The sequence below is a fragment of the Cheilinus undulatus genome, linkage group 16 (assembly GCF_018320785.1).
Source record: "Cheilinus undulatus linkage group 16, ASM1832078v1, whole genome shotgun sequence".
Taxonomy (NCBI): Eukaryota; Metazoa; Chordata; class Actinopteri; order Labriformes; family Labridae; genus Cheilinus; species Cheilinus undulatus.
The window spans coordinates 14,116,500-14,188,588 of record NC_054880.1 but is presented as its reverse complement, the minus strand read 5'-3'; the positions used below and the strand labels follow the sequence as shown (position 1 = coordinate 14,188,588).

Genomic DNA, 72,089 nt, shown 5'->3' with positions numbered 1-72,089 from the left:
ATTGTCCCGTAACGAATGTGACAAACAGAAAGCTTATCCATTCACCTTCTGAGATTTTTTTATTTTTTTTTGAAAAGTCTTGTCCTTCCCAAATATTTTGTGTGGGAGGTTTTCCAGATTAATGTTTTATACATCCATGGAATGCATATTTTAAACAGTCTGTCTGGTGTGTCAGGTTGAATTTTTCATTTTCAATAACTGAAAATTGCAAGAAAACTCTTACACACTGTCTTAATCGGAGAAATGTTCCCAAATGTGTCCTTAATTTAAAAAAGAAAGCCAAAAAGTCAGAAACTGTGTGTGTAGACCTGAAATGTAGCTAAAGTTGCTGATTAATCCAAATAGTCTGTGTTTATGTATTTTATAGGGCTATTAGGAAAAACTTGAGTAAAAGTTTAATTACATTGCATCCCTGCTTTCTAGTCCATATGAATGAAATCATTTTGCATACAGTGCATCAGAGCAGTTTTTCGAAAAGGTGCAGCAGTTACGGAAATTAGTGTAGGTACTAGTGTTTGAAATAACAAATTAGCCAATGCAGATAACAATGCAGTGTTTTTTTATTACTTTATTAGTGTAAGAGCCCAAATATGCCAATCGGCAGTTAGGTGTACTAATGCTAGCATCTGATTGATTGTACTCGGCAGATTAACAGTAGCAGCTGGTAGCTGTTCAGGCCGCATTATTTACCAGTACTAATGTTAGGTTGCTGCATCAGTGTATCTCTAATTATAAGCAAATGCTTTTTACTCTGGTGCAAAAAAAGCGACTTATTTTAAATTTTATTGAAGGGATAGCCCTTTGAGATGAGTTATCGTGTTTTCAAGGATCCCCACGAGTGCATCCACTCTCTTTACTATTGATGTCTTATACATGTAGTAAGGTTTTAATTATAAAAATATTGTGCTTTTTTTTAAATTGACAGTCTGACACATGAGAGTCTTTGCTGTTTAAGATAGGGAGTAACAGTATTACTAGCATGACATTGGTACAGGAATATATTAGCTCAAAAAGTTAGTCATAGCTATAAACATTCTGCTGATGTTTACAACCAACACATTGGCTGTAAACATCAGCCTGTATCAGCTTTAACTATTGGCCATGTGTATAAATAAGTTTGTGGAGTTTTTAGGAAAGACCAACAGACAATTTGTGTGCTGAAGTCTTTATCTGTGTTCATCATCATTTCTGAACCTTAACATGTGTTTTAGTGTAGAAATTTAAGACTGAACCTAGGATATAGCTGTTGAACCTTAACCTGCAATTTCCACATACGGCGACTGTGCCACGCACCAAAGCGCCGCAGGTTTGCTCTGACCAAAAGCGAACGACCTAGCCCAGAGCGCTGGGCTAGAGCGCTGTTGGATGCAGCCCTGACCGTTGGGCAGAGATCCCAGGAGAACTGCCAGTTCACACAGGAATAGTATGTCAACAGCGGACTATTTTACCTTTTGGGGTTAATTTATCAGTCTGTGCATTGTGTTGTACTTTGAAAGAACCAGATATTTTATGCTTGTGACTTCCTGTTTAGAGCTTTCTGATCAATGGGAATTGACATGGTTTGGCAGCGTCCAGCGCTGAAAATAGGCCTGAAGTGTATTCGAACGAAGCGGGGTGGCGTTCTAGAGACGCACCGCATCTGTACTGGAGCGCTGGCTGTGGAACTGCTCTGATAGACTAGAGAGGGAGCGATGTGCTCCACAGTACGATTTACTGGCGGATCGTAGCGCGGTCGCTGTTTGTGGAAATTGGAGGTGAGAGTTCCTTTAATATCCAAACGCGTTTCTCCCTAAGGACAAAAAAAATCAACATCCTAAATCAGCTGTAAAAATAATAAATATTCATGTTTTTTCCTACTTTCAATGAGTCTATCTTTAAAACTACTTCAATCCTGAAAAATGTATATCAAATACTAATTATATTTTGGGGATTTTAACCCTTTAAAGGCTTGTATGTGTACACAGCTCCACAGTTTTTAATAGAACAAAATCACCAAAACTTCAATAAAATACACACACACAGTTTTCACACACTAACCATTATCCAACATCAATAGCGACACGCTTATTTCAATATCGAGGCACTCTTGCAGAAAACAAAAAGTTTGAAATTTTGCAGCATGCTTTGAATGGGAAAAAGTAGCACCATCTGGTGGACAAATATAAAAATTAAAAATCAAAAGCGAGTATCTTAAAAGAAATCTTAAAATAAAGGAATGCATTAGTTTAAACTAAGATAAATGTGAGATCAAAAATGCATTTTTAATGGTTTCTTTTTCCTCGTCTTTCCCTCATCAGGTTGGTATGTCGTCTGGCAGCTCTTCCTGTCAAAGTTTAAATTCTTGCGTGAGCTTGTTGGGGACGCCAGCACCCCGCAAGCAGAGTCGCAGCCGTCCGAAACCAAGAGTGAACGAACAGCTAACGCCTCGACGAGGAATCGGCCCAGGACCACACGCCAAAGAGTCGCCGCTGCAGAAAGCACTTAGACACGTACTACAAACTCACTGTGACTGCTCATCAGCCCTGGACACACGACTCTGTCATCAGCCCTCCTCTTCAACAAAACACTTTACACTGACCAGGCAGATCTCCTGGTTCAAAGGGAAAAGCCATTACTGTCCATTTCTTATGTTTACCAACCTACAGTCATGTGTGTACTGTGCAGTGAGTCTGGGGGCTCCACTCATCCTCCTTCTGCAGTAGTGACAGCTGCTTTCATGAGCCCACGCTGCTTCCTGCCACAACATGGAGTACAAAGATCCTTCATCATATAGAGACATTCGTTTATCTTTTATTTACATGTTTTAATCTTGTATTTTGTAACACAAGTGAGTGTTTTTTTGAAGGAGGCTAGTGGATAAATGTCAAAAACTAGCTTGTCTACATCATTTCAACAACGGAAACAGTGATTTATAAAACTGACAGTTTATTTTCTTTAGATAAGTAAGAAAGTGCAATGAAAGGAATGTTAAAGCTACCATTTCGTAGTTTTCCTGCTCAGTAGATTTTGGAGGAAGTGGAGACTGTCTCGCTAAGGAGATAATGGCCCTAAAAGCCTCCAAGTAAGACGACAAATGGCGCAACTTCATTCCAGTTGTGTGAAATGTGACCTTTTTCTTCCAACTTCTTCTTTTTTTTTCAGAAAATTAATTTTGTACTTGAAGAGTCAGGAGAAAGTTTTAAGGAAATGACTGTTGGTGTTCAGTAGCAGCTCAAGACATCAGGCGTTTTCAGACCAGACTATTCAGAGGCACCACCCAATCCAGACACTACAGACTGCTGAGGCCTTTTTTTAAAGTTCGATTAACATAGTCCAGCTGGGCTTTGATGAAGCAAACCTATATTAGTTAAGTACACATGAAGGCTTTGTGGAGTCCTCTTTTCATGAAGGTTTAATGCTAAAACATGTTTTTATTCCTTTCAGATTTAGATCCTCCAACAGCACTGTAACAAAGCTCCACTCTAAATATGCCTTTGTACTTTGATATTGGCTATATTATGGTGTAATTTTGGTGTCCCTGTCATTCCACAACATTATGGAGTTTCAGAGGCAACAAAGGCAGGCATTACAGGGGTGTATACAGCCTTTCATGAATAAATAAACACCACCGTCTCGCCAGCTTGACTCTAAAGTAAGCGTGTCATGCCAGGCAATGTCTCTTACATTTTTGCTTTATTATTTGTATATACAGTTCTTGCAGAACTTTTGGACATGTTTTGGCCAAAATTTTAGGCTGAAGTAGGCCGTAGGTGTGGCGGGTAAGCATGGCCTAGGATACTGTATTACCAGGGGTGAAATGGACTGGGCAATAGAAATGCCATTGGGCTTGACCCTGACCCCCTCAGTACTAGGTTGTGGCACATCAGGCCAAGTGATGAATTCTTAGCACCATACATGCCTGAAACTTCTGCACATGCTGTAAAAATCAGCATTTTAACATGGGGTGTGTGTGATTTCAAGTGTTTGTGCAGCCTCTAGCAGTTAAGAGGCGTTAAACTGACGAGATGAGAGTGTAGTTCTCTGTACGAGTGTATGTCTGTCTGTGGTTGTGTTTACATGCTGTGGTCTCGTGGTTCCACCTCACCCTAACACAGTTTGAAATTACACCAATATTACACTATGCAGAATTCAAATGAATGTACAAAGGCACAGTAATGGCAAGTGGCTTCATTGAAACACTCTAAAAAGGACTATAGACATGCCGTTATGGAATCAATACTTAAAGTAAAAAGATGTTGAGCAATCACAATCTAAAAAAACTCAATATCACACCTTGAACCAACCATATGAAAACATGTTAAGTGTTTATGCAGGGCTGTAAAAGAGCCTAAAAGACACCTGTTCCCAAAGTTACAGACATCTTGATGAAAAAGTTCTTCCTTGACAGTTAACACTATCACAGCCCCTGTGTGTTTAACTTTTATGTTATAGCCGTGTGTAAAACTGCTGCCACATTTCTTTGGGGTTGGCTTTAGCAGCTCATTTGTTGGACAAATCAATGCTTACATCCTTAAACATGATGTCTTTAAGGATCAGTTAAAAGGGTTGGGGTCCTCAGACTGTTCTAAGAGTTTTGACGAAGCTCCTGTGGTCTGAAAGCACCTGATGGCAGCTGATCTTGGGGGGGCTATGACATGATGCTGACGTCTGAACCGCTCCTGCTCCCTGTGCCTCTGTCTGCTCCAGTGCCTGTCTATGTGGCATCCACTGTTTGTTACACGGCCCCTTTTTTGTAAAAGCGACTGCTTCCTGTCATTACAGGGAAGGTTAAAGCTGACCAGGGCCTCGTCAATATTTATGTGAAACTCTCCCTCCAGGTAAAACTCGTGTAACTCTTGCACCTTTTTATCAGCAGTGATTCTTTTTTTCTTCAGTGGAGCAGAAGCTTCAAATAAAAATGGACATTAAAAACAGCATTTGGTCCTCTGATTTGTTTGAGTTCTTTGAAAAAATATGGGTAGCACTTTATTTTAGTGGCCCAATGTCATATGGATGTTATTGTTTGGTATTTTACCCTAACCTTAAAAATCCCTTGAACGTTTTCCAGGAAGGACTGGATTTAATTAAAAAGGCCAAAATTAAGAAATTGCCCAGGAATTATCAAGCAACTTTGATAGAAAAATAGCATCTTATTTCAAAGAAATTACTTAATAAAATACCACTGAATAACCAGATAATAGCCACAATATTATGAGGAATTGTTTGCTAATTTTGACATTATTACTAAGTAAATACTTCCTTAAAATTACCATAGTTCCATGTTATAGCTTGTAAAATGCCTACTTGTTACTAGGTAATTACCATCTAATTCTTGAGAAATTACTAGATAATTACCACTTATTACTATACAATTACTAGATAATTAGGGCCCACCAAAGTGCTAGTAAAACGTGAAAAACAACACAGAAAAAGTGCTTTATAATATGTTAAACTGTCATGAACATGAGCAAAGCCTTGCAGTTAATGGTTATTTGAAAAGACAGAACATTTTTCCCTCATAGCGATAAAAATCTACTAAAGGCACTTTGCCAACATTTAATCAGCGACAGCTAAAGTACAGAAACATACAAAATAAAAATAGCGCTTATCCTTTTGGGGGTCGCTGGGGGGCTGGAGCCTAGCTGTCATTGGGCGAGAGGCGGGGAACACCTGGACTGGTCGCCAGTCAGTCACAGGGCTGACTTAAATAGGGTTGCCAACCGTCTCTTAAAATACGGAATCGTCCCGTATTTGATGCAGCATCCCGTTTTGAGGCATCACAGGACCCAATCTGTTTCGTATTTTTTATCCTTACCGGCTACTCTGCCATTGGTTGGTTAACTCCCACTGGTTTCGTCAGTTGGGGACAACTAAGACTTAGAGCCAATCAGAGGCAGAGGAAGGCGGGTCTTCTCTTTGCAAAACACGGATGATGCTGAAAATATTCGCAGCTGGAGTGTGGCATAGGACTTGAATCGTGACGCCTGACGGTGTTCCGTGAAACCGTCGGGCCAATAAACCGGAAGTTTATGAAATTCCCTTCAGTCTGCAAACACAAACTAAGCGCTGTCTCACTCCAGAGATCTGCACCGGCATAGTGCCATATCTGCCAGCCGCAGGCAGTGGCTGCGTAAAAACGCAGGAAGTGTGCCTGTAAGCATCGCATCGCTCCCTTTGTTGCTGCACTCACAGCTCTTGGTATAACACGGTTTATAATTTTGAACACTGTCATTCTTGCCCATCGTTACTTCTGACAGACTCTGCCTCTCTAGAATGCTCCTTTTACACCCAGTGCCCCAACCTTTCAGTGTTCAGTTGTCATTGGGATTTCAGATGCTTCCTGACCGTTTACACAGGATAACATTTCCTGAATTTAGTGAATCTGCCAGCGGGACTGCCAACGGCTCACAGGAGCTTTAAAACACTACTTAGTTAAAACTGAATAAAACACAATTTACTGACATTTCAAAACAGTACTAGTCATTTTATTTTTCCTGATAGAACTGTTGATTAGTGTTGCACCTTGCATTAAATGCTGGGGCGGCCATGTTTGTTTACATTTGATTTCAAATTGGTAACCAAGGAAACGGGAATTCCTAAATGGAATTAGACGTGTTGTGACATCATCAAAGCAAATGGCTTTGATGATGTCACTCTTAGAAGGCTATATATACTAGGCAAACCTCAAACACTGCAGACTTACAGAGCAGATCAGTGATCAGCAAGAAGTCTTCAAACTTTTTGATTTTGACGTAGATTTACAGCGCAGGTCAGAGATTATCGCTCAGCGAGAAGTCTTAAGACTTTTTGATTTCAAGGCTGTTTTTCAAACAAAGGAAATGTCTGAAAACACCACGACTACTTCAGTTAGCTGGGGAGATTTAATGGACAAGGAACTTGAAAACACCGAGTCTATAGAGATTGAGGACGAAAAAATGGTCGATACAATGCCTGAGCCAAGCAGCGATCGAATCCAGGCAGAAGAGGTCAAAAGTGAGGAGCAAAAAAATGCTCCCCAAGAAAGGGAGGAAAGAGGTCCCAGGCAGTACCAAAATCACTACCGGGGACCCCCTCCTCCACGCTACCCTTATCACGGACCCCCACGACCACCACATCCCAACCGTGGACCCCCTCCCCCACCGAATAACAGACCCTCATATCAGCCGTACAGAGGTCCCCCTGGTCCACCACACCATGGACCCCCTAATCAACAACACGGACCCCCTCGCCCACCACTCCAGGGCCATGATCGCCCTCCTTGGATGCGGGACATTGAGAGTCTAAAAAGTAAGCTCAGAGACCGGACCGGCAAACTCAAAGAGGTGTCCCTTGAGCTAAAAGACGTGTCCTCCAAGCTGGAAGAGGAGAAACAATCAAAAGCCAAATTACAGACCGAGAACAACCAAAAAGACAAAAAGATTAATGATCTCCTTGAGGCGGTGAAGGCAGAGAATAACAGGAGGATGGAGAGTGAAAAACAGATCAGGATGCTGAAGGAACAGCTGAAGCACCTGAATCCATCCTTCACTGAGGTGAACTTTGGCCTTTATCCGTATAAGACCAAAGAGGAGCTCATCGGGGTCATTGAAGCTCAGAATAAAAAGCTCCAGGACAAAGCCTCAGGGGTTTCACACCACGAGAAGACCCTGAGAGCTCAGATAGAAGTCTTGGAACAGGAGACCAGGACCCTGAGAGCTCGGAACGAGGTCCTGGAGCAGAGGAACAAGACCATGCCAGAAAAGGCCTCCAAAAAAGAAGCCATGCAGCTGAAAGCTTTAAAGGATCAGCTGGAGTTACAGCGTGATCAAATAAAGGCTCAGGAAAAGGCCCAACAGGACAAGGACAGGGAGATAAAAGACCTCAGGATGCAGCTGGAGAATTCACGTCCAGCCTCCAGAGCACCAGAGCAGGAATCAGCTGATCCTGGGAAAATACAAGAGCTCTTGGATCTTGTGTCTTCTCAGAATAATCAGTTGAAGGATGAAGTGTCGAGGTCTGACTCCCTGCAGAGAGAGGTTCAGGAGGTCCGACAGAGGCTGTCTGCCGAGATAGACTCTCTCAAGGAGGATATATGTGTCCTCCAGAGAGAAGCCTCTAGAAAGGACACTGATTCCTCCCTGCAAATAGAGTCCTTGACCAATCAGCTGCAGGTACAGACCAGCTACATCCGTGACCTGGAATCCAAACTGCAGACTGAGCAAGGCAACATGCACCTGAAAGCTTTAAAGGGTCAGCTGGAGTTACAGCATGATCAAATAAAGGCTCAGGAAAAGGCCCAACAGGACAAGGAGAGGGAGATAGAAGACCTCAGGATGCAGCTGGAGAATTCACGTCCAGCCTCCAGAGCACCAGAGCAGGAATCAGCTGATTCTGGGAAAATACAAGAGCTCTTGGATCTTGTGTCTTCTCAGAATGATCGACTGAAGGATGAAGTGTCGAGGTCTGGCTCCCAGCAGAGAGAGGCTCAGGAGGTCCGACAGAGGCTGTCTGCCGAGATAGACTCTCTCAAGAAGGATATATGGGTCCTCCAGAGAGACGCCTCTAGAAAGGACACTGATTCCTTCCTGCAGATAGAGTCCTTGACCAATCAGCTGCAGGAACAGACCAGCTACGTCAGTGACCTGGAATTCAAACTGCAGACTGAGCAAGGCAACATCCAGGTCCTGCAGAAAGACATTGAGTACGGGAGAGACGTCATCGCGTCTAAGACCAGTCATCTGCAGGCTGAAACGTTGAGGGCTGACACTCTGACAAACCAACTACAGGATGTCAGGCTTCAGCTATCAGAGGCGGAGGACAGGCTCCAGATGCTGGAACAGAAAATGAATGAGGAGGCCTCCAGCAGAGACGCAGTCAACGAGCGGCTGGAGAGCCTGGAGGACGAGCTGGAGGAGAAGACGAACTGTTGCATCGTCCTGCTGAGAGAGGTGCCTGGGTTATTAAGAGAGGTGGGGGAAAACGTGTCATTATGGAGGGAGTTCAGAAAGGCCCTCACTCCATCATGCTGGCGCCAGTACAAGATGGACAAGATAATGGAAAACCTCCGGAGACTGGCCACACTCTGCCCTCCCCCTCCTCCAGATTCAGAGAGACTGTAACAGGCCTGGGCAGCACAGTGGGTCAAAGAAAGTCCTGCTGGATAGGAGGTAGCTTTCTGTTTGTCAGGGTGGCACATGGTCCTGGTAGATAGGAGGTAGCTTTCTGTTTGTCAGGGTGGCACATGGTCCTGGTGGATAGGAGGTAGCTTTCTGTCTGTCAGGGTGTCACATGGTCCTGGTAGATAGGAGGTAGCTTTCTGTTTGTCAGGGTGTCACATGGTCCTGGTAGATAGGAGGTAGCTTTCTGTTTGTCAGGGCGTCACATGATCCACTGTGTCTGTGAAAGGTTTTCTCCAGGACCTCCTGTTACCCCATAAAAATAAAAAAATAAAAAATAGAAAAAAATTTTTCTTGCAGTTTGAATAAAAGTGTTTACCTAAAGTGAATAAATTCTTAGAATAGACTTTCTGTACTGTACTGACAACTGTAGAGTGTTAAGTGTCCATATATACTGTGATTTTCACCTTACACCATACAAAAGGTTTTTACTTATTACATGGATGAGGACAGTGGCCCATGATGTCCATATTACAAACGTGCTGTCAGAAGGGGCCCCCATAGGGCGGTCTTCTACCGTCATTGCAATAGTTGCACATTTTAATTCACTGCTGTTGTTTAAAGTTTGTCAGCACTCAGTTGCCCCTTACATGCCAGCTAGGGGCCCCAAACAAATATCTGCCTTGGCTAGAGCTCAAATGTGTGGTTCCAGGAGAAAAATTCCCTTCAGTTGATTAAAAAAAACAACCTGCTTTAATTTTGAAAGAAATTAAGGAACTGAGGGTAGATTGACGATCATGACATAAACTTAAATATGGCAAAGACGCCTGTTATGAAAAACAGAGTGGTAAGTAGTGTTGTACTCCAGACCACACTATCTGAGACCAAGACTTGCCCGAGATCAGATAAGACCAAGACTTCTGGGGGTCAACACCAAGTCAAGACTGAGACAGAGACAGACTGAGAAAAGACCAAAACCATAAAAATCAATTTTTAAAAAACAATCACAAAAACTGGCAATCATTATCTCTTTAATTTTAGCGTTCTTTTAAATAAATTTGACAAATAAAACAAGGTGTCTGCAACCCTGTCAAATCACAACATGCAAAAATCTCAAATCTAAACAAAACTCTTCCACTAACTTCTAGTAAAAAAAAAAAAATGTATGTGTGATTAATTCCATTTCTGATATCAACAATTCAATTTTGACATGTTAAAAAGAAAACTGTAGCTATCTCTAATGCAAATATTACATGTAAGAATGTAAATACAGATATCTGAGATATCTGTAATTACATTCTTACATGTAACAATTCCAATTCCTCTTTCTGTCCCCAAAACGTTGCCGTAGACAACATGGCGTTTCGTTATGTCAGCCTCCATGAGGGCGACCTGCGGTAATGTAAATTTAAAAAGCTTTTTTCTAATTTTGTAAAAAGAAAACAAAAGTTTAAAGGGGATGATTGTGCACTTATTTTAACATACTTCACATTAATATATAAACATTATATCCCATTTACACCGTTTCTGTTCGGCGAAATGCAGCCAAATTCTACACACTGTACCTTTAAATGTTCAAACGGCTTGCCATACTCTACTGTAGCTGGAGCGATTATAGACACACGGAAGTGAGCGAGAGAATTAAACACTTGGTCAGACAGCAGCTGTGAAAGTGAGTAAAGATCCGAGCAGTTTGTGCTTTCAAGTGTTTTCTGTGGAGTACAGTGGGCTGACAGACGTAAAAACACGGTTCCAGAGAGTAACACAGACTCAGGACTCGAAAGAGCCAAACGGTGGTGTCCCGGTTCTTTTTAACCCAAACATGTCCTGAGACTGATAATAACGGCTTTAAAGCCTGTTTTAATGGGAGTTCCATTCACGGGACATGATGAATCATCAACAACTTAATGAATCAGGAGGTTTTTCTGTCTGTCAGCCTGTGAGCTCCAATCAGCTCAGAGCAGTAGTGCAGCAGTGGGCGTGGCTTTGGATGCCATGTGTCCCCATGAGAAGAAAACAACCGTGAGGAGTTCAGTCAAGCTGAAGTAAACTGCATTTATGAATAAATATTTTACCTAATCATTTTTGACCAGATTAAAACTGTTAGTAGAGATTCCTGAGTATTATTTATAATAATGTAATAGTAAAAAAAAACACAAACCTATTGTTGTGTTGTCTTGTAATACTTTGCACTGTATTCAGTATTTTAGAAGTGTAATTATTATCTTTCTTAGAATATAAAATGGACATAATATGACAAATACTTTAGTCCAAACTGTACTCACATTGCTGTTATAAGTTCTGATTTAACAGGGAGGAAAGACTGTCAGAATGATGTACTCAACTTGCCTGATTAAATCAGTGTTTTTTTTTAATTAAAAATTACTAGCAGGCCTACACAAAAAGCTTGAAAGGGTAGTAAAAGTAGACGTGGCACTGGCCCGCAGTGGCTGTGGCACCGAGGAGTGCGGGGCATCCCTTAATTTTATACACACAAGTTGGCAACCCTAGACAACCAGGCACGCTCACATTCACATACGGCCAATTTAGGGTGATCAGTTAACCTGCACGGGTAGCAAACTCAGCACAGAAAGTCCCTGACCGAGAATCAAGCCAGGAGCCTTCTTGCTGTGAGGCAACAGAGCTAACACCCTTAAAAAAAGTTTATAAAATAACATTAAAGCGACTCAAAACCACTATAAAACACTAAAGTCACAAAACACTGAGAGACCATCCACAGCTCGTGGCAGCCCTACTACACCCCCCACCATACCCTCGGCCAAGCTTACTTGCCACATCCACCCCTGACTCTGCCCTGAATGTGTGGCCTTTGCTGTTTTTTCAACACATTATTTCCTGATGTCCCTGGTAGTTTGCAAAGACATCCAAATCATCATCTAGTTGATTAGAGTACAGTTATTCAGCCACAGTTCAAAGGGGAGTTTAAACTCAAGCTGGTCTTAAAACCACTTTCACCACTAGATGGCAGTGTGACACTGACACACGAAAGAACCACAACAAACCACAACAATCAAAACTTTATGTTAAATACTCCTTATCAAAAATAGTAAATATCTTAACCATTAGGTCTTAGTCTGTTTTAAAGATGATCACATCTGGAGAAGAAAATAAACATCTGACCACCAGTGTGGAGACAGAGCAGCCTTAACTGTTTGACATCTGCTGACCACCATGCCAGGAGAAACAGAAAGAGAAGTAGAAATGTGACTGCTGCATCAGAATAAGTTATTTATTTATTTATTTACTTTCCCTTTTTTTCAGTCGAGGGTTCATGAGGTTTCTCTTGAGGGAAACAGAGCAGCTGCTTTGTTTTTGAGTGGAATCCACAAAAACACACACTGAGACAAATAAAACGCTAAAAATAAAACAAATACTGAAAAACACAAAAACACATGCCTGGACTGTAGTGAACTAAAACAGCTCTTCAGTTCACTCTAGTGGCTGATTTCACATCATTGTCATGAATCATTCACATTAGCTGATGCAGATTAATCTACTTTATGTATAATGTCTAAAATAACATTATTTCAGTCTTTACAGTGGCTTTTGAATAAGGCCTGTTAAATCTATAAATGCCTCAGGGGTCATAGATAATCACGGGGCTGTTTGTGATTATCTTTTGTGCTAAAAAAATAAGCTGGAGGATTTTTTTTATCATATATGTTCAAGACAGGATCTTTTTTTTTGTAATCCACATGCAAAGTGTGACATTCATTGTGTTTTACAGCAGCGGTTCACAGCAGGTCTAGACTTAGGATCCACCGCTGCCTCCTGAATGAGAAATCATGACCCAAATTTCTGAAAACTGTCAACAACTCAAATTGATTTAAAGAAAAATGTTGTTGTTAGGACCTTATGTGGAACACATCATGATTGAAGACAGACACAGGACAAGACTCTGCGCAGCTCGAGGCACGCATCAAGTCTATATTTAGCAGAGGCCACTTCCACAGCATGTCAGTCCGGGCAGAGCAGATCAATTCTAACAGGAGGAAGAAAGTACAAAGTAACCGGTCAGTTTGAAAATACAACTCGATACACGACACCCGGATTGTAAATCATTAAAACATTACACCCAATCCTGAGGCAAAAGCCACAGGTCATCAGTTGGTCAAAGGAAGGAACTACAACACCATGGACTAAGAAATGTTGATTATTGAGATGGAAAATTAAGAATTCATGAAATGGGTATGGGATAGGAACATTTCTGCTGATATGTACAGCTGTTTACAGTTACCTATCAGCTGTACATATCGGCAGTATAAATCATATACCTTATATTGACAGGAGTATTTGGCCTCGCCTGTTAAGTATTGAATTTAGCTGTTTCAATCAGACGCATTGCCACAGGTGTAGTCATGAGTGATATTATTAGAAAGTGGACGCATTTAGGAACAACAGCCATGAAGTGGAAGACCGTGTAAAACCACTGAGCAGGGACTGCCTAGGTGTACAGTGCCGAAATGCTGCTGATTTGGTAGCTGAAGAGTTCTGAACATCCACTGACACCAATGTAAACATAAAATCTGTGCAGCTGGAGCTTCATTTAATGGCTTTCCATACCACCAAGTTCAATGCCAAGGGTCCGATGGAGTGATGTAATAAGCTCGGGTTTGACGGATGCTGGGAGAATGGTACCTGACTGACTGCATTGTGCCAACTGTGAAGTTTGGTGGAGGAGGGATAATGGTATGGGGCTGTTTTTCAGAGTTTGGGCCTCTTATCTCCAGTGAAGGCAAATCTTAATGCTTCAGCATAACAAGACATTTTTGACAATGCTATGCTTCTAACTTTGTGGCAACAGTTTAAGGGAAAGCACTTTTCGATTCCAGCGTGACTGTGCCCCTGTGGACTATAAAGACATGGTTTGATGAGTTCATTGTGGAAGAACTTGACTGACCCACACAGAGCCCTGACCTCAGCCCTATCGAGCACCTTTATGATGAACTGGAATGGAGATTGTGAGCCCTGAATGGGCACAAATTCCAACAAAAACACAGGCATCCAAATACTTTTGTTTATATAGTATATCAGCCTTGAATATCAGCAAAATGTGCAATTGTACCGTTAGGTATATTTGGTTGCTTGGGGCACTGTCTTCTTGGTGGGGGGGCATCCTGTGTAAACCCATAGTTCTGTTGTGATCATGTGATCTCTTGCTATTCAGGGCTGCTATCCACTGCGTATCATTTCAGGAATGGATCCAGTGGATCAGGGCTTGTACAGTTTGAGGAAAACAGCTATGTGCCCTGATCATTGCACAGGTGGAGTATGTGGAAATTCAAGGTACTCGTCATCATCTGTCTCTTAGCCTCAGCCACTGTGTCGAATAGTACTGAGATGGGCTAACTGGCTTCTTTTTAGCAGAAGGTGGGTGTATGAACTAGTGCTGTAGCAGTTAATCATGGCGATCTGTGGTAATGGAATAGAGGCTGCTCTCCATGTTAGAAGATGACAGTAGAAATGTTACATAAATGCATGCTGTTCATAACATCGGCTTTAAAGAAACATGTTGAACTAACAGGGCTTCTTGGTGCTGCTTTTACTTTGGCAGTAAATCTGACTTATTTTTCCACGACTGAAGAATATAAATCTAATGAAATGTAATGAAGAAATATTTAAAGTGCTGTAATTGATACATTTCATTGTGGTATGACTCAAAAGTTGAGAATCCAGTCTTCTATTCATCATCTACTTGAAACACATGCATAAAATTAAAGAAACCACACTTACAGTAAATTGACTTTGAGGCAAACCTTCACTGGTAGTTTATTTCATACTAATGATGCCACCTCTCCCTCAGATCTGGCTCGGTGTTCCTGCCTGCAGCTGGGGCCTTTTTTTAAAGAAACTAGGCCCAGTGGAGCTAGGAAGCTGTAATTTTAAGGCCTGCAAATACTTCACAGGAAATGATTGTGGTAAGCCAAGGAAATGACATCGACTCTCCAGTACTTGCTCTCTCTTGATATTTACAGCTAAAGGCTCTTGCTCTCCTGTAGTTGGCTGGAGGTAATGCACGCTCACCTCCCTGATGACCTTTTACTGTCAGTGCACTCCACAGACAGGTGAGCAGCTGACGACTTCTGCAAATTTCCATCTCAGCAGTCCAACACCTGTTTGCTGTTTCTCCAGCTCGACTAGACGGTATCTCATCGGGAGCGTGAAGACAACTGCTCCAGGGGATTTGAGCTAAAGTGCAGCTTCAGCCCTCTGTCTCTGCAGCACCTTGTGTAGTTGTGTGCAATTGTGGTAAGCCCAAGACAGCCATTTACGAGATGTTTGGCAGGCTGCCCCTGGTGACAGACAGACACATAGAGGCTTCTGCTGCTGTTCGACGCAGGACGCTGTGTTCTGGCCTGAGTGGATGTATTAGAGCTGCCAGGACTGAAATAACTCATTGATTCATCCTTTTCTTCCCAGGTCTGAGGCATTAACAGCCAAAAGCTATTTTTCTCACTTAGTTAGAGTGACAGCATGGCCTGAGATGCCCTTATTACTGCCAAATGAAAGAGAAGAAGAAACAAATCAGAGAACTTTATCAAGGGGAAGCTAGCTGAGGTGATAGCAACAGTTAGCCATAACCTTAAACTCATTTTATCTGTCACAGAAAAGCGGCTCCTGTATATTTAATACATGAAATCATGTTAATGTCCTAAAACCTGTCAGCATGGCCTTAAAGGTGCAGTTTGTAATATTTAGCTTGTAATATTTAGTTTGTAATATTCCTTTAGTGTCAAACTCAATCACAGCAGGAGCCAGATTCTGGATTCAGGTCTAACCTGAGGGCCTAACAGGGTCACCTTTTTAACCAGAAACTGTCAACCTCATTTCACCAGAAATGAAATATAAAAAATTTAGCACTGATGATAAATGATTTTGACACTTAAAAGTTAAAAAGAAAAGTTTAAATGCCCACAATCTGAGAAAAGTAAATTTATTAGTTCAAAAACTTTAAAACATGAAATTGAAATTGAAAAATGTTTTTTAGAAGCAAATATATCAAAAAGAAAGTCAAAATCATGAGTTTGAAAGGTCAAAATATGAAATAAAATTTTATCATCATGAAATTAAAGGTCAAAATATGATTCAGAATTTTAAATTGTGTGTCTAAAAGGTCAAACTATGGGAGTTTGGAGTTAAAAAAATTAGATGATACAAAATAATTGGTTATAAAGGTCAAAATATGAATAAAAAATTAGACTTATGAATCTTAAGGCTCAAATATTACATGAGAAGTCAAAATTCTGAGCTGAAATGCTCATAGTATAAAATAAAAAGTCAAAATCCTAAGTTTGAGTCCTAATTGTGAGATGCAAAATTGAAAATGTGAAACTAAAGCACAAATTAATTTCTTTTCCCACCTCCCTGACTTCTTATCTGAATATACTTCTTACTTTTTCAGATTTTATGACTTATTATCTGCAGACCTCATTCGGACGGGACAAACATCATATATATATATGAGTAGGCCTATTTAGTAAGTATTTAATCACCATAGATCCGCCTTATTCCTGGGGGGTCTGCTGTAGCTACAAATGTGGGTGGAACCTCTGATTCAGCAGTAATACTAGCGAAGCATGTTTCTCTTGAAACAAAATTTGACTTTGACTTTTTAAAAGCCTTTTCACTGAGTTGCTTGGAGTGTTCTTTTGTCTTCATGGTGTAATGGTAGCCATGAATACTGATTAACCAGTGACCTATTCCTTTCCAGACACAGGTGTGCTGTGCTATTATCACTTGAGTCACAACCACTACACTCATGTGATCCCTATTTTAAAAATTGTGAGACTATTAGTACCAATTGGCTAAACCTCTGCTGAATTAAGCCATTCACTTTAAAGGGGGTTAGTATTTTTGTGGCCACTAATTTAACATTGGATATTTTTGTTTGACACTACTTTGTAGAAATCTGTTTTCTCTTTGACATTATAGTTTTTTTTATGGTCAAAAAGCCGAACTATGCTGACCAGGATTTATTTATAAAATCAATAAAAGGTAAACCATCCAAGGGGGTGAAAGCTTTTACAGGCACTTTACCCATTAAAAGGGTATAAATAAGCACCATAAGGATAACCTTGAGGGTTTATCATTAATGCTTTTGTACCTTAATGGACCCTAGCCATATTTCTGACAGTGTTGCAGGGATGTCAATCTGAATTATTTTCTTAGATTTAATGTTTCTACACAATAAGGAGGACAGAATGAGCACTTCTCATCCTGTAACCTACCTTTTTTAGTTGTTTTTCCTTTCAGGCTTTTCATGTCAGATTAGCAGAGAATACACGTTAAAAACAGACTCTTTGGTGTGACCAGACGTCTCTGATTTACCGTGTCTGTGTGCAGTTTGAGTTAAATGGGAACTCTTTTAAAAGTCATGGCGGATTCCTTTCTTTCTCATCTCCCCGGAGAGCACGGCGAGGAATGCGGAGAATAATAAAAACAGTTAGATTGCTTCTAAGTGCCAGGCTGTGTGAGCTTGGAGGATTTTTAATGAGATTTCCTGATTGGGAGCTTAAAGAAGGGGGGACGGGTGGAGGTCTCACTGTGGAGCTGCATGTCTTCTTCACACCGTCTAATCTATCTATCTATACAGCTGCTGCTCCACAGGGAGACTCTATATTTCACTGAGTAGCCTATAATGAGAGCGGAAAGAGGGGCAGGTAAAGATGCAGAAAACATTCAACCTTTTTTTTCCTGCTGTAAATTGTACACCAGAGCGTGTTGTAACACCCAAACCTCCACCTTTATGTTCCCAGAAGGCGTTTGATGTGCATTATATCGATTGACTCCACTGTAAAGCAGAGAAAATGTGCTGCAGATGATCAGGTCACTCAGAAAAACATCCTCCTCAGTCCAGTATAAAGCAGCGTCCTGTCCTTCACTCGGCCCTCATTATTTTCTCTGTCATATCTAATGTTCTACAAAGTGAGGAAGTATTTGGCACAGGAGCATCATCCAGCAGCTCTGTCCTGCTTACTTTAAAATCCTCTCAATTCTCAGAGCTCACTGATGCATTTTTAAGATTAGTGGGTACAAATGATACAGATCAGATATGACTCTGAATCAAAAACATCCCGCAGGGCGCATGAGGGACCGATTACATCTGACAGGACTTTGGGGAACCACAGTTACATAAGCAACCAAAACCTGCAACATTTATTTTTTCCCAATAATATTTTGATGTTGCTATTATAAATACTGTGGTCTAAACCACTATTTTTCTAAGTTTTGTTACTTGCCGTTGAAATAGAGATTTACTTCTGTATGAATGGTCATTTTTTGGACCCTGGGATGTTGGGATGTTATACATGTCAGAGCAGCTATGGATGGATTCTGAATGAACTGGCGTTCATTCGTGGCGTGGTGCTAATATTAGACTGTTCAGTCTTCTATCAAACATGAGTATGACTGCCAATTCTTCAAATATGTTACCATCAGTACTGACATTACAGCAGTAGTCAAGGCAATACATTTAAGATACACAAAGAAAAATTCCCAAAAAGTTGGGATACTGTGCAGAATATAAATAAAAACAGAATGCAATGATTTTTAAATCTCACAAACCCATATTTGATGTGTGCTGAACTAGCCATTCTCAGATTTTCCCCTCATGATGTCATGTGGGGAGTTTGCACTACCCCCAGGTTCGGGTGGCCCTCCCTGCTTGGAACAAAGTTCCGCAGTTCCGTCCTCCTCTCCTTGTCCAAGCCACATCCATTTTCTGAGATGTTGCGGTCAGGGGTGGAGACAGACAGCTCATTAACATTTTAAGCTACAGACACAGAAACAGCTCGTTCTGAGCAGGGCTGAATCAGAGGGATTTTTTTTAGACATGCAAAAATCCAATACTGGACTGTTTTTTAAGCAACAAACTTCACAGGCATGTTTTGGGGACCTCCGAGACCAATATAAACTTGTCTTAAAGGGGTAATATACATGAGGGGTATATATACATTGTCTTGCTGATTTGGGCAAGGCCTTCCCTGAAAGAGACGTTGTCTGGATGGGTACATATGTTGCTCTTAAGACTCTTCATACTTTTCAGCATTGATAGTGCCTCTCCAGATGTGTAAGCTGCCCATGCCATAGGCACTAATGAAACCCCAGAGATGCAGGCTTTTGAACTGTGCACTGATAACAAGCTGGATGGTCCCTCTCCTCTTTCGTCTATATGACACGGCCTCCATAGTTTCCAAAAGGAATTTTAATTCATCTGACCCCAGAACAGTTTTCCATGTTCCCTCAATCTATTTTAAATGAGCTTTAGCCCAGAGAAGACAGTGGCATTTCTGGACCGTGTTCACGTATGGCTTTTTCTTTGCATGATGTAGCTTCAGCTTGCATTTGTGGAGGGTACAGTGAACTGTTGGCAGACAATGATTCCTGGAAGTGTTTTTGAGCCCATGCAGGGATTTCCGGTACAGAATCATGTCTGTTTTTTGTAGTGCCGCCTGACAGCCCAAAGATCCCAAGCATCCAATAATGATCTGCAGCCTTGTCCTTTTTACAGAAAGATTTCTCCAGATTCTCTGAACCTTTTGATATACTGTAGATAGTGGTATATTCAAAGTCTTGGCAATTTCATGCTGAGGGACATTTTTCTGAAAGTATTTCAGTGTCTAGAGAGTGCTTTTGCAGATTGGTGAACCTCTGCCTCTCTAAAATGTTTTTTTAATGCCCATTCATATTACTCAAAACTCCTCCAGCTGTTTGTCATTGGTACCACTTATTTTTCCAGGCTTTTGTTGCCTGTCCCTACTTTTTTGAGGTGTGTTGCTGCTATTCAATTTAAAGTGAGCTAATGTTTTTTTTATGAAATGCCAAAATGTCTCGGTGTCAACGTTGGATATGAAGTTTATGTTCCTCTGTGGATAAAGTATGGGTTTGTGAGATTTACACATCTTTGTATTGTTTTATTTACTTTTAAATAGTGTCCCAACTTTTTTGGAACTGGGGTTGTAGATTTACAAATCTGTCTTGTTCATTTATGTCGCTCTGTTTGTGTGTCTCTATCTTACATCCAACACAGCTCTGGAAGATGTTCAGCATGAGACTGGTTCTGCTTCAGATTTCTTCCCTTATAAAAGTTTCTCCTTCCCACTGAAACTTTCTGACTCGTGCTTAGTGCTGAGCTCATGTTGGATTAATGTTGGGTCTCCGCAAATGATATAACCAAGATCTGCCTTCTTTGAGAGTGTCTTGAAATAACTTTTGCTCTCCATGCAAAGTTTTAAATGAGCAAAACTAACAAATATCACAACTTCCTCTCCCTTATCAACATCTTTTACCATCTTAGATCTATTTGTGTAACTGTACCAGATGTTTTAGGTATGAGGAAATCAACAGCACAGTCCCATGGTTAAGAACAATCCTTTACTTTGTGGACAGCTCCACACACAAACATTTCCACATTAACGTGATTTACAGGGAGATTTACAGTCACACCCAGCAGTAAGACACATCAACAACACTCTACAGGTACAAATGAAAGGAACAGGACTCATCTCATAAGGTGCTTCATATAGAATATGCAACAGGAATGTTATGAAAAATGTCTACGTGATTCTACAGACACCAAACTGCATCTACATTTATATATCCATACCATAATATAAAACAATCTAAACAAAAATAGAGCAAATATGTACAGAACCGACTATGTACAACATCAAAACAGGCTTAAAGATGAAGAGCAATATATATAAATGTACTGTAAATATATAGATTTATGCTAAATAATATACACATGGAGTCTGTGCTGAAATCAAATGGAACATCATGGTTGAAAATCACAAGTTGGCCAGCTGCAGCAACTGTTCTTTGAACTGCTGTGCGTGATGTGAGAGATCCGTGACTCTGTCCACCATCTCCTGGATGGCGGCCGTGTTGGGGTAGTTAAGAGCTGCCATTTTAGTGGCAGCCACCACCGTTTTTAACAAGTCACACAGCACGTTACTGGAGTTCATCACCCTGTTGGCCACCTCAGGCGCTGACGCCTGCCTGGACAGGGTGTCCCCGATGAAGACCAGTTTGTGCGCGCTGAGGATGACGAACTTGCTGTGAGCCACGAAGATGCGGGGAGGCTGCCCGGCGCTGACGCAGCTGAAGAAGGCGTCGACGGCGCTGAGGAGCGTGACGAAATGCTGCTCGCACTGCTCCGAGTAGAAGCCCAGGAGCTGGCGGTCTCGGGCGCACACGTGGGTGGAGGGGGGCGTGGAGGAGGAGGAGGAGTCCGAGGGGGAGGCGGAGGTCATGCCTGAGTGTTGGTGTGAGATCCACTGTGAGATGTCGTTCTCCACGGGTTTGATCACTTCCTGCTCCAGCTTCTTGAACTGATTGATCTGTGAAGGATGACAGGATTGAGATTAGAGATTATTTAAAAACCTGCTTTTTCTATTCTTCAGATTTACTGACAAAATCACAGGAAGTCATGCTCTGTAAAATAAACAAAGATTATATAAATCATAAAAAAACTGGCACAACTGTGGCAAATGTTTTTTAAAGCTGTTTTAAAGAAGGATTGCCAACTCTTTGTAATTTCTTTGTCCCTTTTAATACTGTTTGCTTTTATCTATTGTTTTTACTGTACTTGTTTTTATCTGTAAAATGACCTTGAGTGTTCAGAAAGGCACTTATAAATAAAATGTATTATTATTATTATTAAAGTAGTCATATGTTTACATGTGTGTCTTAGATTTTAAACTGCAATATTTTCTTTACAACAGTTATTTTTTAAAATAAATATAAAACACATTTTTAGTTCAAAGGCTCAGTCTCAGAACAACACATGCCTCTATCACTTAGCCCTATCCCTGTATAAGATCCCGTCTCAGGGTAGAGTGTCCTGATTCTTGTTTGAATGGAGGGTTAGGGTGAAGAGCCAACTAATATCATAACCACATGCTGTTTCTATGCACAATTAGTCCTTTTATTTAACAAGCGTAAGAAATGCTCCAAGAAGAAATGTCCAATATAATTCCTGATGTGGTTTTATAAAAACTGTATTTAGGGTTTTTGGTTGTTTAATATATTTGGAAGAATATTTGGAACTGGTTCTGAATCCTGACTAAACCAAACTCATGCTGTTTTCAAACTCAAAACAAGGAGCTGAACCTTCCTTCTGTCACAACATCTCAGGGTGATGTGATTGAGTCTGTATCTTCTTACAAGTATTTTGGATTCTTGATTGATGATTCTTTGAATTTTAAGCTTCATATTAATCAACTTATAGGGAAATCAAAGCTGAGACTGGGTTTTTATTTCAGAAATAAGTCTTGTTTGTTGTTTGAAGCAAAGACAAGACTTGTTTCTGCCACTTTTCTGTACTACTTTTTTCTTTTTTGTGTCTGTGTCTTTGTTAAATGTGTTGCTGCCTGTCTTGGCCAGGACAATCTTGTAAATGTGATTTTTCATTTCAGTGAGGTTTTCCTGGTTAAATAAAGTCAAATAAATAAATAAATAATGCGGGCAGATTTCTAACGACGAGAGAAGTTTCCTGAAGACAGTATAAAAGTAATGAAGATAACCAATGAAACTGTTGAGTTTACTGTTTTAGACAACCAGCCCCTCTGTCATGGGAACTGTGGGATTTCACCACACAATGGAGCATTTGGAGCCACAATATAGTATGACAAATACAAAGAGTTAAATCTGAGACGAGGCATACAATAATGATAGTAATCATATCGCATATATACAGACTATACAGCTGTTCACATCTGATTGTAAATAATGGTACCCTCTCATTCAAATAGGGGCACTATAGATGGTACAATGTGCTGATAACTCTTAAGTTGTGTGCCTTGTATCTCAAGAAATGGTGATATCTCAACATGAAGTTTTGATGTATGAAAGACCCTTGACAGTGGTGTGAAATGTATGTTGTTAATATTTTAATTTTTAGGAGTAAAACTCACAATAATTAGCAGGAAAGTGTCACAGAGAGACTGTACATTATGGTTTTATTTGGTGAGCCATGTTCTGAGCTTACTGTAGGGCTAAAATAATGTGCCAGTTTTCCACAGCACTGTCAGCCTAGAAGGATTACACTAGTATCAATCAATATCCAACACTCTGGCATGTGAATCAGTATCGGGAAGGAATAACTGGTATTGAACCATCTCTATCCACAGTATCTACCTACCCACAATATTTGACATATACCAAATCAGTCCTAGGAACTCTGACGGTCTATTTCCGAATCTGCACTCATTGTGATGTCAGAAGTCCCTATAATAATATCCACCCCTCAACTGGTGTTTCTACCCTTGGCGGTGGAAGAACACAGCTGTGTCAACTTGTGTCTGCAACGGAAGAGAGGCATGAGGTGATATGGGCCTAATTTGCATTTAAACCGAGGATCCTGAGAAAGCCTGTTCAGAGGTGGTTTATACAGGGTCAAAAACCTCCTCTAGTGCTTGAACCATGTTAGATTTTGACCAAAGGATGGCACAGATGTTTCATTTAGACCACAGGGGACCGGGTTTAAAAATAAAAATATCATGTTAAGCTCTAAGTGAAATTATTTTCCACATTACATGTGAATCCATGGGATGCCATCTGGCTGCAGAGAAATAAAATTCAAATGCTCAGTCCCTCTGGCCTCCCTGTTTCTCACAAAAACTGCATCCACAAAGCCTCTAAATGTCACCATCTGTGTGCGTCTGATGGTGTAGAATGAATAAATATAAATATTTATGACTGATTATCGTGTGGAGAAACTGATCATAGCAACTTCTTTGACATGTCAGCGTCATCTGCATCAGACTGAAAGTGAAAGTCTCACCTGCTCCTGTCCCAGCTGGACCTGACTCTGCTTTATGATGTTCTCTTTCTCCAGGAGCTCTTTCTGCTGACGTTCAAAGTCGTCTTTGCCCTTAAGAGGAGACAAGAGGGTACAAATTGTTAAAGACCCCCACAAATGACTTGAAATAGAAAAATGATCTGATCATTGAATAAAACAGCTGAATCAGGAGAATAAAATTTTTTTGACACATCTGAGTGTTGTACGTACCTGTAGATGAACGTAGTCATAGTCCTCCATCCAGCTCTTCACGCACTTCTCACTGTTGTTCATGTTGTCTTTGTCCTGGCTCGACGACACGGGGAAGGGTTTGGTCTGTCCTCTGAAGTTGTCGTTATCAGAGGAGGGGGAGGTAAGCGGGTGGATCATGTTCTCATCAGGTGAGCTTCCGATAGAGAAAGACCCGTCCATGTGCGTTCGCCTGAACAGCAGCTCTGCGTTGCTGCCTATCGTGGACGCCAGCTGCTTGGCGTCATCAGGGACTGTCCTGGAGACCATGACGAAGCGATCCAGGTCGTCGCTCTTGTTGTGCTGTCTGCCAGACAATGCTAAGGCATTCAGAGCCCAGCTGCAGTTCTCCAGAGTTTGATAGATCTGCAGGAGGATCTGCTGCGAGTCCTCCAGGCGCCCCAGCTGCCGTCTGAGTTTACTGTGCAGGCTTGAGTCTGACAGAGAGGTAGCGTTCACTGCAGCCCCTCTACCAAACACAACAAAGTCCCCTAGAGCAGCCCGCACCCTGTCCAGCACCGTGCGGACATCATTAGCGTGGCGCTCCATGAAGGGGAAAGTCCTCCAGTGAGGGGAAGCTGCCATTGAGTGTAAAGCTCCGACTGATGCGTCCACGCCTTGCTGCAGACGGTACAACCTCTGCACGGCGGCATCCACATCCAGAGCAAGGCGTCCCTCAGAGCTGGACCCTGTAGAAGACGAGGATGTGGACATGCTGCTGCGTGTGCTTCCGGTGCTGGAGAAGGACAGACGGTTCACGCCGTCAGTCACATCCCCTACTGCTCGACTGTCCTGAGCGGGAATGTCATAGATGCCTTTGTTGCCGTCTCTTTCAGATGGCGAAGCTCTGTGCTGCATGCCACGAGGGATGTCGTACACGTCCCTCTGGGATCCCACCCCTGAGTGAAGGGCTGGTGGGGGTACGTCATAAATGCCTTCATTGCTGTTGGAGTTGGGGTGTTGGTGATGAACAGAAGGCTCCATATTTGGGGGGAAGTCGTAATGGGACTGGGGGCTTTGGGTGGGTTTGGTGAGGGTAGGTGGTGGCACATCGTAGATCCCTTCCTGTTTGTGTTTGAGAGGCTGTGGGAAGTCGTAGTTCCCCTCCTGGAGGGCAGGGTTGGTCCTGCATGGAGGCACTGAGTAGACCTACAGATGAAGACAAAAGTATTAAAATAAGGGAAACAATTGTATCATTCAGCTGTATTATGCAGCCCCCTCTCTGTAAATATGCACGTTTTCTCACATTTTTGGCAAGAAACACCCCTACCCTTCCAAGAGCCTACATGGAAAGCATCGATTAGGAACAGCACTAGTTCCTGCTCTTCCTGAGCCTGTGAACTTTTTTCATAAATTAGAAATGTATACATTTATTATACATATAAATAATGTTTACATTTCAGTGCTAAAAGTCTACATTTTGCGCCTTTAAGTCCACAAATCATAAACAGTATGACATTGCCTTATTCTTCAATCCAACTGAAACAGCATAACAAACAAAGCTGTCTCTCTTCAGGCACATCATTAAATCCGCCTGTTTGTGTAGCTGATGATATTTCACTGACTCCACACTGCTGTTGTTTTTAATCAGACAGTATGTTCTTCATTTCACTTTGTCCCAAACAGTAACAGACCATCATTCCTTCTAAATAAGAAACACGATGTACACAAGTTTTCAGTTTAATCTGAGACACCAGATGATGCAGGTGAACAGAGGACACTCACATATGCTGGGTTTCTGTAAACACATGCATACATCCACAAGGACAGTAGTCATGTTACTTTCTGAGCTCTGCTTTAAAACCACAGCTTCTTTAACTGTCTGGGACAGTAAATAAACAGACAGAGTAGAGGCAGATGCACCACACTGTGCAGATTCTCTTTGCCGATGCTTTCCCCATATAAAATCTTGTCATTAACTTCCATTCTTGAGGAATCCTGATTTCAAAGCTGCACTAGAAAACAATACTCTTTATACCTGAGATAATATAATTATTAAAACCCCTTAACTGGTCAGAGAAACACAGCCTGGGAGTAAGGATTCAGTTAGCTCATGTTTTATTTTTTCTGGTAGATGCTGTCCTGGCTCTTGTTAGGCAGAATTTAATCTCAATTGTAGGCATGTTTTGGTGCTTTTCCATATGTGGCATGGGTTCGATTTGTCTTGACTCGACTGAAGGGAAATTCAGAGGGACTTTTCAATCATAGACAGTCATGATCTAGACTGTAGTTCCCAAAGTGGGGGGTCAGGATCCCCAAGGGGGTCACAAGGCAACGAGAGGGGGTCACAAGATGCCTTCTAAAAAAAGAATATTTTTTACTGGTTTAAGATTTTTCAAATGTTAAAGAGGAGAAATGCATAAAATTAGGCCAATCTAAGAATCATTTGGTGAGATTTATGCCGAAATGAAAGCACCATTATTTTGGGGGTCATGGGCTGAAATGTTTGTGAATCCCTGCTCTTTGTGATGAGTCTTGAAGTCATGCCCGCTGCACCGCTGCAGGGGCAAATTAGGCAAAAAGTGGGGCTTAAAACTGTCTAGTGTGTAGCTGGTCATAGTCCAGTCATCAGGGTCGGGGAAAATTTTTGTTCTTGTTTACATGACGTTAAAAAATCTACAAACAGGAAATGCTGTGGCTGATTTTATTGCAGGTTTCCATCAGATAATAGAGCAGAACTGCTGCAGCTAAACAATGAGGAAGTGAAAAATCTTTGGCTCGTGTCGATGCTATATTTAAAACCTCAAACTTTCTGAATCTGATTCCTTCCTCTAATGCTGCGTCAAGAGCCCGTCTAAGCTCTGACCTCCCACTAACTCGACTCAGAGCAGAGCATGATGGGAGCGTGGTAGCCTGTAAGTGATTTCCATCAGCCTTGAAATGCACTCTTTACAGCTAGACAGGCCTACCCCAAACTGTAATTAGGAATGACGCAAATAACAGGTCCCGGCATATTTCAGGTTATTACAAACAAACTGATGGCGATGGGCCCGGTCGGGTCTGGCAGCCTGGTGAAATTTTAGAGGGTCTGGAAAGAGAAGAGTTATGTCCTCGACACTGAACCGTATTCTGGGAGTTTTGGTTAAACTTCACTGGCAGCCGAAGCTTTCATTTAAAGCAGCCGCAAGAATGTCATAAATACGCCATCTGACGTTTTATTCATTTATTACAGACAATTAAGAGAAATACGAGGAACTGTATCAATAAACACAGAATAATACTTTTGCTTCCTCGTTTTCTTTCATTAACTGAAACTAATAGAGTGTTTGACTGATGAAGCCTCTCATTTTGGTGGAAAATTAGCAAAGTGTTGAATTATTCTCTTACCCCTTGTGAGGAGGGAGGTATGTCATAAACACCCTGCGTCCTCGGATCCATCTGAGACGGAGGGACGTCATAAACTCCCTGGTTTCTCGCAGCAGGAAACATCTGACCCGGTGGAATATCGTACACCTGAAACAAGATGGTAACACAAAATAAACAACGGGCAAACATTCTCAACATTGGACTTTAAGTCATTTTTTCAAAGTCACTTTATTTTATCTAGGGTTTTGGTTGTTTGGGGTTTGATCTCAGATTGTATAAAAACGTGGACATTATCTTAGTGACATCACTCTCTGGTTTCTAAAGAGGCTTTTTGAGGCTAAATCACGCTGCAAATGTAGACCCTTCCCAACTTTTGGAAAACCTAGTAATGGACACAAGTGGAACTAAGGTGGCAAAAAACTACACAAAAAAAATAATACAGCAGCAAAACCAATATTTATCTGATGACACCAGGCTAATAAGCAGTTAGCAGCCGGGTGCTACACTAGAGCAGTCTATGGCGTCACATCCAGCACTTAACTGTGCTGTAAAGTCTTAAGCCGTGTTTCCATCAGGGGATCCGGTTTGATTCAGTTCGGTTTGGTATGGTTTGGTACGCTAAACCTCAAAATAGTTTGCATTTCCACAGACACCCGTGCTCTCACTTGGTGGGCGGGCTGTAAGAGCATGCATGTCACAGACAGCGCCAGTCTGCTGGTCCAGCCGCAGAGTTATAGAAAGGATGAGTGACAGAAATCAGTCGGGAATAAGCAGTAAACAGCTTTATTTCAGCTAAAAGAGCTTTTTAAAAAAATAACTACATTTTAACAATGTTAACCGCTGTCAGTACAGATCCTCAGCTGAAGGTATACGTGTACAGAGACGGTTTGAGTCGTAACGCTACGTTAATATGTGAATATATCTAGTCTAGAACAGTTAAATGACCAAATATGAACGTTTAGAGCTGTACTGTGAGATTTCGCTGCATTAAAAATAAAGTAAAAGTTCAGCTGGTGTTAAAATCAAGCTAGATTAAGTCAGAAATCCGGGGTGGGCTGATCTCGTTTTAAAATAGTCTGCAGCCTGAAGTTTTACAAACATGTTCAACAACCACAGAGCGATGTTTTCACAGGTTAACAAACGCAGGACGTAGATTAATAACTAGTTACAGATGAGAATGAACTATTCAAAGGCTTAGTATTCACAAAACTTCTGCATTAATTTAGTTTCTCATCCATCGCGGATGGTTCAGGCTGATGTGAGCCTTTGGGCTCTGCTTTGTGTACTTAAAATCAGGTCCAGATAAACGTCAGGAAACTTGATTTGTGGCCAGATACCAATATCCATAGACTAGGTAACAGTTTGGATCTCTGTCGACTCCAAATATTTCCCATTTAGGCAGATATTAGTCGGTTTTTCTACCGTTGTCGCCCGCTTCTCACAGCGCAGACTTCAGTGTTTGCAGCCCGGAGGCGAGCAGCTGAGTCCCGTGCTGACGTGACATCAGTGCAGCCCCTATCGTTGTGTGTAGCTCCACCTTTTTGGTACGGATAGGTAAGATTGGCACCCATAAGGGTGCCGAAAGTGGGACGGTACAGGTCGGTTTTTTGGGACCCTTTCTAACTTTAACTCTATGGAAACGCAAAAAAATGAGTGCCGTTCCGCACCGAACTGAACCGGACTGCTTGGTGGAAACGATCTATAAATGCTTAATTTGAGAAGACTTAAAATATGGCGTAGCTGAGGACAAAAGCTTTATGTAGCTGCTACAGAAATGCTGTTGACTCCTCACACTTAGAGCATTAAAGAAACTGTGTGGTTTTAAGGCACTTGCAAAGAAAAAACACATTCTTGCAAGTATAAGCGGACTTGTAACAAAGTGACACCAGAGTATTCTTATTGTATGAAAAAAGCAAGACAGACAACAGAGAGGAACATTTCAACACACTGTCAAAAATTGCACAATTTGTGGCAACAATTGGAGAAGTATGTGAAACTGGATACTTGCCATTTCCACCAACTTTTCATTAAGTTTCATTATTTTTTGATATGAATGATAATTAAAATAAAAGAGATGGTATCACTTTGTAACACATGGGGTTACTTATGCACACTCTCAAAAGAAAATTGTGGAAAAACATTGCAAGAGGGCAACTTGATGTTGTTGCGATACAATTAATACACAATATGGTAAAACATTAAACATATTCATAACATAGAAACAGAGAGCCCTGAAAATAACCCAGTCTGAAAGAAGTTTGTTTTATAGGGAAAACTAAAGCACTGACACTGTGTTTTTTTTAGCTCAAGGCGAGATGACAAGACAAAACTAAAATTGTAAATGATCTCTTCTGAGAAAATAAGGTCACTGCAGCAGAGAACAGGAAGTACGGTAGAAGAAGAAAAAAAAAAAACAGAACAAGCTGAAGATCAAAACCAGCTTTCTCACTGACAAATAAAAACCTCCCCTACATTCACTTCAAACAGTTTCAAGTTTGCTGACTACTAACACATACTCCAGTTTGTTTTAATCAAATTAATTTATTCTTATCCTCAAAAAAACTACTAAGATAGATTTTTTTTCACTAAACTCTCAATGGTTTGATCAAAATCAACATGGCTTTGCAGGGAATACCACTGCCAGCCCTAGGGCGGTTTCTGACTTTGACCTTGTACCTCCAAAATGTATTTAGTTATTTCTGAGTCAGAGTGGACATTAGTGCAAAGTTTTGATAAAATCTAGGAAAGGTATCACATTCACAAGAATGGCCTGAAAGTACATACACAAAGACAAACAACCTGACAACACAAAACCTCCAGCCTTGGCTATCGCTGATACAGAGCCATAAAAGGCTCTGCAAAGAGTTATAGTATTAATTCCTCTGCTGTAACTAGGCAATCATTACCATCCATTCATTTTTTATTTTCATAGGAGTATCATTTGGGCCTTTTTAAAATTCCCCAAAGTGAACCTAAGGTCTTATTTATTTTATATTGAGTTCTTCTTTCACATTCTCACAGACGTATTGTGATAGGCTGAGAGAGTAAGAACGGTTAAAATATAATTAAATCTCTTCAAGTGTAATGATTAATGAATATAAGTGTATGAAGAAAAAAATGATAGGATATTAAATGAGACTCTCAGTAAACTAGCTCAGAAAGGCAAAAAAATCGATGCGACCTATTGTGGAAAATGTCATTGGTTGGGTTTGTAATCAGTTATGATGTCATCAATTAAGCTGCATAGGTGAAGTTTCACCATTTTTACAACATTTTCAGTAAACAAACAAGTATTAAATAAGTGAAAATATCAACTAAAATCATTACATTATCATACTGACATTACACTTCTATAACAAGAGTTATTTATTTCTAAAGTTGTCATAGTAGCTCAAACAAGTGAAGTGAACATGCTTTAGGAACATGAGGCACCTACCCCCTGTGATCTGCTCGGTGGGACATCATAGAGGTCCTGCTGGTTGTGCTGTCCGGGGCTGTAGGTGTAGGTCTGTCCCACTCTGGTCGGGGTCACCACCTGTCCAATCACAGTGGGGGGGACAAAGAATCAGAGCTCCTGTCAAAAAACAGACACTTGGGGCAAAGCAGTGAATTACAAACACATCCGTCGAGCCACCCAGCTGCAGATTCTGGATGCCCTCTGTCTTTGTAGTATGTTTTTAATGGCAGTCCCTGAGTGACCTGGGACTCTAAGTGATTACAGTTGGACATGAGATGCTCTGGTACCAGAGACGGCAACGTGGTCTCTGTTTCAGGCTGTTTGTAAATAACTCAGGAAGGAAAGGGATAAACAGAAACCTGGTATACAGTCTGATCTGACACTGTTTCCTTTCAGCTGTAAACCATATTATATCAAATAAAGTCAAAAATGCTCTAACAGGATGTAGCAAACTGCACCCTTTCATGTTTTATATGTTTTATCAACATAATGACTGAATTTAATATTTTCTTAATTAAAAAAAAAAAAACTCTGAAAACTAACAAAACTCAGCACAGTCATTTTCCTTCTTGCAGCAATAGCCTACCAGTCTCAAATCTGCTAACATATGCTAACTAATGTAAACATATTTTAGGTAGTCATTATTCCAGACTATCCATGTGTATGGTTATGACAAAAAAAGACTTTAAATGTCTTGATAGTCACACTTAAAAGTCTAATTGCACAAAACATTAGAACAGGATGGAGTCTGTAAATAAAGCTAGCTTACAGTAGCTAGCAAAAGACACTGGCTATTTCAGACAAACTGAGTTTTAATAATAATAATAATAATAATAATAATAATAATAATGCGTTTTATTTGTAGGCACCTTTCAAAGCACTCAAGGTCACCTTACAAGAAAGGTTTAAAACAAGACAAATAAATAAGTCCACAAAACACACACAAGTTAGCAATAAGTTAAAACAATGAAATAAACAGTTACGGTCGACTGAAAGACACCAGTCAGACAGAAGACGAGTTGTTGGGTGAAGGAGGTCAGAAAGGTATGGAGGGGTGAGGTTAGAGACAAAAAACACTGGGAGAGCTGCTTTGTCTTATTTTTAATGATTTATATTTATGTGTGTTTATTGGAATGAGCTATTATTAAAAACAATTCTGTAATGTAAAGGCATGTTTGTGTCTACCTAGCTGTAACTGTTATAAGCTAGCTAACAGTGCTAAGAGTTGTATCAGAGAAGTTACTGCTGTAGAGACAAAACTCTGAATGAAGGAAGGAGTAATTTTATTTTTCATCATTTTTTAAAGCATTTAAAGATAGAAAAACTATTGGCATACAGTAGTAAGAGCAAAAAGAGTAAAATGCCACTGCTATGATAGACAAAGTGTTAAAGGCAAAACTGCTGGGATAGCTAAATCAATCTTGGTTTGGCCTCATTTGGATTGAATTAAAAATTGTTTTGATTAGTGCGAGATTTATTCTTACTTCCTTTAAAAGTAATGTACTCAATTTCTGCATAGTTGTAACTGGCTAGCTAAAAGTGCTACAAGCTAGCTAACAGTGATAAAAAGACAAGCAGTCTGTCTTAAATCGCATACTCCTGTTAGTACTGTATTACAGTACACAGAAACTTCAAACAGAAGTCAGGCATGTAAATTGTAGATTTAACACACTTTTAAACACTGTGGCACAGACAGGATCGAGCAGTTTAGAGTAATTATTGCTTAAAAAAACATAACGCTGGTTTCACATCCACCTGTGACAGTTTTGTCACATATTTTTAAACCCTATTTTCACTCTTCTTTTTCTTTTTTCCATTACTTCTAATCAGTCCTCCACACCTCCTAATCCCAGTGTTTCCACCCCCTCCCCCCGACGTTGTCCCTAAAAGCAGAGCTGCAGACCTCCTTGCTGCGTCAGACAGACAGAGGAATGCCGGGAATGTCCTTCCCTGAGCCCCCGTACTCCTCTTTCTGCCCCCATGTACAGCTATCGCCACTCTGGAGCAAGCAGGGTTCATTAACAGGGCTCCAAAATAAGAACCATACGCACGGCTTACTGGCAGAGGGAGAAGTCTCCAGGGAAGTATAAGACTTAAGTCCCAGTATCCACTCATGAGTCGCTCTATAGCCGAGTTAATATCCTTATTACATTTCTCGTTCTGAGGAGACGTTTAATCGGAGTGTGAGCAGCAGGAGCTGAAACCTCAGCCAGCATAAGAATGGGATTAATGTTTGTGAGGAAGTAGAGGAGATGGAGGAGAGGAGGAGAAAGAGGGGGAGCTGGTTTGTAAAAGAGATTTATGAAAAAGGGAACAGAGGTGGAAAGTGGGATGAACGGAAAAATGAGAGGATGTCTCCTAGTATGGAAAGGAATGCCATTCATGTGAGCTGGAGTCTGACTAACAGTAGTCCATATGGTTCTCATAAGTCCCATCAGAACAAGGCTGTGGTGATTTAAGGTGTTCATTGTTGGCATTCTTGTCTGAGTGTACATCATCCCAACACGGCCTGTGGGGTCAGAGCTGAAACATACACCAGGGGCTTTAAACAAGTCAGAAGGATCTGAAATAAAACAGCAGAGGAAGAAATAGAAACACCACTTTGGGGTCTTGTCACACACTGATGCTCTCACACTTTAACTGGAATAAGAAAGGTCTACTCCACAACTATTAACACTATCACTATTGTAATGGGAACTCTGTATATATTCTCATCTGTTTAGGAAGGTGGTATCAGGCTGTATGGCTCTTTCAAAATGATCAAAACAAAAGCTGCTAGTGCTGTATGCTTTAGAAGTAATGTGCAATTGCAATTATACTGTACAGTACTGTGATATGTGATTGTAATTACAAAAGAAAAGCATAAGTGGTATCATAAGTCTACTTTATAGGTTATCAAAATGCAGAGAATAAAAATAGTTTTAAAGGGTGTATTTCTCAACTCAAAATGTACAAATATTTAGTCTAATTTTTTAATAGAAGATTTAACATAACTGCATTCAAAATAATTTTATATTTTTCCCAAAAAATTAAACATTATTCTTTTTGATTCTTCTACAAAGTGCAATAGCAGCACTATTGTAAACCTCAAGGCCTCTCCGCTTGCATGTTTGTAAACTCTTCTAGTACTATTTAAAACAAAAATTATATAATAAATATAATAAATAACATCACATCACAATTAGATTAACTGTGCAGCACCTATACATGCACAAATGCTTGGATCGTTTTTGATTTACCCGTTCTAGACAGCACAGCTATTTTAATGATTGATAGAAACATAAAGTATAAAATCTTAAGTCATGTTTTCAACCAGAATCCACCATGAGCAAATGAGAAAAAGAGTAACAGTCCACACTGCACAAAAATGTTGCCAATGTTTAAGCATAAAAATATTCAAAAAGCACCAAAGCTTTAAAAATATACTTGTATTTTATAAAACAGGCACGTATAAGAAGACTGAACCCATCAAAAATTGCAGGTAAACACCTGCACAGTGTGTCTGAATCACACAAATACATCGACAGTGTTAGGCTACCGATCTACACTATGTGGACAAAAGTATTTGGCCACACCTGTCAATTATTAAACTCAAGTGGTTCTATCAGAAGTATATAAAAGCTCTTAACCTAGCCATGCAGTCTCCATTTGCACACATTCATGATACAAAATGGGTCGTTCTGAGGAGTTCAGTGACTTCAAGCATGGTGCTGTGATTGATGTGTAGGAGAACTTGACTGACCCACACGGAGCTCTGACCTCAACCCTGTCGAGTACCACTGGGATGAACTGGAATGGAGATTGCAAGCCAGGCCTTCTCGCCCCTGATCTCATAAATGCTCTACGGAATGTATGGGCACACATTCTCACAAAAACACTCCAAAATCTTGTGGAAAGCCTTCCAAGAAGAGTGGAGGCTTTTATAGCTGCAAAGGGGGAAAAAAAAAACATTTTCCCCAATGAAAACAGGCAAATTCAAAGAAGACACTCGAGACGATGAATCACTTTTTACAATGCTTGCAATGTTTGATAGTGATATTACTTACTTTCACACATTTACATTGTTCTAAATATGAGTGTGTTATAATTAAAGATGAATTGAAGCACTAAACCAATATTGGGAGCTCCTGTTAGGCTAGATAACAGTGTTTCTTAGTAAAGGTCACCGCTGTCTCTGTGGTTTTGTTTGCTGCTGATGAGTGGAAGTCTGTGTCACCCCCAGATGGCAGCTAGGTGTCTGTCAAAGACCTGGGTGACCTTTTCCACAGGTACATGTCATTCCTTTGAGCAGCACTCTGCCGTCAGCAGCTCCTCTCAGCCGCTCCTCTCAGCCGCTTCCAGATGCACACTGCTCATTTATTTCCCATCTCCACCCTCTGTTTACCCAGCAGGCTGTTGCTCCGAGGCTGCTCAGCGCTGCTGTAATTGCTGGTGGGTAAATATTTACCGCTACCAATGAGCTCGGCTCTTGCGTGGCGGCGGCGTAGGTGGCAGGCTTTTTTTTTTTTCTTGGAGAGCGATGACATCACGAAGAGCCGAGCCGGCTTGAGCAAACATTTGTTACCGCTCAGGTGATGGCAGGCTGTAAGATTCCTTCGTGGAGGAGGTCGAGCAGTGACTAAAGAGAGATCAGGTTTAAACTAGTGCCCTGAGGAGCCAAATAGATGCCTTGTTAACGCTCCTACGCATAATGCTGAGTGACTCATGGCTCTTTGAGCAACGCAGTGTTTACTTAGCATCCTGGCAGGCTCAGGTTTTGGCAGGTAGGCCTTTACAGCTTAACTTTAGAGTCATCTGAGAGGTGTCGTCATAACATCAACAACTACCTCACAAGCTTTTTATACTTGATTTTATACTAGATTTTACAGACTGTTGAGGACTGCACTGCTTTGAAGAATAAACTGAACAAAATAGTGATAAAGGCTGTCAAAATTTACAATACTTTGATTCGTGTGAGTAAATCTCTGTTATTTTCATGGCTGCAGTAGGGGCAAAAAATTAAGTTTCAGTTTCATTTACTATTTTGGCTGCCAAACATCTCACCGGAAAAATGGAGCAGGACAATAAAACACTAATCTTAGCCTCTCTTCGTTGGTTTCCTGTGAGGTTTAGGACTTATTTCAAAAATTTATTGATTGTTTTAAGGTATTAAAGAGATTAGCACTATCAAATCTTATGACCTACTGCACTGCCACACTTCAGCTTCACTAATAAGGTCGACTAACCAGCTGCTCTTGGACGTCCTGGGATAAAAATATAAAAACCAAAGGGATCAAGCCTTTGCTGTGGCTGCTCTCATGAATTTCAAGACTTAAGATCTGCCCAGTCCCTCAACATTTTTAGGTCACTGCTTAAGACCAATCTCTTTTCATTGGTCTTCAACTCTTATTAACTCTGTGCTTTCCTGTTATTAAAATTATCCATCCAGATTTTCATTTATCATTACATTTTACAGTTTTATATCTGCACCTACTTGTTTTTAAATTGCTTCATTCTCATGCTTTGACTTTAATATATTTTGTATTCTTGTATATGCTAGAGCTTCATTATCTCAATTTATTGTCTCTTGGTTATAAAGCACTTCTGTCTACATACATTGTTTTTAAATGCCCCTCATAAATAAACTTGTCCTTATGTTTATCATATAAATGTTTAAGACTGTGGTATTGTGATAACCCTTATATACTCTTTTATTGTCTTCAAAATCAAAACTAAACTCGAAAAAATGGCATTAATATTTTAGGCTCTACAATGCAAGGAGACTTCAAGTCCTCAACTGTTTGCTTTAATCTTAGACTTTCAATGTTTTAAGTTTTCCACCTTTGATCAAGTTAAATTTGGGTCTACCCATAATGTACAGAGCATTGCACTTAAACTACTTGGTTACATTAGTATGCTTTACTTTATTTTCACATTTACATTTCATGCTATAAAATGCAAAAATAGACATATATCTAAAAAAAAGATGACTGGAAGAAAAAAAAACTTTCAGTTACCTATATAGTCTTCACCAGGAGCATGACAATGTTGTGTTTTTTTCTGTAGTATAAGGCTGCAACATATCAAAATTGAAAAACTGAATTTGGTCTGAATACTTTCTGCCCTCTTCCTGACACAAAGGAACGAGGTTGTTATTCTTTCTTTTTTATAAGCACTTCTGTTGTAGTGATGAAGGACACTCCTTGCCCCACCTTCATGATGACATATGAACAATCACACAGTCATAAAGACAGCAATAACATCATGATGACAGATTATGGTGGTTGGTCACGGACACACTTGTAGAGTTGCCAGTCTGTCAGTCAGGACAGGATCAGATTTTTGTAGCATAGTCTGACATGGTGTCATTAAAAAGACAAAAAAAAAACAAAAAAACACAAAAGTGGAGTCTCATTAGTTCACTGTTCACTGACTGTATTTTTTCAGCTTATTTGGGGTCAACACTGGAGCACTGGAGCTTTTTCAGTGACCTGCGTTGATCCCACACCTTCAATCATGAAACTTTCACCTACATCCCACAGCTTCAGCATTGCTAATTTCTGCACCATTACCTCTGTGTGAGTTCCAGAGCACCCGTGTATGCTGGGGAAGTTTTCACTTCACACCTTTTCATTGGTTACATACATGCATGCAGAATCACTTCCTCTGCTGATGGCTTACTGACATGAATCAACAATGCTAATAAGCTTTTTTTTCCATTAAAGGTTTCAGCCTATAAGAGACAAAGACACTGCTGGAGTGGTGATCCATTGACTTTCATCCACCCGTGCCCTCACTCACACATCCTCATCTCCTCTTTTGTTCTTTTAACTGTTTAAGTGTCTAACGCTGAAAAGGTTTACCTCACCTGGTTTTAGCTTTAACTCTGTCCGCACAGACCAAGGTCGAATGGTAAATTAAATCTGTGCCACCAGCTGTGCTTATCTAACCATGATATCAGCCGTATATAAGCTGAAAGTGGTACTTTGAATGTGACTGCATCTAAATGTAGGGTGTGCCCTTTCTGCTTTGCTGAATCACAGCACAAAAACGTCCCTCACAGTGTTTTGGGTCATTTTCCCTCCCTGCTCAGAACTGCTCGATAATGTTCCCCTCAGCCACTCGGAGCGGCACCAGCCTATTAAAGTACCAAACTAATTAATGCAGGTAATTAACTGGTGAATCCTGCGAGGCTTACGGCCATCTCCATAACACGTCCAAGTGGCTAAACCCAAACAGACAGCAGGCTTAATGAGGAGCATTAAAAGAGAACACACTGATTTTAGCACTAATAAGGCTCGTCTTTCATCCTCTCTGATCAAAGAAGTTTTTGTAATCCGCTGGCATGATTATGTGAGAAGTAATGCTTAAAGATCTGTCTGACATTCAATGTTTACTTTCTAGGAAAAAACAATGTCATAAGACGGTCCTCTGGGAAAAGAAGGGGATTATATCAAATGAGAAAAGTCTTTAGTGACCCTTTAATCTTTAAAGGGAGCTCCACAAAGACTGTAAAAAATGTAATAGCAGCTCTTTAAAGCTTTACAAAGACATAACAGTACTTGAGCTAAAGGCTAATGCTAATCATCACTTGTTAGCGTGGTCATATCTGCTTACAGACACTAAACAATGTGCTATGAAAAAATCTAAAGAAACAAGAAATGTCTGATATACTCAATAAAAACAACAATATCTTAGATGACACCCTTAAATCTTACAAAGACTCTACAGTTATGCTAGCAGCTCTTTGTAGATGTAGAAACAGCATAGCAGAGCTATATGCTAATGGGAAACATGTTAACTGAAAATATACCTCTGGAGCTACAATGTTTGCCTTGTTCACAACTTCAGTTGGATTTGTTAGCATGCTAACATACTGCTAACAATGACAGTGCAGAAATTTTGATGTTAAGCTTGAATGTTTACCATCCTAGTTTACCGTGTTAGCGTAGCCTATTACATCCAGTCATGGTCACTTACAGACACTGAAGAAAGTATAGCTGTAGTTGAGTGCTAATACTATGAAAAAATGTTAACATAAAAGACACTTAAAGGCATTTCTGTTATACTTAATATGAACAACAATATCTTACATGAGACCCTTCAATGTTACGGACTCTTTAGCCATGCTAGCAGCTTTGTGAAGCTGTACTGAGGCATGTTGAGGCAGTACTAGATTTATATGCTAATGCTAAACATGCTAAAAGAAAATACTAAACTTCTTCCCTAAATTTTGAATGTTTTCCATGTTCACCACTTTAGTTTCACATGTTAGCATGCTAATATCTGCCTACTAGCACTGGACAAAGTATAGCTGAGGCTGGGTGTTGCTGCTATGATAAAAGGTAAAGCTAAAACACAATAAAAACATATCTAATTCCCTTTTTGAGAACAACTACTCTCTTGAATCTTCACATAACAAACCCTCTACAGCAATGCTAACAGCTCTATGAAGCTAAAGAACAGCAATACTTTGAGCTAAGGGCTAAAGTTAAGTGTGCTAACAATGAGAGTGCAAAAATTTGACGTTAAATAGAAATGTTTACCATCTTATTTTAGCATGTTAGCATACTATATTCTGTTACAAGCACTTCACAAAAAGTAAAGCTTGGTTTAAATGTTATTATGCTGTGTGTGACAAAAATGATAAGAATTTTAGAAAACACACTGCTAGTACTAACAGGACAAAACTCTGACTGTTATTCTGAATTAAACAGCTTTTTTACCCATTGGCAGGACTATCTAATAAGAATTTGTTCTTAAGGATGCATGAGTTGAAACCATTTCGTTTTTACAGGGACGATACCCTGCAGTTATGCTAGGAGCTCTCTGAAGCTGTAGCACTGAGCTGTATTCTCATACTCTACAAACATGTTAGCAAAGATGATGCTAAAACTCAGAAGCTAAGCTGGAATGTTTACCATTTTAAACAGTATTACTAGTCTTAAGCCTGGTTTACGCTAATGCATCGACTCTTGTAGCGGCCGTTGCCGCTGTGAGCGCTAAAAAGGTGACTTGCTTGTTGATAAGTCTGAATCACTCTGCAACTCTAAACCCATATGCTACTCTGCATTGCAGTTTTTATGTCACTTGCTGCTCCTGCCAACACATTTTCTTCTTGTTTGTGACATTAAAGGACAACTGAAAGCAAAAGCAGAGTAGTGAGTAGTGAGAGTAAAATACCTATACTTGATTATTTTGACAACGTGGAAAAACTAAGGACAAACCAAGCTGAACAGAGCATGCTGCAGAGCAGTCATTCAATCTCAATTATCCTTTTTACATGAGTGTGGAAGGACACAATTAATACTGAATTTGAAACTTGATTAATTTAGCATGTTAGTTTGCTTGCATCTACCGGCTAGCATTAAACACAAAGTACATATAAGGCTGAGTTTAAGTGATGGAAAAACTGTCTTTTCAACCAGATGAAGGTCCACCACTGTTCTAGGTTTTGTCCATTTGTGGATAATGGCTCTCACTGTGGTTCACAGAGTCCAAAAGCCTTACAAATGGCTTTCTAACTCTTTCCAGACTGTTTGCAGTGACCTTGTTTCTCATCTGTTCACAAATTTCTCTAAATCGTGGCGTGATATGTTGCTTTTCGAGATCTTTTAGCCTGGTTCACGTTGTCAGACATAGAGCCTGGAAGGTTAGGTTTTTTTCTCCTCAATACATAAAATCATCATTTAAAACTGTATTTTGTATGTAATTAGGTTGTCATTGTCTAATATAATCATGCCAAGTCAAATGCTTTGTTCACAGCACTGTAAGTTACTGCCGGTCAGGATGTTTCTATTTCAACCAAAGTTTTGGATCAACCAATCGACAAGCCAGCAATGACATTCACTCCATTTTTAACCTGAAGTGTGACTGAAAACGTCAGAAAATGCACTTGTTTTTTTGCCATAAATGTCAGAATTTCCTGGTTGCCTTTGTCTGCTATCACATATGACTAAATCCTCTTGTGCAGAGGACAGAAAGTATGATTTGAATGTCAGCTTTGGTTTTGCTAATTGCCAACTCCCTGCTAAAATGTTTCAGCTTTTAACAAAGCATTTCCTGTCTTCCCTCCTCCCTTCTCATTTATCACGTCTCCCATTTTAAACTTTCAAAAGGAGAAAGTCCCCTCAGTATGCACACCGCAGAGCACATTACTTTTACTCTGACTTGATTTATGACCTTACCCTCGCGGTCAAACCTCATGGGCCAGCGATTCATCACAACTGCGACAATGGCGAGCGGACGAGCGTCTGAAGGAGCTGGCCCACGGCAGGAAGAAATAAGTCACTTATCTGGTGCTGAGATTGTCGTGTGCATGATTGGGCAGAGAAAATATGAGCGAAGCAAACAAACACAACCTGGTTTCTCCCAAAAAAGCTTTATCAAGGTAAATGGTTCACCCTTAACGCCTATAAAGAGCTATCAGAGCACTTCCTGGAGTTGTCCAGGAGTTGATTAAGCCTTTTGTTGCAGCCGTACCTCTTTATGGCACCAATGAGCAGATTGGATCTGTGGGTATGACACAGTGACTGCAGGAAATGCCCATACAAGGAGCAGACCTCATAGAAAGGAAGTGAGGAATGAAAGGGTCGTCTGGTGGGAGTCGATAAGAAGCTAGGCGGAGATCTTTGAACTCTAAACCCATCTTTGAACGCTGTGACCTCAGCGCCTGAGTCAGAGGGGGAAGCACAGAGGAAGAGGAGAAACTGGTGCAGTGAAACAGACACACCTTTTAGAAACCAAGAAGAAGAAAGAGAGGAACAAGAAGCAGATGAAAAATGGGCCTCTGAGAGCAGAATGATAAAAGGCGGTGTGAGGCTTCTCCTGGCCTCCATGTGAGGAGACTCTTTGTGTGGCCGAGAGCTCAAAGCAGCTCCGAGGCCTTGACACAAGGTTTAGAGCGGGTTGGGGGCAGCTGTGTAGCTCACCCTCCCTCGAGGGTCACTCAAGGACAAGGTTTCATGATCAAATCAAAAATCCAGAGCGGAAGCAAGTGCCAAACCTCAGTGTGCCTTTTTATACCAGAGCGCCACACCACATAAAGGGAAAAGAACCAGCCGCCAATGTGGATTTGCACAGCCGGGTTGGCAAGAGCAAGCCTAAAACTCAATCTCATGCAGGAACCTTTCTCTGCAGGAGGCTTTGGAGTAATACTAGAGGGGATTATCAGTGTAGGAAACCCGCATCAGTCCCCGTAATCATTTGGGAAGCGAGTGCAAGTCTGTGTTTGCGATGGAAGTCAAGAAAATGTCTGTTTTCTCTTTGGCTCCATCAGCACATGCAGGGTGAGTCAACGCTGGCAGCCTGTCATCAATATCTGCTCCACAGAGACAGCCGTAGTAAACAAGACTGAGTGTCAAAGGCAGAGGTCAGGCTTTGGATTTCAGGACAACAAAAATAATCTCTAAAAATAATGTGACGCTGTGCACTCGGCTGATTGAGTTTCAGAGTGGAAGGAGCTGCTGGTTTTGTATGTAGGATAACTCTGTGTTTATACATCAGCTGTCAGATTTAATCATTGTAGCTTCTACAAACTTAGTGAAAAGTTTAGCTACAACCATCTGCCATGACAATGTTTATCTTTTCCCCTTTGCCCTCAACAATGCACCATCCTCTGTGTCTCCAGAGTAGTTTTGAGATTTTTTTTATGTATTAAAACCTTTCATTTGCTTTATAGGCCTGCATTTTGGATTTTGTAGTTTAAGTGTTCACATGCTTGTACTAATTTTGTCCTGCCTGCCTATTTATAAGTTAAGCATGTAAATTTTTCCCAAGGAGTTCAGCTCTTTTTTTATAATAATAAGCATAATAAGCAATTGATAATCTAGCCATCTCTCCCTCTGGTAAAAATGGTTTACAGCATCCATAGCGAACTATTTTTTGCACTGTAAGCACAGCATGATGCACTTGTGTGCGTCAGTTAAAATATGAGGTGTAGGCGGGCAAATGAGAGCTGTCTTGGTATCTTAAATGTTTCAGAGAAATATATTTTAAAGAAGCCAGCATACTATGGTATAAGAAAAGGAAACAGTCTTAGTTCTTCAGGTGAAAGGCTTGGCCACGATTCATATCCTGGCTCTGATTCAGGTAAAAACAAAAAAGAACAAAAACTGTTCATATTTAGCCTTAAGCTTCAACATGACTGACTGCAGCCACAGAGACTGAATCTGTCCAACACTCGGACGTCACTGGAAAACAGCAGAGCCCTGTCTGAACTCCTGAACACACTGACATACACACATTTCAGTATAACACACAGTCAAAAGCTTTGTATTTGGCGGACAGGAACAACCGCTGCAAATTACACCACTTTTGATAACCACAGATTGTCGGGAGAGTGAAACGTCCAAAACTTAATCCAATCTCTCCAATAACATGATTACAGCACAAAATGTCCTCTCGTTAGAAGCACATCTAATTTTCCATGTTATCAGAAAAGCCTTTTTAATACCACTCCTCTGTTTAGCTTTGAGGCCTGTTGGTGGAAAAGAGAGGTGTTGTTGTGTGCAGGTTGACTGACAGCTCTCTCCTCTCAGGCTGACTTTATCACCGACTGAATCACTCTAAGTCCTCTAAGCCCTTGGCGCCTGCTGCCTATTTACCTGGAAAAATGCACACCTTAGCTCATTTCTATGATTGCGGGAGCTGATTTGTAAGAAAAAAAAACACCTTAGGATATTAAAAGCTCATCCAGCATATAATTACTCTGCGTCTCCTGGAGGGATGATCGTGTCTGAGGTGCTGGAATGACTTTAACGGCTGAATAAACGGGAAAATTCTTCCTTCCTGTACAAGCAGACACCTCTCAATGCCTTTCTATTGTAATCATCAAGAACCGTTTTTACCATGAACAGGCAAGATTTGCTGAAAAATACATAAAGTGGCTAAAATTGACAATGAATAGAAAATAACAGGTGATGAAGTGTATAATATAGAGCTGATACACATTTTACTATGATATAATCTATGCTAATGTGATGATTAATGTTACTGAAAGATATTAAGACTTTAAAAACGCTACCTGTTTCATAAGACAGGTGCTTGGTAGAGGACTACAGTTTTCGGTAACAAAACATTGCTGATTTTTGTGAACAATTTGGACTATATGCAGAAGTTTCAGTGCAAGTTTTAGCCATTAAAACAAAACACTACTTGATCTTTTCATCCTACGACTTCCTTTTTGATTCAGTGGTATCAAGTTGGGTATCATACTGTTTGATTTTTTTTTTTTTTTTTTTTTGTATCATACTTTGTGGCACTTACTGATGTTGTTTCCTCCTGTCTAGATCTTTTCTTATAGTACTTGCTCTCAGGTGGACAAAAGCATTATTGTGATATTGAATCATCAAAATCTTGAATCTTGATAACTATTGCAGTACAAGCACAAGTGGAGCCAATGTAAAAAAGATAACTTGGTAAGGTCAGATCCTTGGTAAGCTTTAATTTTCTCAAATAAGCCACTCGTGCCTGAAATGACCGAGGGTAAAAATGTTAGCTGATGTCAGCAAAATGTAGCACCAGATATCATATTAGAAGCTTGTATTTAATTAACTAATGAGGAAGGGAGAGAAACAGCATCAGTGAAAACAGAATGACACTGATTAAGTCAGAAGCAGAGTAAAAGAGGAGCTGGGCTGGAGGAAAGTTGCAAAAAGCAGCTTGCAGAGGGGGCAGAAAAGCAAAGCCAGGTTAGATCAGTTTAAATATGGCAGCATGAGTGTGATTAGCCAAAAGCGCACTTGGAAGCAAATCAGCTGCCAGTCTCTCAAATTGGCAGTATTTCAATTTTTATAAATGTTTTTATTTTATCTTTCACATTATTTTGCAATTTGATTCAAGGGAATTCTTTTCTATCCCATCAGGCACTCAGTGCTGAGTTTTACGGTACATTTTCATATCATCTTCTCTACTTCCTGTTTATAGGCTCTGTTGTGGCTGTAATTCAGCAGGCATATCATGGAAATGTTTCATGAAAGCATTTATCCCCATTTTCTTCAGAGTTGTAAATAAAAACACAATATGAGGATGATTTGTCCATATAATTGCCTATGCATCAAAATAATTTGACTTCAGGGAAACCAAATCTTTCTGTGTGCAATAGCGGGCTAAATTTGCTTGGACAGCATATGATATATATGCTCTGAATGATATACCATCCAGCCAATAAAAACACAAATACATTACACATAATGGACCCACTGCCTGGGTGATTGTATTTATAACTGCATTGAAAAGGACCATGCCAGGGCTTGCCAGCCGCCCTGTTTACAGCAGATAAATACAGAAAGTCCTTCTTTGTGGCAGCCAGGCTCCTACAAAACCTAAAACCCAGCTCTGTGCTGTTTGCTTTTCCACAGGTTTTTCTCATGCTCACTGCCCTTCTGTGGCTCCGACTAGCTCTGCTACACGCACTGTGCCAAAATACAAGAAAAGCCAAATAGGAGCCCTGCACAAAAACACTACCCTGCTCTGTGGTGAGCGCCAGGGCCGGGCACACCCTGTGCACATTTCACATCGCAGAGCCCCAATCTCTGCAGCCTCTATGCTCTGCTGTATGTGTGTTACAGCAATAATGGGAGTCGTGGCAGGCTGGCAGGAAAACAGGTCACGGTGTAAATGCGTAAATGCCATGTCCCATCTCATCTAATACCCGCACTCACCAGTAAAGGACACACCCATCAGGGGGGATGTTATGGTATAAATCCCCTCTAAACCCAAAGATCAGTCTCTAGAGGTCAGGGAACAAACTGTTCTCCATTTTTCTCCTTCTTTAAAGCCATTCTTCACTTTCTATTTACGCATGAGCCCATCCCTGTATCAGACTGATATTACTAGTGTAATTTATTGGTAGTAAGGTGTTAAAGTGCATCACAAACTACTTTATGACAGTGATTTGCTTCTTTTCTTGTTTATTTCAGAATATTAATGCAATTTGCCATGCCAGTAAAGGTATTCGCAAGACTGACGATGGATTGTGGCATCTTGTAATGTGCAACTTTCATCTCTCCCTTTCACATTAAATCTATGACCATGCCATAAAAAGGCAAAAAGACCACAGGTTGTCCTTCTAGCAAGTCACCTCTGCAGGTGGTTTTTACTGATGAGTCCTTCCTCTCTGCTTGAAGGAGTACTAATCAATGAAATCAGCTGGTCCAGCTTCATTAGCTCTCCATGGTGCATGATTGAATTAAATGATAATTTCTAGAACTAACAGACAGATTCATTGATAATGAAAACTGTCATAAGAAGCAGCTCTTGTCATCTCACCTTGCTTGGAGTGCTTTCAGCAGCTAGCGTGCTCCTCGGTGGGACTTGGTAGACGTCTTGTGCAGGAGGAACCTGATAGATGCTCTGTTGGCTCTGCTGCTGTGGACTCTGGAGGGACGGCGGCACCTGGTAAAGCCCCTGAGACCCAGAGCCGACCTTCTGCTGATAGGCTGAGCTTTGAGGGGAGGACTGGGCAGCGCTGGAGGCGGCAGCAGCGGCTGGCGACTGAGCCTCAAACATGGGTCCGATCAGCAACTTGAGGCGATTGCCAGGGGCGATGCCTTGGCGGCCGTGCAGGGAGCAGAGCCACCACCCCTCCAGGCCCCCTGTATTCTGCTCTATGACGGTCAAGATGTCCCCTTTACGGAAGGCCAGCTCCTCGGGGGACTCCGGTACGTTGTCATACAACGCTTTCGCCATTAGATTCTGCAGAAAGAAAGAGAAAGGAAATTGCATTTTTAATCATTTGTTGTGTTGAGTGCTATCATTTTACTTACTTGGTACTTAAGAGTATGATATCTAATTATTTAATAGTTATCTTAAGCAAAAAAGACAGTTAGCTTAGCACAGTTAGCACAGGGTAAAAGCAGTTAGGGGGAAAAGCTTGCTAGTCTGGCTCTATCAAGTTACAGCTAATGCAAGGAGTTGGTTAGTTTACCTTAACACAAGGAAAAAGCTAGCAAGTCAGGCTCTCTGACTCAAGCTATTGATAAATCCTTACAAATAACTCCTAATTAAATCTAGTTTTTCTACTTTGAGGCTAAAGCGAGAAGTCGGTTAGCTTAGCCTCCCTCTTTGGGATGAAAATTGGGGTAAAAGCTTGCTAGCTTGGCTCTGTACAGCTCTGCTAAGACCAACAATGAAACAGCTTGTATTTTGTTTATATTTCTTCCACAACTACTGATACAACTTTAAGCTTTGTTCTCAAAAGATGAAGTTTTACAAGGATCTTGCTAGCTTAGCTTTAGGATAGATTTAAAGGGGGGGGAGCTGACTAGCCAAGCTTTATCTCGTACTGCTCAGGTTTGTGAAAAACATAAATATGCCCAGTTCAATCCTCACAAATGACGTTGATGCCTTTACTACAAATATCAAGCTAAAGCAAGAAGCCAATTCGATTAGTTTAGCTAAATGAAAAGGATTTAAACAGGAGAAAAAAAGCTAGCTAGAGAACTTTGTTATAACCCATTTAGTCCTTACAAAAATACTTATTTAAACAGCACGTCTGTTTTAAATTTGATACTACAGCCAGCAACAGCAACTATCTCGCCTAAGCAGATCACAATAAGGGCAAGAGTATCCTCTCATTTTACACTCAAATATAAATAAAGTGCTGTTTTTTTTCCTGAAATGTTAAGCTATTCCTTTATAGCACTGAGGTTTATTAGTATGATGGTTCAATTGCAGTTTTTAAAAGCTTTTGTGAACATCACTCAGCATTTCAAATTAGCATGCAGAATAGCATTAGCCCCCAGCTTTGCACCAGATGTCTTTCAAAGCAATCTGAACTTGATGGGATTTTCTCAGCTTGCGCCCTGCTCCAGGGCACAGTTATCTAAAGGGCCGGCCGGGTCTGAGGGATAATGAGTCCAAACCACAGATTTTGGAGATAGGAAAAGCCCCAGAGTGTGCCACTTGTGTGTCTGGGAGAGGCATTTAAAACTAATTGCCTCACTAAATGCATCAATCTTTTCCCCCTTTCCTTTATTCATCCAGGGAAAGAGTTAACTGAGCATGAATACTCCTTTTCAGCTGCTTTGTACTCAAATAATAACAAACTTTAAACTTGTGGGAGCTGCCTTACACAATAACAGTGTTGTACTTTAATCTCTGTAAGCTCCATAAATACAATAAGAGATTAACCGCCTTGCTCAAGGGCACCTTATCGTAAGATACTGAAAGGACGGGAGGGTGTTTGTTGCTCATTTTCCAAGCTTGTCTATGTTCCATGCAAACAACCATGTTTGATTTATTTTTGCTGCACCACTTCCTGGTCAGATGGGCCTCGTAAAGGACTAAAAGACAAGTAACACACTTTTGTTTGCGCAGTTTGATGCAGTAATAAAACGGATAAAAATGACTCAAAATGAAGATGAAGCTACAGCAGGGTTAGAAAAACACTTTAAATCTCAGTAAACAGTAATTTTGCAGCAAAATGAGCTGGATTAAATCAGATCAAAGCAAATGAAAAAGGCAGAGCAAACAATAAAATTAAATCCCTTTGCATGTATAAAGCTACACGCACATTTGGGGCCACAAAAAAACATTTCTACTCAGTGAGGATTTTAAGAAAGTACTATCATCTAGGGTTGTCAAAACAAGTGCTGCAGCCTTCAGTATTATTCTGGTGAAACATCAGAAACCTGAAACAAAACTACAAATCTCTGCACACAATTTTGGATGATTTCTTATTTGTAATTATCAAAAAATGCAAACAAACTTAAACATTATGTTAAAATGACACAAAACTTTAGCAAAGGTTAAGTAATGTGAGGGAGTTTGCAGTTCTGATGGATTCATTTCCCTCCTATGCACCCATCTTGTGAAATAGTTGAAGTTCTTTAAAGTTTTGCTGCTTTCTGATTTTATATTGATGGTTAAAACGGCAAAGATGGATCTAAATTAAAACACTTGGCGCTTAAGAAAGTATCAAAGCATTGAAAACTTTGACAGCCCTACTATCACTCAAATACAGCGTCTCAATCTGCGTTAACACGACCTCGCCCTGCTGTAGCTCAGTGTGAGAATCAGGAAGCCCAGTGTATAGCTGCTGCTGGTTTGGGGCTTTCTTGAACCTTCGCTGGCCTTCCTCTTTCCTACCCATCCAGTTCCCATGTGAAACTCCCTGTGTACGAGTAACATCGTTATCTCTCTCTCTGCGGGCCTGCACTCTCTGGCTATTGTCTAAGTACGCTGTCTGTCAGGGCTGTTCGCCAGCAACACCCAACGCACAATTACACCCTCACAATCACTCCTGCCACGGCCACCGGCTAAGCTAGCTCTAACAAGTCTGATTGTGACCTCTTGAGGTGAGTGTCGCCCAATGGGAAGTCTGCTTGTTGCAATAATTTGATCAGGACGGGCAAAGGCATCCATGAGGAAACTAAACACTGATTACTGTGATTACAACTGTAGCTCCAATTAAGGATTGAATACATTTGTAGTGATGAATGAGGGTTGAGCTTTAAAGCTGCACAGACGTTAAGACCTAGTACACATGTAGGTGGGCTTTTTTTTGTGTTTTGTCCTTTTGTAAAGGCCAAGCACCAGGCCAATGCCCCGTCTCTCTCTAGGTATCCTCCCAGTTGACCCTCCACGATGCACCAGGCATCCCCAGTGTCTGATCCAGCTCACCGGGTCATGGGCACCCAGTAAGCACTGGATCAAGAGCTGGATAAGGCCCAGGAAAGCACACCAGGTGCTCGTAATAGTGCAGCTGCTGCTCCTGTATGCAGGAGTTGACCCTGCCCATCCGTGCTCTCCTGAACACGCCGACATTAGACACCTGGTCTTGGAAACAATACCTAAAAATGCACTATGACTTTTGGCCACACTGATCCAAACGTAACCATGCTAATTTACTTTTCCATCACCAGTTTGGTCCTGCTCATTTGGGTAAGCCTTACAGATGTGTTTAAGTAGCATCTGCACTACCAAACTTTGGTGAAAACAGCATGGACAGGCTTAATGTGAGTGGACAGCTAAACCACACTTGTGGCGGGACCAAACAATGCTTACTGAAGCGCAGCTATTTCACCTCAGTGACAAAAAAATGCTGCATCATCAGCTCAAGACCCCTCAAACAAGTAGCTCGGTTGAGGTGGAAAAGCAAATCTCAAGCTGCCCTGGGCTGCTAAACCCAGTAGAGCCAAGCTGGCCAATGTAATGGAAAAGCTCCCAAGTCCAGCCACCACCTCTGTCCCAACCAGGCCTCAGAAAGACCGGGAGGGCCAAGTACCACTCAAGAGTAGGCTGGCACAGGGAGACCGTCATCGTTGGTCTTTTTGAGGGTGAGCTGGTCACGGTATGAGCAGATTTGCTTAGCGGTATGTCAACCACATCCACACCCTATAGACAGGTGGAGTTTTACACTCATGCAGGGAGAGGCCCTTGGTAACGGGCGTTAGGCTGTTAACTGTACTTGGGTTAGTGTGGCAGCGTAATATTACACATATGCTCAGTTGCTTTCCCTATGTTGATGGAGGGATGAAAAATTGACAACAGGGGTCCCTCGTGCCTCATAAAACACTATGAGTACACAAACCCTGCTGCTGACGTCGGCAGTTTTGGACAAGGCATGGTTTGGGTTGGTGAGAAAACCTAAAATTACTGAGAAAGTGTACTCTCAGACCACATAACAGTGTATTTTTCAGCTTTCATATGGAGGGAGATGCTTTTGAGAACGTAGCTAAAGTGGGCATGAGTGTAGATTAGGCCTAAGTGGTCTCATCACTAAGTTCTTTTGCAAGATGAACTAAAATTATAATAAAAAGATTGGCCTTATTTATTTCATCACTATATGACTAGAATCATTGCTTCTTAAACCCCTATATAAACCTAATTTTGATGCCCTTTTTCGACCATAATAGTCACAATATTGTTCCAAAGGAGTCCAAAATGATCGTATTACACTTCAAATCATCATCATCATCGTATTTATTGCAGAAAACTTATCAAGTCAACCAACTGAAACATACATGTAGTCAATTTCATGGTTCTCCCTCCTCCAGTATGCTGAAGCGTCCATGTTTTGTCTTGAGAAAAGGTGACACATTACACAGATATTGTAAGAGAGTTAAATATGTGCTGTGTCTTGTACGTGCCTCCTGAGAATGACCCTGTCCACAGAAGTGGTTTTAAAGAGGCTGACTGTCCTGCTGTGGTTGCCTGCTTAGTGTTCGATGCTCACAGAGAAATTAAATCATCCCACAGACACAGAGCTGCACGTACTTAGAAAGATCTCTGTACCCAGCTGTCATATGAAGAATTCACCAACCACACCATCAAAAACCATCGTGTGTGCAGTTTCTGAAAACCACTTTTCATCGGCACGCTTTGCAGAGGATACGAGCTGGTGAAGGGAGGGGATGTGAGAGAGGCTTTGACCCAGCATCCGTCCTCTAAACCACACTGACATGCTCTTTTCTGCACAACAGCTACAGATGACAGCAATACTTCAAACATACAGAGAGCATATTTAAAAAAAAAATCATGTCAGGGTTTAAGACGTCTATTCATGCAACAGCACATACAGTTAAAAGCCCCAGGCCAAATCAGGCCCATAGACGACCTCCAAGTGGTCTAAATGACTACATGTTAATGAATGTGCGAGGAGTTTTGCAGAAGTCAGATATGAGTCTGTGTTTGTGGGAAAAAACAGACATGAAGATGTACAGCCTCATGTTTCTATGGTGTGACCACAAGGGCTCTAACGGGGGCCATTTCACACGTTTCTCACACGTTAGTTCTCGTTGTGGTTGGGTGGCACCAACTTTTATAGCACCTTTAGATCACAGATGTGTCTGAGTAGGTTTCATACATGATGAGCAGTATCATGAACATCAGGGTGATGTGAAATTAACAGCTCACAGCCATGATTGGCTACGGATAAACACAGTATATCTTCATAAAGTGATGCTGCTGTTGTCCTCGCTCTAATCTCTGCAGGTGAAACTGAATATTAAAGCCAGTGTCTGATCTCATGGTGCAAACACTGTTTAGTCACAACCCAATGACTCCACCACTCACCACTGATCCTCCTATAAACACTACCAACACATGTGTTTGCAGTTTGTCAGTGAGCAGGCCTCTTCTCTTTCAGCCACAGCTGAGCTTCCAGGAAGTGATCTGTTATACGCCAGCGAGGCGTTGCGCCGCTTCCTGGAAGCCTTTCTGGTTTAGACCTCAAGTCTAAATAAATAACAGGATGGCACGAGTGTACAAAAAGACGCTATCAACAACATATCAGGGTTGTCACAATTACACAATTCAAACTTTGGTATTCAAGTATGAGTCAACGATGTGAATACTAGCTCTGATTCAGTGACAACCAATACAGTAATACATGTACAGTAGTGCTGCATGATTTGGTAATAATCTACAATTGCTATTATTCTGTACAATGGTGTAAATTGCAATTGCGATTATGATACATAAATGGCCTCTTGAGTCTGCTTGCTTGATAGCATATATTGTAAACTTAAAGGCCTTTCTGCAGGCATTTCTGTAAACATTTCAAGTTCTTAACACAAAAATAATTGTTCGAATCAGGCCAAATCTTGTAGTGTGTGCCAGGCTTAAGTAAACAGCAAATGGTTGTAGGTCAAACTGTGAAAACATTGACTAACTTTATAGCACCACACATTACATACATACTAAACACTTTACTTGTGGCACAAATGACGACAAGGGGGGAAAAAGAGGGCAATTTTTCAACTTTTGCTAATTAAGAGGGCACTTGAGAAGGCACTTCATCAACTTTTGCCTGTTAAAAGAGGGAAAATAAGGAACCTTATCAACATTTAATTAAGAGGGCACTTTGTGCTTGATTTTTTTCCCTATATCAAGTTTTAAAAAGTTGAGTTAATGAAGAAACTGTTGAATTTTGTTCACTTAGAGGGCATCAAAGGGGACAAGTTTTTAAATAAGAGGGGCGATCACCCCCCTGCCCACTGTCTGAGTCCACCAGTCCAGCCTAGTGTCAAAACCATTGAGCATGCTTAAAATGTTTTGAGGTCCAGACTGGGTCCAACTGAGGTTTATACACTAAGGATAAAACTTATCACCAGCTGCATGATATGGATGTGTAAGTCAGACTTTAAGATATTAAATTTAGTATAATTTCAGTCTGACTACCTTGTTTAAGTACCTTTTGAAACCCATTTTTAGGTGGATATAATCAGGAACAAACAAAATATTTAGAAGGCAGGGTTGAGAAAAGAAATTAAATACTGTGATGGTTGAATATTAGAAACAAACTGATGCCTTAAAATGACTCAAAATATAAAGTTTAAACTCTGGCTGACTTTTTAAATAAAGATCAAGAAGACAGTAGAGTAGATGAGTAAAAAGAAAGAATTAAACTTCACTTTTACAGTCCGTAGACTCCCTTCTCTTCAATGACAGACCCTTTCATGACCTAATATGTTTTTGTCATTAGAAAGCGAGGACTCGTGCAAAGCTGAGCAGTCTGAGGCTCACACCTGGGACATAATATCCCGCCTGCAGACCCAGCTGTCTGAGCCCCTCCACCCTGAGCCCCCTCTCTCTGCTCTGACTCACTCACCTCTACATCAACAACACTTTTTTTTTCCCCCAGCAGCAGCGTCTCGCCTGAACACAAACAGTATAAACGTCCTCTCATTCATGAGGAAAGAGAGCGCTGACCGGGCCAAAAATAAAAACTTATGTAACTCCTTCGCCTGCCTGTTGAAGGGTTCCACCTTAGCTTTCAGAGCAAGCTCTCTGGGTGGTTTCAGCTCTGCCTCTCTGGGATTCACGTCAATCTACTAATAATGAACGTGGCTTTGGCAAACAAGCTCACAAACACACGATTCCTCCAAAAGAAACACAACCACACACAAACCAGAGAGTCCCCAGGGTAATGGGAGCCCGCCCTGTTTTCAAAAACAAACAACCTGCTCCCAAAAAAGTGGTACGCTCCGACTGTGAGAACATCATGCAGCACCTCACTGTTTGAAATTAGGGCTGTACCACTGCAACACATGTCCCGGGGTGGTTTCGCGGAAAAAGGGGCGAAGCAGCACACTCATTTGGCCTCATTTCACGTGGTTAAATATAGAAAATAATTATAGTAATGACGGTAATGAGGACCTGATGACTTTTACGAGCCATTCCTGAGAGTGCGGCCTGCTGCGGGTGAGAGCCAGTTCAAATAAATGGGCCGTGTGAAGGGCTCATGGGAAGCGGTTCAGGGCTCAGAGTGCACGGTAATTTCTTCATTTGGACAGTTTTCAGGGAGGCTGACCCTCTGATTACAGCCTCTTTACGAGCCAGTGGCCGTGTATTAACATAATTACACAGCAGGCTCGGAGAAACTCCGGCTCCCTCTGGTTCTGAAGAGAGCAGTGGAAAAATGTCACAACTCTGGAGCTTTTATTTTAAGCCTGTAAGCTCACAACACAGCCACTACCACCACGCAACAATTGATTGATTTATAATATGAGCAGCAGTAAATCAAAAGTGATGACACAGTTACAGCAGCATGGAAAAGCATGGGACGGACTGGTAAACAATCAATAGTTTATTCCAGACCTGTGGGCATGACTGATTATAGAAAAAAGGTAAAATGAAGGCAAAGTTACAAAAGTTGAAAATACTGTAGTCCTTGAAAAACAAAGTTTAGCACAAGGTCATTTCAGAATAATGAGAAAAAATCTGGAAATAATAAAAATCTTCTCTGTGTTACTGAATTAATGTGACTGATTTGTTTGATTCATTTTCATTTGTGTTTTTTAAGCAGGAAAGAATAATCAGTTGAGATCATAAATTGGGTTCAGTGTGAAAATATTGGACATTTATTTCTAGCCCTCTATATAATATATAATACTGAGAGTAAAGATAATTATGAGAACTCACATATGGGTATCATACCAGAATCTTAAACTTCAATGTAATACTTGTAAACATCAAGGTTGTTAAAGTTAACTAAAACTAAATAACTAAAACTAAAAGCTTAAAAAATATTTTAGTTACCTGAAACTAAATAAAAACTACTATTTACAAGAAAAACGGAAACTTACTAAAACTTAATGCTGTGCTGATAAAACTAACTAAAATAAAATAAATTTAGAGACAAATCTCCTGAGTTTTAGTCTTTGCCAGCTGCTGACTGACTGACATGTGGACCCAAGCTTGGAGAGAGTGAAATGGCCTGATTTTATGAAAGAAGACTTAACACAGTGGTTAATTTTAGGTCTTTAGTGTAATACAAACATCAAAATTGAATACATTAAAGGAAGGTGAAGAGTTCTTTTGGATCAGGGTGATGACAAGCATTACGTACTGCTTAAAAAACTAAAACTAACACTAAAACTTATATAAACTAAATAAAAACGAAACATTTTTGAAAAATAAAAACTTAATTAACAAGCCAACTGCAAAAAACAAACAAAAACTAAACTGAAGTTTAAAACAAACAGTAAAAAATGAATAAAAAATAAAACTAATGAAAAATCCAAAACGATTATAACCCTGGTAATCATCAACTTATGTCCCTACTATTATACCAATATTTGCTTGCAAATATTTACAAAAATGCAAACTCCTGAACACAGTCTTGGTGATGTGGCTTACTCAGTCCACTTAAAAGTGACGACTTAGACGCTGTGCATGTGTCCAGTCTATAAATTCAACCTATCCTATGATGTAGTGTTGTATTATATCATATTGTGTTGAATCATTTTGTATAGACATTTCTTAAAGTTTAATGATGAGTTTACAATAAAAAAAACAACAATCATTTTACTTTCTAGAGCAAGTGATAGGAAAATCCTAAAACTGTTTATCAAAATGGATTTTTTCACTCTTCAACATACTGATGCGCATACTATTGTTAATTTTAATCTAATTATTGGTATATGTAATTCTGACCTCTATTCAAGGACACAGCACACTGAGCTCTTCCAGGCTGTTATCAGAAAAAAAGCCTCCATTCATGCTGCTGGGTGCTGAATAAAAGACCATTGTATCCCTGGTGTAAATACGACACCCATCACCTTCTCTCTCATTTGTGATTCACGGGTTGCAGCACAGCGAGGACATCTCCACACCTTGATACATCTAGTGTCTATGCGACCATCGCTTCAACAGGAAAATGATGGGCCATGTTGCGTCTAACCACACTCAGAGCAAGCTGTGACAAACCACCAAGCCTCAAAAACATCTCCTAGAGCTAGGATATGTGTGAAGTCAGGTAGAATGCATGATTAAACCTGTGTCATAGCGGAGTTTCCCCAAAGAACAAAACCAAAAGTTGCAGACTGTGGTACTTTAAAGGGCTGTATTTTACGGTTAATGCTGTAGGATAGTATCTAAATATGATCACAGCTTACAGTCAAGCCTAATCAAGGACTAATCACAACAGATATTTCTATCATTTTTTTAAGACAGCAAGCCAGTTAGCAAACTTGCGAACTGTGCCAGTTAGCTCTGTCAAGATCCGCACAATGAGTTCAAACCATTCAAAGAAATATTTCTATTTTCTGTTTGTGGTGTGAAGTGGATCAGTAACCACAGGAGCTGCTCTCATTGACAAATCCAATTTTCTTAAGCTCTAAAGAGAGTTTCAGCATCTTTAGGCTAACTTTTATCTAATCTGCTTAGGCGTTTTCAGTCAACAAGCTGATTTAGAGGACATAAAAACAGAGAGAAGAATATTTTCCTTAGAAGCTAGGGACCAAAATCAGAGATAAAACAGAAAGTAAAACATGACTACACTGACATTTCTTATATGTCCTGTAACAAACGTCCACTAAAAGCCTTGTATTTGCCAATTTGTTTGCTAATCAACTCAATTTCTCTATGTAGGTGTTAGTTTGTTCTGCTTTTACCAGGAACTGTCACATATTGTATAAGCATTAATACTGATAAGCTACCCTCAGTTGTGATTTATTGATATAAATGCATGTGTGTTGGCTCAGTAGCATTGGTGCTAGCACCTGGACTAACAGTTACTTCCTTTAGGAGAGTTTCAAGCTATAATTGAGTTCTGATGTTGAAGTGATTTGTTTGTGCTACTTTGTAACCTGCTTCAGCACTTTTCCCACCAATTTTTGCCACTTAACTAATTTATGCAGCTTCTTGTCATTTTTCCCAATCATTTTTGCCACTTTTTGCCCTTTTGTTGCCACTCTTAACCCATGATCTTTTGTCTCTTTTCACAAGTATTCAGTCCTTTTCCAGTAAACTTAACTCAGTTTTTCTTCTGTATTTTCTGGCATTGTGGTGATTATACACATCAGGCTTAGCAATGAAGTCTGGCACCAGTTTCCCCACTTTTCCCAAACATTTTTGCCACTTCTCTTTGCCACTTTAAACCAATATTTACTACTTTTGTCCTTATTTACCACATTTTTGCCCTATCCTTTATTCTTTTTCCCACTTTTGCAACTTCATTTTGTCGTTATTTTAAACCAATTCTGGCCACCTTTTGCCCAGCTTTGACAATTTTAATCCATTTTTTCTGCTCAACACCTATCAAGCCACTTTTTGTCACTCTTTGTTGCAAATTTAAAATAATCTAGCCACTTTTAAGCCATTTTTGTAGCTTATCTCCCATTTTTGCCACTTCTCTTCACCACTTTTAGCCAAATTTTACTGTTGATTGCCCAATTGTTCCTTTTTTGCCACTTTTACTGACATTTTTACCCCTATTTTTTGCCAGTTTAACCCTATGTTTGCTACTTTAAACAAAGGATTTGCCATTTTTTTGAGGAAAAAAAGCATTGTTAGCTCATGGTTTGAAAAAAAAAACCCCAAAAACAGATAAATTAGAAAAGCACTCAGAGAGCGCAGACCTCCGCCATCAGCCCTATCTCCCAGCAGTGAAGGATCCTTTAAAAACATTCCTGGATTCAGATGGTGATCCGGATTACTCCCAAAATGTAATTCGCCAATTACTCCCTCCCTGGTGGGGTGGAGACACAGTGAGGCAAAGCATTGGCTTCGCTACGTGTGGACTGTCATGGCGGAAGCACCCATGGTCTCACCGGACGACTGAAAGTCATGGCAGAGGGTGAATATTCCTCTATTCCTCCCAGCATTGTGAATTGTCTTGCAACAATTCGTTGTCTTTCTCTCTGTTACGCTCTGACTCATCTCCTCGACCGGGCATGTGTCTTTGAAACTCTATAAACTCCAAAACTTTGAATAAGTTACTCATGTCCGCCATCTCCTGATGTAGAGTGGTAACAGCGCAGACCTCTGCCATTGGCCCTATCTCCCAATAGTACAGAATCCTTTAAAAAATTCCTGGATCCAGTCGGTGATCCGGATCACTCCCAAAATCTAATCAGTTCTTCCTTATGCCATTTCTGACATTTCCTGAAAATTTCATGAAAATCCGTCCAGAACTTTTTGAGGTATGTTGCTAACAAACAAACAAACAAACCCACCCGATCACGTAACCTCCTTGGCGGAGGTATTAAATCCTGACCTTGAGAAAAGAGCTGAATCTTTGTTATCATGGGAAGACTAAGTCAAATAAAATGTATAGATATGCCCACTATACGCTTCCAAAGTGAAAAACATCAATAAACAAAACATCTTTGGTTTGGGGACTACTGGCTGACAAAAATAATTTTCACTCTGGTAAACCTTTATGGTTATTTTTGAAGTATTTCTAGTATTTCTTAGACAAAACTAAACCAGTTATTGAATAAATACAACATATCCTGCGTTAACTCTCTCTTTATTTCTTCAATCTGACGTCTGAGCCAATAAATGAAAGTAAATGACTGTGGACTCACACACAGGCAGGACCAAACAAGTCACAGGAAGTGATCTGAGTAAATTCTTGGTAAAGATGACTATTCTCCTGCTCCTTCTTACTCAGGGCATTCATCATAGCTCTTTAACTTTTCTACTGTGACATTAACTACAAGGCACGCTGACATATTGCTCTTCTCTGTTTCTGTCCCACTCCTTAGCCTGAAGCACGTCCCACCTCCTGCAGAACCTACAAGGATCCAGGCTAACACTGACCTCGACTTCTCTCCTCTCATACTGGACCCCAGCTACAACCTATAATTAAAGGTGAAAACCACACTGGAGATCCGCTGTCAAATGTGTATCAGTTTCTGTGAAGTGGAAGGGCTGCTGGGTAAACGTGTTGTGCAACATTGCCTCTCATATTCTACTGGGAAGCAGCAGGAAGATAAAGTGTCCTTCAGGCTGCTGAAGTGTCTCTGAGCAAAGCTTTGAATCTCTGCGAGCTCTAAGGACTTTGTTTAGCTGCTGACACCGACCTTGGACCTACAACAACAATTTACCCCACCCAAGGGGTCAAAAAAACATCAGCAACCCACAAAAACAACAGTATGGATGGTATTCAAGGGACCTCAGCCAAGAAGTGTTGGCAGAGCGGGGCGATGGATTATTTCCAAGCCTGGCGTTGATGCCAAACGTGGGTACATGAGTGCTCGGTGGTAACCCCAAGAGACTGGCGCTAATCCCTCCAGGGGGGAATAGCCGACATGTGAAATATTTTTCATGGTATCTCTGCAGGGCCACATTGAGTGGTTTTACATATAGGAATAGCCAATGAGATGGAGATTCATTTCAGTGTCCTCCCGATTTCACGCTACACAAAGATGTCATTGATACAAAAAGCCAAACTGTCATCTCCCCCCTTTGACACATGAAGGGGATGGGAGATAAAAGGGGAATCTTTTGTTTATTAGGGGGGAAGATTCATCCATTTTAATACTTAAATGCTTTGGAAGCAGCTAATAATGGTACTTACTTTTCTTTTCATTTAGTCTGGGGGTTAACTGGTCAGAGGAGATACGGGCTGATCCTTACTATTATTTTAAGTTTACTGAGCATTTATTTTTCTATAAAAACCTTTGAGAAAGGGGCAATAATTTGTTAATGAGGGAAATTATCATACAGCAAAATTTCTGCAGTAATGACATATATTCCTCTAATGATATGAAATAGGAAAAGGCTAGAGTAGTGCACTTCCTCTTAGCATGCCTCATGAAAATCCCAATAAAACTCGCAAAAGATGATGCATTTAAAAACATGAGAACCTTCTGAATAATTAATTGTGGTTTCAGAGGCAAATGAAAGAAAGGAGAAGAAAAAATAGGGAGCTAGTCGGGTATTTGACTCTAGCAGTAACACGTTACCAACTCCGAGAGCTGATCAAAACCTGGCCAAGGGTTAGGGTTAGGCGCTAGTGCTACTGGTGTAGCGTGCATGGGTTTACAGTGTATTAATCATGCTGGGGGCCTGGACCAGTAGGTCAAGGGCTGTAGTATGTGGGCGCCCACTCTACAAACTGAGCTAAATCAGCACCCTAGAATAGTGATTTTACTCCCTACATCCAAAAACATTTGAAAACACTCCTCTGTTCCACAGTCTGTAAAACATCTGTTACGCAGACGACACGCAGCTGTATTTTTCATTCAAACTGAATAAACTCAACAAACCTCACACCCTTCATAACTGTTTAGCCTCAGATTCTTATTGGATGTCACAAAACTTTCTTCATCTCATCCCAGATAAAACTGAGATCCTATTATTCTGCCTCAATTACGTTAGCAAGGAAGTCAGCCACCATGCCTAAAACATTAGGTCTACCTCTTGGCATCCTGTTTGATGACCATTTAAACATTGCCAAACCAAACTGGTTCAGTCCTGCTTCTTTCAGCTAAGAAACATATCCAAGCTCAAACCCATGCTTACAGCTAAACATACTTTAACTTGCTTTCCTCCATTGGCCTCCAGTACAATACAGACTAAAGTTTAAAATGTTATTGAACATCTTTCAGGCTTTACATGGCCTGGCACCAGCATTGTTAAACTGAATCACTGCGCTCATATTCCAGTGATTTCCCTCTCCAATCATCTGACCAGGGACTTTTAACAGTTCCATGTTTGTATAGGTTGTTTGCAATCACGTGATCCTGACTGTCTGTTGAGGGGATCATGAAGTGGGGGAGGGGGCGGAGGAAAGTTGGTATTTTACAGCTCTAAATGGACCTGTACACTGCAATTATCATCAGAAAATTTGACATACATTGAAAATGATCCCGACACTTTACAAGAAAGTGATTTTAAACACAGTTTAACCCATGCACCTGGTGTGGCAGCAATAAAATTCACAAATACTCAATCCTGCAGACCTCCTAGCGTCTCACATCGTCTGGCCAGATAAAGGGAAACAAGAGTCTTGAGGAGTCTTGTACTGAGCTAAGAGGCTAACTGAGCCCCTTCAACATACAAAAATCATCATTTTGTCACAAACATGGGTTTAAATGAAACGCTGATGTATTATCAGCTGAATAAACCTCCTGGGGCAAGCGACTCAGTGATGAGCTGTTCATAGCCGTTCAGCCGTTTGGTTCATGTTAGCCATGGTAGCTAGCTCCTCTTTGAGTGGCAGTCTCCTTTCCTCCATCCTTTGTTGTTATTTAATCTACATTTAAAAAGCCAAGCTGGTATGAAATTAAGCGCCATTTGGGAGCAAAACAACCAGAGCTGAGCCAAAAATCTCGATCTCTAAAAAAAGACAGATTTCCCATCACAACGAGCGAGACTTGACAAACATCAGCTGAGGAAACACGGGTAAGATCAGAGTTTATTTTGCTAAACTGTGACATAATTGTACTGAACCAAAGTGGACCGCTTTGTGGACTTTTGTGGCATAGTTGTAAACAGTTTCTCATGGCCTTATCGGTAGCATTTTTCAATGCAGAAATCACTACTTGCCCCCCAAGTGTATTTGCAGTAGCAGCTCCTAAACTCTGGAATAGTCTACCCATAATATCAGGTCTATAAATGTTACCATTTCTTTTAAAAGACTACTTAAAACTAATTTATATAGCTCAGCATTTCTATTAACACTGAATGCATGCTGGTTAGAGGTTTTGTATTTGTACTTACATTTGTTGTATGGATGATGTCCATTTGGATTAATCTGGTGCATGTATGACTCTCCTTTCTCTGTCTGTATTTTAACAAGTGCTACACAAATGAAGGCTATTATTATTATATTCTAACTCCAACCTTAAATCACCAGGAAAAGTTTGGAAGCAGTGACAGCTTCTTGTACTTTTTTCTCATATTTACTGCAACCAAGCAGCAAAACTGCACAGGAAACACCCTCCTATTTACACTTGATTGCGCCAAGATTATGTGACTGTCATTTGGTAAGTGATTTAAGCAAGTATAGCTGGATTTAGTTCTCGAAATGATGCTGAAATACCTGCCTGATCGTATTAAAATGTAAACTCAGCAGTGTCGATGTAGCCATAATCACTAACAGCCCTCTAAATAAACAACTGACTCTGGGTCGTGTGTTACGGTATTTAAACACTTTTCTCCCCCGGTGTTCCCAGCTGTCGTGCCTCCTCTTATCTGGACTCTCCTCAGGGTGGTTGAGGTTGACAGAAGCCTGCTACATCTTCAGAGATGACCCTGCAGAATAGCTGACATTCCTCAGGGGGAAGGAACAGGGGGATGAGAATTATTTCCGCCAAAAGGTCAGACATGGAAATGATTATGTGCATTGTTGCTGATGTTGAGTAGTCTCTCTCTTTCTCTCTCTCTCTCTCTTTCTCTCTCTCTCTCTCTCTCTCTCTGTCTCCTTGGCTGAAATGAACACACAATAAAGTCTGTCTCCCTGCTGACCGTTTTCAAATGTTAATGGCTGGCTCATGGTGCGAGGACGCAGCAGGGGGATGGAGGAAGGCGGAGGGGAAGGCTATTCATTCTCGCTGGGGGAGAAGCCCTTCACACAGACTGAAAAATCCTGCACGGGAGTAAAGATGTGGCACAGGGGCAAATAATTCTGCTCTTTAAAAAAGCTGAAATAACTCAAAATCACAGCATGAAAATACCATGACTTTTTACAGGCAGTGCGGTAGTTAAATGGTGAATGGGATAGCTTGTGAAAATAGGAAAAAGCTTCACGGAAAAGCTGTTTTACGGCTTGAACGTGTGTTTTAAGCTTGCAGAGCTTTTCTAGAAGGTTAAACAAGCAGATAAATGAGGCTGTTTACCTATTTTTGTAAAGCAGAATACAAATTAGAGCTGTCACAACACCAGTATTTTTAACTTTGACATGAAATTAGCAAAATCAAACGATACTGAAAGCTGTTTTAGTATCACTGCAACAAAAGTAGAAGTCATGCACAGCCAATATTTCCTGATTTCTTGTTTTTACAAATCAAAACTGCAGACAGTCTAAACTGCACAAATGCATTGGCATCTGCAGTATCCCAGCATGCCCTTCTGCCCCACTCATTACCAATCTAAAGGGGCACCTTGAAACAATCATGTGCATCTTCCGAAACAGCCTTCCCACGCACAATTGCCTGGAATGCTCTCATTCTCACGGGGCGCTCCTCGACCTCCCTGCTCCCATCCCCCCCCCCAAAAAAACCTCCACCCAACACATCCAACTCTGTTTGCCCTCTCGTTCCCCCCACAACTTCCTCTTTCTTTCATTTTACGCAGGCCGTCTTTCAGCATCGCAGATCCTCCTCCTCCCTCCCTCTCAGAACAATGTCTGCCCCGCTCTCCTCCAGCCCTCTTTGCTTTTTGGACCAGCGCCTGGAACCTGAACCCATAAAAAAGAAACAGTGAGGAAAACACACATGCATATTGGCTAGAATTTGGGTTCACCTAATCACTCTTCTTTGTGGTAGTGAGGCTATTTTTGAAGCGGTTACGTCAGCTATGAAGGAATGACTCAAAGTTGGGGAAGTCACCAGACAAGAATGTACGAAGAAGACTAAACTTCATCCCTCTAACGATACACCTTCAAAACTCACACGTTTTAGGAGACAGACTCCTTCAGTTTCTGACTAGTCGATGGATGAGTGGATCAAAGTCTCTCTAATATCTTATATAAAACTGGATGTACGAAACTGTTAGCTTAGCATATGACTGAAAAATGACATGATACACCTAGTTAGCCCTTCTCTGTTGGAAAAGTTAAATATGGTAAAATATATAACACTTCAAACTTTGAAATGATGTATTCAGCTGGTATCCAAAAGTACAGAAACTTCAAAAACATCTATTTTATAAGGCAGGCACATAAGAGACGGAAATTTACTTCAAAAATAGCAGGAAAAGTCTGGCACACTGTCATAATTGTTTGATACAGAACTATCATCAATGTTTTTGAGCAAATTAAACAGTGTGCAGGAGATTTCCGGCAATCTTTGGTAACTAAAAAACAGAAATAATTCAGAAATGGGTGCCTAGGACTTTCATTTTTGTTGCCATAGAATTAAACAGATACTGACAGTCTTATTTTTCCTTGTAACACATGAAAGTTAAATATTCTGGTATCACACAACCTTACATCAGTTATTCCCATGGGTCCCATCCTGGGCCCCCCAGCAGGACCCACACATGATACACTGATGTCTAAATTAACAATCAACTGCCAATTTCAATTGTTTTTGAAACCTTTTCTTACCAAAAAACCTTTGTATAAACTATGATTATTCTATTGACAGCCCTAAAACATACACGGCAAAATTAACAGTGTTAATTAAACTCATGAAGAGTTAAATGTTTTACAGTATGACAGAGCTGCAGTAACTCTTGAAAACCCGTGGCAAGGTGGGTCTCCTCTGGCAAGAACAAAGCAGAGAGTAAACCTCACTGCTAAGGCGATTCATACCGATGAAGAACATGCATCCTTGAGGATTACCAAAAGTCAAATCTAACTCAGTTGACAACTTCACTCATGGCGTCTTGTGTCTCACATCAAAAAAACAATAACAATCAACCAAATCCCAGCAGGGATCACGGCATAACAGGCAACATCCAAACACATCTAAACAGAACAAGTCTAAACACTCTGCCAAAGGGCATGATGGGAAACTCTGCCGTCATATCCACCAGATTTGAAAGTGCAGTAGGCAGAGCTTGGATCAATTGACAGACATTTAACTAATTAAAATTACACTCTGAATTTTAAAAATCAGTATTTTACCTCGAGACATTTAGTTTTGCAAACTATAGATAATCAGAAACTGTAAATTTAACTCTTTATGCATTTTGTTTTGCTTAGCGACCCAAATGCTAGCTTTAACGGCACAATTGTTGAAATGGTAGAAATAAACAGGGTTGCTGGAGGTTGAATTTTGTTACAGCAAAGCTAGCAATCTCCCCTCCAGCTCTCACTCATCCTGTATGTATGCTATGCTAGGCTAACTGTCAACTTGTTCCAGCTTCAAATATCAGCTGCTATACATACATGAAGCTTATCCTACTTCCTATTTCTCCACCTGAAAGTAAGGCAACAGAAACATAATGAAAACACTCCCTTTTCTGTTTTCATATGTTCATTCCGAGCCTTACTGGTGTTGTAAGAGACCCGTCTCTTTGCAGGCTCATGGTGGGATTATACGCAATTAGTGACCTATGGAAGACAAGCCTTCCCTTCACACCTGAACGCAATCATCCCTTCTGTCAGACTGAGGAGAGGGAGTCAGGGGCAAAGACAAAGTCTGGCCAGATTCACCTCAGGACATGTGACTATGGAGGTGCCAACCTAGAGGGGACCACATTAAGCTTTCATTGAAACTCTTGCACTCTGTGAGGGGAGGAGCGCTTAATATAGCTGTGAATAATTCATCACAGATGATACCAAATGTGAATGCAAAGATCTGATAGAGGACAGAATTGTCTTTGCCACTATTTAACAGACTTCCGACCCCCTGGAAACTCAGTAAACACTGGTGACGCAAGTGGAGGCCTCCTCTGGTGCCTCTCTGCCAGCTCTTCTGGTTGTGTTGCATAATTCAGAAATGTTTATCATAGGCAAAGATCACTCTTGCATGGTTTCCGTGACCTCAATGTCTTGACTGTGTGAGATATAAGCAAACAAAGATGTACGTTACGTCAGAAAAGCCCACTGGGACAGATAACAGCATGGAAACACAGTTATTGATCACAGTTATGAACATCCATCAATCAATCACTCTCCTGGTTAAGGATGAAAACAGTAGAACACAGTCCTCACCCAAACACACCCTGACTACCCTGAACTCTCTCCCTTTGCTCTGTTAGCTGTACTTTAACAGCACAATGAGTCAGTTAAAGAACATGACGCAGATGCACACAACGTGGACTCTCTCCAATCACCACCACACCCACCTAAACAGTGACACCAGGCCGAGCAGACGCAGAGAACCAAACACGGCTCACAGCTTGGACCGTGTTGAGACGAGAGTCTGGGCCAAAAGTCTGGAAAACACAGCTACTTCACACTTCTGAAAACAGCCAGTGAGGAGCTGAGGCCAGTGCCCTCCAAAGTCCTGAATCATCCAAACATTTAGCACAGTTTTGTATGAGGGAGTGCAGTTTCCTTATATGGTGAGGCTGACTTAGAGAATGTAACGTGTTCAAAAACCAGACTTAAGAGCTCAAACACATTCTCAAACAGGAGAAAGGCATGCCAGCATCAACAAAAGGCAACCCAAAGCTTCCTGTAAGCTGACTTTGTGCTGAGACAGGCTGTCAATCACATAAATAAACCCTAATGACTGACTGAGATGAAACAGAGCCTCCGATTGGCTGTGCTGACAAAAACATCAGGGAAATTTTACTACAGCATGACTCATTTTGTGACTGAAATAGGGAATGATCCAAGCAACAATTGGAAAATAACATGACAGCAAAATGTCAATACAGTTTTTGTTATCAAAGCGTGTCAACCTGAGCTTTTTCTGTGCTATTTATACCAAACCATCCCTTTAAAGAATCCCTTTGATATATTATTGTTGCAAGATGGTTGCATCAGTGTGAAAATGTTTTAATCATTTTTCTCACTTGATAAAAAGCCCTAAAATAGCTTCCCCCTCTAGTCATTTTTAAAAAACAGTACTACAAATGAGTTTCTAGAAAATGTGACACATAACATCATAGCTATGAATCCAATCATTATCTTTAGCTAAAGTATTAAAGTAATGTTTTGCTTTAACTTGATGGTTTAAGTCCCACAGTGGTTGGCAAAAGAATTATTACACAGCTAACCTAATCCTTGGTATATTTTTAACACTGCAGACCCACAATCTTGGTCAATGCATTTTTTAATCTGTAATGTTGCCACCATCCACTAGTAGCCACTGTAGCTCCTGTTACTTGCCACCATAATCTCTTTTACCCTGATGTAAACAACAGTGAATGGATAGCATTGATAGCAGTGCTAACATCTCATAAAAACAGCGTGCTATAGCACCATTTTGATCCAGAAAATGGGGATAAAGTCGTTGCACACTGTCAGATTATACATATACTTTGGTTATAAAACCAAAGCAATATATAAATGAAATCTTGCATTAGTTCATGCAGGACACGGTAGTCATACACCAAGCTGTGATCAGCTGACAGCCAGCTGATCCTAATTACTGCCCAACAGCTCCCACAGTCAATCACAGCTCTTTCTCTCAACACAGCGGTGTGTTTAAATGTGACGTACTTTCACTAATCTGCTGCTGCAGCTACTGCTGGCAAAGTTTAACCTCCTCCACCCCAGCCTCCTCCTTTATGGCATAAAGCTTGTGGTACCCTCAGATACAGATTCATGGTACTATGGATTAACTGCTTTCAAACTAATTTTATTGAATTTAATTTGCATTGTAATAAATGTATCTATCCATATGGGGGTACCTTGGACTGGTCAACTAAACACAATTTAAATGCGCATTTAACAAGATAGGAAAATTATTTGCTTAGGAAAATCACTACAGCTAACTTGACCGTTGACCAATTAAGGAATAATCACAATATGTAGATATGTACAAGATATGTTAGCAGTTAACTAACTGGAGCAGGAATGGGCAACTTTATTCACTGATTTTGTTATCACTGCCAAAAGGCCAGATTGTTAAATTAAAGGAAACTCTTGATAACACAATTATAATTACTTATAACTTAGATAAAGGAACACATATAGACAGCCCTGTGACTGACTGACGACCAGTCCAGGTTGTACCCAGCCTCTCAGCCAATGACAGCTGGGATAGACTTCAGTCCCCTAGGACCCCGGGATAAGTGTGGACAAGGATGAATGGCAAACATGTAGCTTTCAACAGAATCTACTATATCAAACATGAATATTTTTAAACTTAAATGCAAATTTGATCAGCCAGACAAAGAATAAAAGCCAACGTCAGACACCTCTTCAATGTTATAGACAAAATATCTCAAGTTTTAAAGCATATTTTTAAAATCAAAATCTTTTTGTTTTAACAATGCACTTAATGCTTCCTACACTGTTTTCTTACAGAGAAATTAGCATTTACCAGAAAGCACAGTTACTACTATTGAAATACTTTATTATGATTTTTTAATATCTTTTTTTGTTACGTGTTCTTCATGTTTACAATCTTTTAAATCTGAAATTGACTTAAGGGTCACATTGAGTAAGGGGGGGACTAGAGTATTTATACTCATCCAATGACAAGTTCAGTGTCTATTTTAACATTATATATCCCCCTAGGGAAACTGATGGGATAATCTGAGTAGGTAACAAAAAGCAAAAGAGAAGACCCATATTTGCATCATTATTTCTACATCTATTTTTCTCCTTTGGTCAGGGGGGAAAGGATGCCAGTGGGCACTGAGCTGATTTCTTTAAAACTCATTGTGCACCCCTGTAATGGCAGCAAACGTAGCCTGAAGACAACTTTATACAGAGACTATGCTAGCTAGAAATTAGACACTTTCAAGCCCGTTTTCACACTTACAAACCTGAGACGTCTTAAATAAAAGAATGACTCTACTTAACTATGCAGTTTCCCTTTTAAACAATTTTTTTTTTCAAACAAACCCGGATGCACTCATGTAAATCCGTTATATTTATCGCCATGAAACCAAAGTTTACAGCTGTAACTATCGAAGCAGCAACGTCGACTCATCTCACAAAGAAAGCAAACAGAGCACATTTTTAAGTTCAACAAAATAAGTGGAGTAAAGAATCAACCTGTGTGCCGCTTCACTTACTTTGTATTTCATCTCGCAGCTCTCCTCTGTGACTCCGGTCAAAGTGAGAAATAAATCCGCTTTATGGCGTCAAAGAGCTTCACATGTGCGGACTGACTGACGTGTATTTTCTCGTTGGTTAACCAGCCATCTAGAGCTTCATACACAGGAGAAACATGCACGGAGGAATCAGTCTGAATCCGGACCGCTTCTCTCTACTCCTCTACACCAGATCCAGACTGCTGCTCACCACATTGACGCTCCAACGGCTCGTTTGCATAAAACGCCGCTGATTGGTGGAAGAAACATTCTGATCCCGCCTCTAACCCCCACCCGCGCGCCTTGGTGTGTTGCAAAAGTGACGTCATTTGACAGTACTATAGCAGACTGAAAAAATAAAACACTTTCAGACTTTGGATACCTAAAAAAAAGAGAAAAGCTTTTCTATGAAAAAAACCCTAATTTCATTTCTTGTAAATTTCAGTTATACTATAAAATTTGAAAAAGTTACATTTTTATGTTTTACCCTTTTTTGATTTGGTAAATCAGTCACTGTCAATATAACTTAACATTTTAGATAAAAAATGAGAAAAATAAACTCTTTAATGTCAAAGTGAAAACAGATTTCAACAAAGTAATGTCAATTAAACAAAAATGTCAAAAAGTAGATTATATTGTAAGCTGTTAGAACATTAAATATAGGCCTTGAGTTTATCAAAAATTTAGTTTAACCTTTTAACTATTCCATTTATTGATTTGGTTCATTCTTGTTGTCTGTGTATTTCACTCTACCAGATCACAAAGTGTAAATGGACTTATCTGACTTAAATCAATATCTGAATTTAAAAAAAAGATCAAAAGATACATTTGTTGCAGTTTTATTTTGACATGCTTTCACTTTCACACCAGGAAGTTCCTTATAAGAAAAAGAAAGCTTCTGAGGAATAGTTAAACTGCAGAAATGGAGGAAGTGCAATTACCTAGTGGTTTTTTCCCACAAAGAAATGTGTCAGTAGGTTCAGAAGAAATACTGAACAGCACAGTGAATTCATAAACATGGTAGTAAATGATCAGTAATAAACATAGACACTGCTGCTTTATATGTAGACATAGCTGAAGACATATCTCTCCAAAGCTGCATGACTCAGATGAAACTAAGCTGGGCTTGTACAACAAGAAAAGTTTGAGTTTCTATGTTTAAATACAGTCTCCACATTAGGTTTCAACAGTGTAAGGGCATATAATTCAACAGAAGGTTGGTAAAACTGTAACCTGACATGCAAGACAGACTGTTAAATATAGTCATCGTATAGGATATATTTAAAATTCATCTGGGAAAGCTCCCATACAAAGTGTTTGGAAAGGACAAACAATTCTCAAACAATTCTCAGAAGATGAAAGACGTTCTGTCTTTTACCTGCATTGTGGGCTAATCAGAGGGACGAGACAAAATGGGATAGCAGGCATGCCCAGTTCCAGATGTAACCCCAAACTGAGAGACAGGAGCTGCTGTAGTTTATGAACAGTGGAGCTTGTTGGTGGGTAAAATTCATGCTGAGGACTGTTGGGAGAAGTGCAAAAACATTTTCTCTACTAAGAGAAGCTTTCAGTGTGATAATAAAGAAATGTGGCCCAATTTGAGAGGGGTCTGGCAAGAGAGTGTATGGGCCACTCACAGACCATTCATCTGAGACGCCATCTCTGTCAGATTGGAAATTTTGCAATAATATCTGAAAAAACTTCTATTTAGGGTTAAGGTAAGGGTTAGGATACTAAAAGTTAAAAACCTGCCCTGCAAAACCTGATTACAACAGAGTAAACAGTCAAGCTATAGGCAAGCTACATAAGCTATGTAGCTAATGTAGCTATTTAGCTAACTTAGCTACATAGCTCACATGTATAAAGCTAAGCGTACAAAGCAGTTACGTAACCTACTCAGCAACCTTAGCTGCTTGCTAAAGTGCATGTTGCTAAAGCTCACATTGCTAAAGCTAACTTAGCTACATTGTTTTTGTAGTAACATTAACTACATAGCTAGCATAGCCATGTTAAATATCGTATTAGACCTCTGATCCTTTTTTTCTGTTTTATCTATGAAATGTTGCCTCAGCTGTAATGTTAGTAATGTGGTTAATTTTTGAATGTAGCTGCTAGACTTTGCTGTCTTGCCTAGTTCTGATCAAACTGCTGCTTTTCTATAGCTACATCTGAGCTAACTGCTACACCAGAAGCCATTATTTATACTGGCTTACAGTATGACTAAACCCCTCCCTGTAAGTATCACAAACTCAAGCCAAAGCAAGTCAGGGGATGAGCGAAAACATCCACTCCGCCATGAAAAGCTTTCAGTGCTCTTCTTTGCTCTTTATTTCATGAAGAAATGTTGTCAATTCTGATCAGACTACTGCTATACTACAGCTACATCCACACAAAACACTACACCGATGGCAGCCATTACTACCCTCTCCCATTACAACTAAACCCTGCCTGTAACTACCACCTCAAATGCAACTGATGGTTAGATCTGTTTTCAGACCTGGCACAGTCATATCAGACTGGAGCTTTGCAAGATGGATGTACCTGACGACAGGCATGGAATCTGGCCAATCAATCTGCTTTGCAAGGTTAGTAAAACAGTGCATCAGGTGTGCCTTCCAACCATTTAAAATTACAGCCACTCTGCTGAGTCAATGTTCATTAAAAGAAATTAGGTCATAGCACGAACTTTATCATTTTTTATTTGCTCTTGTATCAAAGTGTGGGATATTTTTAGTGCTCACTCGGTCTCTAGTGAAGGCGTTGCAAATGTCAGCAGAGATGTCACCTCTGTGTAGCCGGCCTAGGTGTAATTGAGGTGACAAGAAACACCCAGGCTGATCTCTGATAAGCAAGCTGACAAACTGGCAGGAAAGCTCCTCGCTTTTCTGCCTCGCTCAGCTCACACCTCCTCTATGCACAACTCGCCTCTACAAGGTATTGCATTCATCTCATGAGCACAAAAAAGAAGTTATTTCTGAGAATTTGCATGCAAACAACCTTGATGTGTGTGTTATTTAGACCTTGCAGCATTAAAAAGGGCAGAAATCTCCTGTAATTAGCCAACGCCGGATGCTGCAATTCACTTCAGCTCATTTATCACAATCACAGGGTCCCTCATTGTCCCCCCCTGAACAGTCATATCCTCAGATGAATGCCTCCTGTAAGGGCACTCAAAACACTTGTTTGTGTTACATACACCATGCCCAGCTGGAGCCCA

General features: G+C 40.5%; 2 protein-coding genes across 3 annotated transcripts in view; one reads left to right on the top strand and one right to left on the bottom strand.

The window, feature by feature from the left end:
- Window positions 1-4,927, top strand: part of smim13 (small integral membrane protein 13) — a 6,582-nt gene extending 1,655 nt beyond the window's left edge. For both annotated transcript variants that reach the window (XM_041809934.1, XM_041809933.1), the window contains one exon: window positions 2,298-4,927. In XM_041809934.1, the coding sequence (XP_041665868.1) occupies window positions 2,298-2,485 (188 nt within the window). In that variant the 3' untranslated portion in view covers window positions 2,486-4,927. The remainder of the gene's footprint in view (window positions 1-2,297) is intronic.
- Window positions 4,928-20,454: 15,527 nt separating this feature from the next.
- nedd9 (neural precursor cell expressed, developmentally down-regulated 9) lies at window positions 20,455-69,077 on the bottom strand. Its single transcript, XM_041809138.1, has 7 exons — window positions 68,855-69,077; window positions 46,139-46,564; window positions 30,869-30,967; window positions 27,454-27,579; window positions 24,109-25,275; window positions 23,881-23,970; window positions 20,455-21,436 (listed from the first exon to the last, which is right to left on the bottom strand). Exons 1-7 carry the CDS (start codon window positions 68,864-68,866, stop codon window positions 20,885-20,887), a joined length of 2,472 nt encoding a protein of 823 aa, XP_041665072.1. The 5' UTR covers window positions 68,867-69,077; the 3' UTR covers window positions 20,455-20,884.
- Between the last annotated feature and the right edge of the window lie 3,012 nt (window positions 69,078-72,089).

Coding starts and splice junctions, on each gene's coding strand:
- nedd9 (XM_041809138.1), bottom strand. Junction 27,580..30,868: donor CACCGAGCAGATCACAGGGG/GTAGGTGCCTCA, acceptor ATCTTGTTTCAG/GTGTACGATATTCCACCGGG. Junction 21,437..23,880: donor TCCAGCTGGGACAGGAGCAG/GTGAGACTTTCA, acceptor CATCCTTCACAG/ATCAATCAGTTCAAGAAGCT.